Raw genomic sequence first — 52866 nt, forward strand, 5'->3', positions numbered from 1 at the left:
TTGTAGACTTCGATCTCACTAGAAAGGAATTCATCCTTCTGAGCCAACTCCTGCTGCAACTTTTCGCAATGACTCAGCTCCATAGTTGCTTGCTCCTTGGCCGCTTTGGTCTTCTCGGCCAAGAGTTGCTCGGTACGTTGATAGAGAGTTTGGAGGTGTTGAAGCTTTTGTTGCATGGCAGCCACCTTTCGATGAAGTTCGTCATTCTCTTAAATCTTGGATTCGGTGGCGGCCTCTTGGTTTTGTATCTTCTTCACAGCTAAGCAGCTTGTGGCCAGAGCCTGTCCAAATTGTTTTATGGCTTCTTCGAGCAAATGGCGTCCATTATGAGCCCTCAACCTCTCCTCGTCTTCAGGTAGCAACAGGGCACCCTCAATATGAAAAGCAACGTCGAGGTTGGGGTCCCATAATCTTTTCCTCCTGGAGTTGTCAGCACCCCTTAGAAGTTGGACACTGGGGAGGGGGACGGATCTCTGGATGGAGACACTTGGGCGGAGTTGGCCCGACCATGAGAAGGGGAGGTAATAGTAGGGATGAAGAACGCTTTCTTTTTTCGGGGAAAGACTAGCCCCAAGCATGTGTCTTCTTCATCCTCGGTAGGTGTAGGGGCCTCAACAACTTTCAATGGCTTTTGGCTGGCCATTTTGGCTTTCCTCGCCATCTTCTCCAGTTTTTCTTTGCTAAATTTGGCCAACATCCTCCCTACAGTAAGATAGAAACAAGAGATTACAATCTATAAAGAAAAAGATAGCTCGATAAGTGTAAGAAAAGAAAAAAGAAATGTATCGGTGTAACTCTCTAAGGCATTTGGATCGAATTCTCTACTCAGCAGGTACGCGGTGTCAAAGACAACTTGTAATTTCGATAAGAGCTTACAAACTTCCTGGTCAGAGGATGGTAGGTCTTCCAGACGTCGGGCCACAGTAAAACAAGGCTTTTCGATCCAATATAAGGGGAACCCGTCCAGAAGGCTAGGATGATATTTATTAGCACGAAATTTTAAGAAGTGATCTTTGAAGTTCTTGTAAGAATATTGAAAAAGGGTAAACAAGCCCCTCCAAGGAGTGCCATTGAAGGATACCTAGAGTTGGCGGCCCAGTTTTTTGGCCTAAAAAAACTATAGGAAAACCTCCACAGACGGTGTAAGATTGAACTGCGTACAAAGAACAGCAAATGCTCGGACAAATGCCCAACTATTGGAGCGATGTTTAACTCGATTAAAGCTCTTTTTCGAAGTAAGTAAGAGGAAGACGTAGGCGGACCTTCTTGAATACGGTTACATAGAAAAAGCATAAAGGTTTCCCGGGATCAGAAGACTCATCACAACATACTGGTTCATCTTCTCTACAGGGAACTACATGTATCCTATCATTTTCCCTACCAAAAGGGCAGTCGTTTTTCCTAAGGGTTACTATTCGAGAAGAGGAAGTGGAGGAGGAGGTCTCTTCCAAAAGGTTTTGGGGAGCCCAAGGGTATAAGGCTTTGTAATCCATGACAAGGTTTAATTAAAAACACAACATACAGGCAGGTTGCAAAAGACAAAATTCAGACCAAACAGAATAAATAATAACAAGCCAAAAGCATGAACATTTAAAGTTGTGATGATACAAACAAAGGAGGAACATGCATGATCACCAGTGGAAACCATGAAATTTGGATGCAAACCCAGCTCAAGCAGTATAGATATAAGTATTCAAAGATATAGATAGATTGAAAAGAGAAAATACTCGTTGAAGTTAAAAAGGAGCAACTCTGAAGAGGAGGGCACAAGAAGAATGAAAGGCGAGCTCGAAGGAGAAGAAGGGTTTCGAATTTAGAAAAATAAGGTATCGTGGCGCGAATGAACGTTTGGCAACATATATACAGAGAAAGGAATTCGAAACGTTAAGTTCCTCTCAACCCTTGATGTTGCGCCATGTGTGCGCTAGAGATTAATTAAGGGGAAACATTGTGTCAATGATGCTCCGTGCACCGTGCCTACCTAACCCCTGTGAAACCATCATGTCAATTGTTGAGGCACTCAGACTCTTTGCTTAGCTTAGCTCAGCTTGAGCCTAGGGGGCTTGTGTACTGGGCAGGGGCTCAGTCAACGGTTTATCCCGAGAATAGCTCGGTCCTCAGTGCGGGCTGGCGAGTGGTCAACTCGGCTATTGGGCCTGGGCGGAGATTATGAGTTTTGGCCCAATTGAAGGAGTCTGTCGAAAACGAACACAACGTGGTTGCCCTTACGTAGGGGTGGGACTTGTTGTGTGTATGTGCTTATAGATAATTGTGTATGTTTGTGTGTTGCGTGTGGAATACATATAAAGTATTTTGATAGATGTTGATAACAACCCTAAAAGATAAGGGTGTGCGCTTATAACAAAATGTTGAATAATTGACGCCCATGTCAGGTGGGTTTTCTGTTATTATTTTATGTGCTCAGTTCTATTTTGAGTTAGGATTTATTTCCTTGAGCGCGTGTTGTTGCAAAAGTGGTTATAAATGAGTAGTGGATCTTTAGGTAAAGGTACGTTTTCTAAGACATTTGACCTAGATGCTACTTTGATAAGCCCTAACTGACTTGATCGTCGGAGTGTAATCAACAGGTAGGGCACCCTCTGTCACAACGGAACCATACTCCAATACGACCAGGAGACGAGATTCTGACTACCAGGGAGGCAGTCAACCATCAAGAACAATAATATATAAAATAATTTATCTAAAATGAATTTTATCTTGATAAAAAAATTACAATAACACTTTGCAATTATAATATTATATAAAAGTTAATAAAATACACATTTTATAATTTTAGTATGAATGTTAAATTATTTTTTTTAATAATTATTATAATAATTGGTTTTTAATTATATTTTTGTTTTTTATTATTACTGTTTCGTTCAACGTTTAAAATGTTTCAAAGACATTCAAGTTGAGTCCCCTTATTAATAGTGAAAGATGTATTAATTCTATAAGACCTAATTAGTTGTCCATTATCCTCTGAATCTTAACTAATATTAGAGAGTGAGAGATCCTACACAAAGAGAAATACAAGTAGAGTCATGCACTACGTAATTCACGTAGCATGCACTATGTTAACAACTACCTTTAAGGGGGTTGATTAAACACCCAAAGTTTACACTTGAAAGTATGGAAAAGAGACCATATATAAGCTTAGTTAAAATATCAACCATTTGAAATTGAAAAAGTAAGTGGATGAAAGTGAAAAGTCCAGTTCGAAAATGCTTAGACCGTGAGTGCATGATGGGATTTGCAGCAAGTTGAACAACTCTCATATTGTCATAATAGTTTTGGTGTAGGAGAAGTAATTTGAAGCTCATGCATCAAGGGTTGTATCCAAATTATATCAACAAGGGCAATAACTACACTCTTATATTCATTTTTGTGTTGCTTCTTGAAACAACATTTTGTTTCTTTAAAGACCACGAGATAAGATTATGGCCAACGAAGATGAGTAACTTGTGGTACACTTGTGATTGTCCAAGTTGGTAAGTTTATGAAACCACGAACGTGGAGTCTCCTTAAAGCCATAAATGACTTTGTTTAATCGACAAACAAGAGAAGATTCTTCTGAAGAAAACCCAGGAGATTGTTGCATGTAAACAAGGGTGTCCAAATCCCCATGAAGGAAAGGGTTATTGATATTTATCTGATGGATAGGCCATTATGAAGACAAGGAATTTATAAGAACAACGCGAATAGTAGTTGGATATCCATGAATATTCCTTTATCTCGACGTTTGTAACATGGATATCCATCCTCATCAATAATACTCAACAATTTAAATTTCTTTGGGTAAAATTTTGAACATGTACCGTTAGTCATGCAAGGTGAGGAAAACTGAGCGGCTCCGCATGGACCATGTATCATGTATGTTGCAACTGCCTTTGACAATTTAGGATATAAATCTGCATGCGGTAATTCTAGTGAAATTACTCCATCAATGTTTGTTGGAGTTCTTAACTTTTTCTCTCCATTCAACCACAATAATATGTGGGCATGAGGCAAACCCCTTTTTTAAAATTCCACAGTGTACATACCTATAATAAGATAGAAATTGTTTGAATTATAATGCATAAAACCTCAACGAAATTTTAAAATATGGATTAATGTCATTACCTGCATTAACTTTGCCAAAATATTCATCTTTTTTTAAGTCAACCATCATTTGATCTAATTTCATCTTGAATACTCTACAAACTATGTCTGGCCTATCAGCAGCAGTTAATCCTCTTGATGTAACAAACTCACATATTTCAGACCAGTTTACATTGTAGGTAATATGATAAATAAATCAAGATATCCAAACCTTTTACAAATTGTCATTGCATCTTGGCAATTGTTGAACATGTACCTCATTCCTCCTGTAAATGATGAAGGTAAAACTATACGCTTCTCAACTGCAGAAGAATTTGTTTCTCCTTTATTCATTGCCTCTTGTACACCGTGGAGAATATCACAACGTATTATTTTTTGGTTTCCCCTTATGAACGAAAATCTTTGAGCTTCAACCATAGTATATGCATCAACCAAGAGTTGTTGAAACAATCGACGTATGCATGATACCCATCTTCTCTAAAGGGGAATATTAAAGGATATTGTAATGGGATGAAGGTTGTATGTGTCTCATGCAACCTAAACAATTGTCCAAATTTTTTTTCACTATAATATCTCGTCCTTCATCCAAGTTGCTCATATCACCCACAATTAACGTTGTTATCTCATCAGTTGTAGGGCTATTGTACACTCTTGGATCTTTGCACCGATGTCTAAATGACCTCAATTCAAAATCTGAATGTACATCAAAATTTACAAAATCTTTGACCCTTCTAAAACTTTTTGCCAGAACATTGTTATCATCAATCATCTTGGTAAGATCTTGAATCAATGATTTATCAAACTTCAACTCTTTCAAATTGGACCTACATAAAATTTAAATAAATAATTAATTCAAAAGGATTTTATAAATGAATTTGCTGAAAATAAACTAACCTAATGTAACACATACCCAAAGTGAGATACTCTGTTTGAGACTTCATTTTGAGTATCATATATGTAAAGTTGTGCGAACTTGGGCGTTTCTCCATTATAAATGTAGTACCTCTTCATGGGTTATATTTTTTGCGCAATCTAGCAATTAAGTTTTTGTTATTTCCTCCTGTATCTTTGAAAACATCTGGATTAATAAAAAAAATTAACATGTTTCTATATTAGTATATGTTTAACTTTGTACTATCAGTATCAATTATAATCATCCTAAGTAAATGAGGAGTTATGAAATCACCATCAAGGTCTTCTGTAAGGCTACTTTGTCCATTAGTAATTGTTCCCAGTGATGACACTACTTTTGTAGTTGAATGCATGTTGTTGTATTGTTTGTTAGGAGTCATGTTTTCACACACTGGATAATCTCTGCCCATAATAACCGATGATTGAGAAGAAACATAATGAATTGAGTTGGCAGTATTTTGACCTACAACAAATAATTTCAAATCAGTGATGTGAATTATCTTCAGTACTATAATACTATAATTAGTAAACAATTCATCGTAAGAACATAATGTAATTAACAAACCAATGACATAGTGTGACAGTCAAACAAAAAGAAATGTCATTGTTACAAATGAATTGATAGAATAGTTTAAATTAATTATTTTTTTACACAATTCAATCTAGTAAAGCAATAATTTTAACTGTAATTGTAATATAAAGAGAGGTATAGTACCTGGTCTTTTGATATTTGTATTGCGCAATTCAGACCGTTTTTTTTTCTTATGGCATAGTTTGCATCATCAGGATCGAAAACTAAAACAAAAGTAATTAGTCAAAAAAATATACATAACATACATTAGTTTGAACTAAAAATTTAGATAAAATTAAGTTTACCAAGGCTTCTCCCAAATAAGGATATTGCTTTCTGATTTTGATGATCAGATCTTGTTGTTCTTCCATTTGTTGCATTTTCAAGATGACAAACTAAACAAAATAAATTATAAAATTAAGTAAAAAATATACACTAAGATTTATCATTTAAACCAAACCCAAAAAATAAATAAACTTACCATTGGTTATATCAATTAACAGTGTTCTGTTGGGAATGACGTGTTCTGCAAATAACAATACATTCTATTATATACATATATGTGAAATATAAAATAAGATAGCATAGATTCAATTCAAGTTGAAATCGTTATCTAAGTTAATGGTATTCCATTTGGAATGACTTGTATTGGAATTAACAACAAAAAGTAAAAATTTTGATGCTATAATTAAAAAAAAGTTGGATTTCTTTGGTGGAAATAGAAAAAAAAAATAAGAATATTTCAAGTATTTTGTATCATAAACTGTTTTCTCATTATTTTGGCTAACAAATAATATTTACGAATAAAAACTACACTGATGTGCATGCTCAGAAAGACAATGAAGAACATATATGACTCAAGAAACGTAAATATAAATGTAGTTGTATTCCCTGATACATTACCGTTTGCCTGAGAATGGGAACCAACTCCGTTTCTTGTAGTAAACTTTGTCCTCAGTTCCTCCATAACTTCAGAGAGTATTGTACTTAGAACAAACTATTTTCAAGTATACAAATCCTATTGTTATAATTACTTAGTGTTTACACTATCTTTGTCATTCTATGTTTGTTCCTTAACAGAAACATGTTTTAGGTGAAAAGCATATTAAATTATGCGACCACCTTCTTTGATATAAATTAAAATCAAATGTATGAAATATAGAATGACAAATGATCAAATATTAATAAAAACATATAGTGCTCATAGAAACAAAAGAAATTTAAAATTTCATATAACAGAAGTCAAAATGTATGCCAAAACACGTCAAAACAATCAAAGGATTTAATACATCACTGAGTGATTAATAATGAACAATATAATAACAATCACATTTGCACAATATATTAAAACCAAATGAATACCAGGTAAAAAATAATGAAAGATTTCTGAGTTTAATGTACTCGCCTGATAATGAATGAAAGCTTGAAGTAAAGCATAAAACCAAAAAAAAAATCAAATGAAATCAAATAAATATTAAACATAATAACAATAAAATAAACATAAACATTAATAATAATAAATTGTTCTGGTTTCCAAGAGAGGGAAACTCAATTAAACCACAAAAAGTAAATAGTTTTTCTCCTTTCAAAACAATAGAAAGAATTATCCAAAAACATTAAGAAATCTAATAACAGAGTTTGGACTGTCTTTTATAGTGACTTTTCATGAGCAGCAGAACCCTAATATCAGAAAAAGGCATCATCATATGACATTCAAATATAATTTTGTCGTCTTCACGGAAGGAATGAAGACTACAAAAAATTTTCCAGCTCCTGCCAAGCTTGATTTTTGTTGAAGGAAACCTTCCTCTTAACACTTTGCATTGAACATCATGTAGCAGTCCATGTACCATGTTTCTGAATTTCGTTTTCAAAAGATATTTCGCAAATGCACCGCGCAGATCCTTCAACAAAATGAGAGTAAGTATTGAAGAAAAGCAATACAATATAAACCAAAGCATTTAAAAGAAAGGATTCTTAAACTTACCAGATAATTTCCTTTGATATGAAAAGAAGACAACGTAATGTCAAAATCTTCAAAGGGACCCTTGGTCAACGGTTCCCTTCCATGAACTTCCTTCAAATAATGATTAACACCAATTTCCCAGATCTTTCCCATAAAAACAGTTATTTTGAAACAACTTTGACCGCCGTAACGGAAGAGTATAGAGTGGTCACCTTTAAAGCCATAAATGGAACTCAAAGTCGACCATCCATCCAAAATTTGGGGAGACAATAAATCTTGGTTATAATATATTGTATGGACGTTCCCTACACTATCTGCGAGGGTCCACTCCTTAGCAAGTTCTCCTTGAAACTCAACAGCGAGTATACGATCAACATAACCATTCTATCCATTGTGAAAAATAAAAGAAGTCAACAAAATGCATTGATGAAAAAAGTAGGTATTGAAGAAAAATAAAATAAACTACATACTTGCCCGTGGATGTACATTGAACAAAAAAGACCTCGTGTATCAAGTTCATGAATTTCTTTAGCAATATAAGCCATCTAAGTGAATAATAAACAATGGAGAGTGAAGGAATTAGGCAACAGTAATATAGAAACGTAGATAGAAGAAAAGAGTAGGATTCTGAGTAATGAATCATGAATAGAAGATAAGATAAGTATATTAACTGTAATTATTGCTACACCATTGTATTTTATGACCTTTCAATTTTCCAATGCATTATAGAACAGGATACTTGTCGTTCAAGTATCTTATTAAACAATAATGAAATAATAATTATTACAATTATTCTAATTTTTATAACAAATGAAATAATAATTTTTATTCTAATAATAATATTTGTCAGTAGTGCAATTTTATTTACTAATAATTAGTATTTATATGAAAAAAACAAACAATTAACGTAATTGGAAATAATAATATATCTATATAATTTTTACCTATGTAATAATTTAATAATAAAACAAATAGACTTATAATTTTTACCTACTTTATCTATATACTGAAATGATTACTTGTTGCCATATCTATGAGAAATACTTAGGAAGATTAAAAGTCTACGTTGAAAAGAGTGTATAAGGGATAGAGAACGACCACAATTCTGACAGCCATTTAATGCATATTATTAATTAAAAATAACTTACTTTACACAAAAAGGTGAGTACAATCATAAATATAAAATAAGGATTAAAAAGAGTAAAATCATTATGACTTCTAAAAAAAACGATTAAAAACACATATAAAAGATAAATGTGAAAAATAATTGAACAGGCACAATAATTTTGAAGCGTGTATAAATAACTGTTGTAAGCAAATATACATACCTGTAATAATACTTCCTCTGAAAGCAAAATATTATTGTAATCATCTTAAAAAAAATGGAAGAACAGATAAGTTATAGAAGTTGAAAAGTAATATCTAGAATAATTATCCTTATTACATAATTTGCAAACCTGTAAGATTATGTGCCTAACATTCTTCCAAAAAATAAGCCATTATATTAATTACACACAAACTAAGTGAAATTCTTAAGTAGAAGGCCAAAATTAACTATAAAGGAATTACGTACCTTAAAGATAAGGTCCAATGATGAAATCAACAATATTAAATAAATAGACTTTAAAAAGTAATTATACTGATACATCTTAAAATATTGTGAATAGAAATTAGAAAGAGTAAACAAAATTACAAGTACAAACTAAAAATGTCCAAGAGTGACAGAAATACATCAAAAATCATCTTTCATAGTACTCCCTTTTCGATCTTGATATTTTTCCTTAATACCCTTAATGGAACATCATCATCGGCTGTGTGAAGCAAAATCTCTTTTAAGCCCTGGATGAACTACTTCAGCACTTAACTGTCTGTCTCTCGTTAAGTCAACAGTTTCAGAATGCAATTCAACAACTTCATTGGAAATTTTTTTAAACAAATCCTGCAACATGAAGTAGAAATATTAGTAAGATTTAGTTTTTTAAACTAATCATTTAAATATAAAATACCTGAGGAACTTCGACAGAGGAATCGTCTTGTTCGACATCTTTAATACTGCTGAGTCTTTTCTTCTGAGTATGAGGTTCCTTGTCAACATAAAAATTAAATTAAAAGATATACATAATTAATTTAGAAATAAAATGCAACACAAAATATAATAAAATAAAATAAAAATACATACACAACTTTCAGAACCACCATGAGAAAATCTTTGGATAATACTCTCATCAGTACAAATTTTTTTGACACAACCAACATTAAACAACACGACTTTGTCTATCAAAAGACCAAATTCTTTGGGTAGTACGCCAGAGTCAGCGTTCTAGAAATTAAAAAATATATATTAGTATATTAATTTATACAATAACCTTTTCATATATGCATCAATAGACATATGCATTATTGGAAAATTACCTTGTCATTACTTTCAAATAATTCCGCACAAGATTTATTGATCAGTGTAGTTGCATCCCTGTCAAAAAGAATAAAAGTGGTGAAGTCTGTCTCATCCATTACTCACACCTTCAGCTTATACCTGAAATATAAAATATAAATAAAAGGTTAAGAAATATAATATAATAGATTTTACTAATATAGAAAGTAATAAAAAAAAAGACGGCGTTTACAAAGAATACCTTGGTTGCACTTTCATAACATGCTTATTACATTTCTCACAAACAAACATTTTCGAATCCGGGTAAACGGCTTTATTGCATAAGCAAGTCGTGTACCACCATTCATCATCAGCTACAATATGTTTTATAGTAGCTAAAACAACAAAAGTGCTTTCCTGAAAACAAAAAAGAGATTTTGCATGTTAGAATGTATGGCTTTAAACTAGAGGGGAGGTGAATGGTTTAAAGAGGGTTTTCGCAAACTTTTAAGTCTAGAATGAAATTACTTCGAGAAAACCTTGATTAAGAAATCAGTTTGCCAAAACACAAAGCAAATAAGCACAACACCAGAAAAACAATTGGTTGTTTATACTAGTTCACAAATATAAAACTGAAATTAAAGAGTTTAAGGATAGAGAGATTGAACACATAGATTTATACTGGTTCACTCTTAACCAAGAGCTACATCCAGTCTTCCCCGAAACCACTAGGGAATTCACTAAGCAATCAACCCTAGATTACTTACAACACCACCAAAGAAGTGACCTTTATCCCCTCAAGACACACACTTCCTTTGGCTCAGCACAACACCACTAAGAACGTTGATCTTGACAACCTCAAGAATACACAACACTTATCAGCTACACACACAGAGTTTCTTCAAAGGTACAAAGGATTACACTTGTTACAGAAGAGATTTGAAATCAATATAAGATGAAAATCCTATATCACACTCTCTTTGATCCAAGCAATCTCAAAAGCAATCTCCAACTCTTCAAAAGCAAAATCAGTGAAAAACTCAAATATGTTTTTCTTTGATTAAAACTAAGTTGTTTGTTACAAAATCTGAACAAACTATTTATTGCATTCAAAGCCTGGTCAAAGCATTTAAAACTGGAGCGTATTCAGTTATAAAATCATGTAATGCTCAGTCAAAGCACAAAATAGTTTTTTGTTATGGTACCAAAACAAACAATCAGTTGTTTTCACGAATCAATCGGTTGTTTTGGTTTGACAGCAAGTCAACCCTCAAAAACAGTTTTCAACCTTTCTAAAAACACCTAAGTATAAAACAACTGGTTGTATCGACAAAACCACAGGTTGTTTTTCACTTAGTTTGAAAAACACTTTTCTTTTAAAAGGTTTGAGAATGCTTAAGCTTTGGATTCAATCAAGAGTGGATTTACACATAAATTCTACCCCAGATCCTATCTAAAGACAGCTCTGCAACAACAAGCGCATCCAGCCTTTCATCAACCTTAAAAGGGTTTGGATTCTTCAAAACTTGAACACACTTGATTCAACAATCTCCCCCTATTTAATGAAGATAAATCCCTGGTTGCTTGTATTGGATTTGATTGAATCTGAAGCAGTTCCTGCAAAAACAACATATATACAATCCAATGCTTCTTACAGCAGCAGGTTAGATTTTCACATATTGAAAGCAGATTTCCAGACGAACAATCGGTTGTTTACACGAAACAATCGGTTGTTTCTATCAGCAGAAGCATAAACAATTTTGATATTAGAGATTTCAGCAGATTTAAACAGTTTCAGAGAAAGATACACAAGAACCAATCAATTCTCCCCCTATTTGTCTTCACAAATAGACTCTAACATGTATTAAAACAGATTTAGGAAAGATTATGAAGGTCAAGGATACCTAACTCATTTCTTAAGAAGAAGAACCTCTCTTTTGGTAATGGTTTTGTGAAGATATCAGCTAACTGCAGTTTAGTCTCAACAAACTTCACTTCACAGTCCCCATTACTTACATGATCCCTGATGAAATGATGGTGTATCTCAGTATGCTTAGTTCTTGAGTGCTGAATCTAATTTTTGGTAAGATTGATAGCACTTGTGTTGTCACACATCAAAGGGACCTTGCTGATTTACAATCCAAAGTCTGCAAGTTGCTGTTTGAGCCATAGAATTTGTGCACAACAGCCTCCAGCAGCTATGCACTCAGCCTCAGCAGTAGAGAGAGCTACACATGCTTGCTTCTTGTTATGCCATGAGATGAGGCTTGAACCAAGAAGGTGGCAAGTACCACTTGTGCTTTTCCTATCTAGCTTGCATCCTGCAAAATCAGAATCTGAATAGCCAATCAAATGAATGGGAGAGTGAGAAGGATACCATAACCCAACAGTTGATGTTCCTTTGAGATATTTCAGAATTCTCTTTGCAGCTTTGAAGTGTGACTCCTTAGGATTTGCTTGATATCTTGCACAAAGACTTACTGCAAACATGATGTCCGGTCTACTTGCTGTAAGATATAGCAAAGAGCCAATCAAATCTCTGTATTTAGTTTGATCTACCCATTTTCCAGCAGTATCTGCATCCATGTAGCAACTTGAAGGCATAGGTGTGCTTGCTTCCTTGCAACTCTCCATTTCAAATTTCTTGAGAATCTCTTTACAATACTTTGATTGGCATGGGAAGATTCCATCCTTTGTTTGCTTAACCTGCAATCCAAGAAATAAAGACAATTCTCCCATCATAGACATTTCAAACTCACTTTTCATAGCAGCCACAAATTCTTCACACAAACTATCTTGTGTAGCACCAAAGATGATGTCATCAACATAGATTTGCACAAGGATAATTTCAGAATTTGACTTTTTGATGAAGAGAGTCTTGTCAATCATTCCCCTTTCATAGCCATGAGACAGCAGGAAGTTGCTAAGCCTTTCATACCACTGCCTTGGAGCTTGCATCAACCCATACAAAGCCTTTTTCAGCTTGAAGACATGATTGGGATGTTGATGATCTTCAAAGCCCGGTGGTTGATCCACATACACTTCCTCATTGATGTAGCCATTCAAAAAAGCACTCTTGACATCCATTTGAAAGAGTTTAAAACCACTCATACATGCAAAAGCCAGCAATAACCTCACAGCCTCCAATCTTGCAACAGGAGCAAAGGTTTCACCATAATCAATTCCCTCCTCTTGATTGTAGCCTTTTGGCAACTAGCCTTGCTTTGTTCCTTGTGATCACACCATCATCATCCAGTTTGTTTCTGAACACCCACTTCAAACCAATGATGTTCATCTTAGCTGTTTTAGGGACAAGAAACCATACCTCATTCCTTGCAAACTGATTAAGCTCTTCATGCATATCTTCAACCCATTTTTCATCCTTGAGGGCTTCATCAATTGACTTTGGTTCAATTTGAGAGACAAAAGCAGTGTGCCTACAGAAGTTTGAGATGGAGCTACGTGTTGAGACACCTTCCTTTATCTGCCCAATGATGTTTTCCACTGACATATCTCTAGGAATCCTCCATTCTTTGGGCAACTCACTCTGTTGCAGAATTTCAATCGGTTGTTTCGAGGAATCAACCGATTGTTTTTCTGCATTGATGTCCAGCTTCTCCAAACTGATGTTCTGCTCATCCTCTTCAGCACTGTTCTTCGGGATTTGAATGCTTTTGCGATCCACCTCATCAAAGACAACATGAACAGACTCTTCTACAGTCATTAGCCTCTTGTTGTAGATTTTGTATGCATGACTTGTTAAAGAATAGCCTATGAAGATACCAAGATCAGCTTTTTCATCAAACTTCCCTAGATTTTCCTTTCCATTGTTGAGAACAAAACAGCTGCAACCGAAAACTCTGAGATGATTGATGTTTGGCTTCCTTCCATTGAAGAGTTCATAAGGAGTCTTCTTCATAATTGGCCTAGTTAGCACTCTATTCATCACATAACAAGAAGTGCTAACTGCATTAGCCCAAAAATACTTAGGAAGAGAAGATTCACTTAGCATTGTTCTAGCTAGCTCTTCAAGGCACATATTCTTCCTCTCAACCACACCATTCTGTTGTGGAGTTCTTGGAGCAGAGAAATTATGCAGAATTCCCATCTTTTCACAAAACTTGCTGAACTTTTCATTTTGGAATTCTCCTCCATGATCACTTCTTATTGATCCTATGTTGTTGTTCTTTGTATTTTGCAATCTTCTTGCAAGCTTCTTGAATGCAGAAAAGGCATCACTTTTTTATTCCAAGAAGAGAGTCCAAGTGAACCTAGAAAAATCATCCACAATAACAAGAGCATAGTAGTTTCCACCAAGCCTCATGGTTCTTGAAGGTCCATGTGAAGTAGCTCAAGAGGTTTTAAAGAAGAAACAACATTTTTAATTTTAAAAGAATTTTTCACTTGTTTCCCCTTTTGGCAAGCTTCACAAATATGGTCCTTCTCAAACTTGAGCTTTGGTAGCCCAATCACAAGATCTCTTGAAATTAACTTATTCAAGTGATTCATGTGAATGTGAGCAATTCTTCTATGCCAAAGCCAAGACTAATCATGCTTGGATAGAAGACAACCAATTGAACAAGGTGAAGAGATATCTAGAAGATAAACATTATTGATTCTCTTACCAATCAACACTACCTCTTTTGTGTTGGGAAGACAGATTTCACAGGAGTTTGTTTTGAAGGTAACCTGATATCCTTTGTCACACAATTGACTAATGCTCAACAGATTGTGCTTTAATCCTTCTACATAGAGAACATCATGGATGACTAAGATATCTTTGTCTCCTATGGATCCTCTCCTAAGAATCCTTCCCTTGTTGTTGTCTCCATAGGTAACGTGTCCTTCTTGCTTAAAGGAGATGCTTAGAAACTTTGATTTGTCCCCAGTCATGTGCTTAGAGCACCCATTGTCCAAGTACCATTGTTGCATGCTCTCCTCCAAGTTTTCCTACAAAGAAGATTTTCAAGTACAAAGATTTGGTCCCCTTATGAATGTGGGTCCTTTGTTTACTTTCATCATTTGAATCTTTACTACATTTGGGAATCCACTTCATAAAGCCCCTAGGAACAACATATTTTCTGATTTTATAGAATCTGACAGAATGGCCTCTTTTCATGCAGTAGAAGCATGTAACATCCGGTTGTTTCGATGGTCCAATCGGTTGTTTTTCTGGCAGTTTCGAAAATGACTTTGAAAATCTATCTTGCTTGTTCTGTGGGTTAAAACCCAATCCAGCTTTTCCAAAAACACAGTTTTGAGATGCCAAAACATTCTCAAAGTTGTATTGACCTTTAGAAAACTTGTCCACATTTTTAACAAGATAATGAACTTTCTTTTCAAGATTTTCACAATTTTCACAAATACGAGTATCACACTTGCAAGAGGAGTTTTTGTAAACTATTTCAAGGTTTTCAAAATCTGTTTTTGAATTTTCCAATTACTCTTCCAGTGTTTTGACTCTGTTTTCAAGCCAGCTATTCATTCCCTTTAACCGGTTGTTCAAAAGGGTCAATCGGTTAGCTTCTTCATGTGTTTCTTGAAAGGCTTGAAGCAATTGACTGTAATTTTCAGAATTTGAGGAGTTGGAAGAACTTACACTACTTGAGTCATCTTCCTTTTTGGCCATGAAGCAGAGGTTGAGGCTTTTTCTGTTTTGCCTTCTTTTCCTTCGTGCTTGACTTCTTGACCTTACTTCCATTGATTCATTGATGTTCCCATGAGTAGCTTTGAGTGTGTCCCACATCTCTTTAGCAGTTTTGCATTTTGATATCCTGAAAAACTCATTAGTATCTAGTGCAGAAGCTATTATATTTTGAGCAGTACAATCAAGCTTGGCCATCTTACATTCTTCATTGGTCCATTGGGACCAAGGTTTTGCAATAAAAGAACCATTCTTTTTAAGCTTTGGAATGAAAAGACCATTCTCGATTGAATCCCACATTCCTTGATCAATAGATTCTACAAAGATTTTCATTCTAGCCTCCCAGTACTTGTAATTCAATCCACAGAATAAAGGTGGTTCGTAGATTGAAGCACCTTCCTCAAAAGATAGTTTTCCAGCCATAGAAAAAGATTTTCGAATCAAACTTGATTATCTTTCAAGTACCAAGCTCTGATACCAATTGTTAGAATCTATGACTTTAAACTAGAGGGGGAGTGAATGGTTTAAAGAGGGTTTTCGCAAACTTTTAAGTCTAGAATGAAATTACTTCGAGAAAACCTTGATTAAGAAATCAGTTTGCCAAAACACAAAGCAAATAAGCAAAGCACCAAAAAAACAATCGGTTGTTTCGCATAAACAATCGGTTGTTTATACCAGTTCACAAATATAAAACTGAAATTAAAGAGTTTAAGGATAGAGAGATTGAACACACATGTTTATACTGGTTCACTCTTAACCAAGAGCTACATCCAGTCTTCCCAGAAACCACTAGGGAATTCACTAAGCAATCAACCCTAGATTACTTACAACACCACCAAAGAAGTGACCTTTATCCCCTCAAGACACATACCTCCTTTGGCTCAGCACAACACCACTAAGAATGTTGATCTTGACAACCTCACGAACACATAACACTTCTCAACTACACACACAGAGTTTCTTCAAAGGCACAAAGGATTACACTTGTTACAAAAGAGATCTGAAATCAAATACAAGATGAAAATCCTATATCACACTCTCTTTGATCCAAGCAATCTCAAAAGCAATCTCCAACTCTTCAAAAGCAAAATCAGTGAAACACTCAAATCTGATTTTCTTTGATTAAAACTAAGTTGTTTGTTACAAAATTTGAACAAATTATTTATTGCATTCAAAGCCTGGTCAAAGCATTTAAAACTAAAGCGTATTCAGTTATAAAATCATTTAATGCTCAGTCAAAGCACAAAACAATTTTTTGTTATGGTCCCAAAATAAACAATCGGTTGTTTTCATGAATCAATCGGTTGTTTTGGTTTGACAGCAAGTCAAGCATCAAAAACAGTTTTCAACCTTTCTAAAAACACTTAAGTATAAAACAATCGGTTGTTTCGACAAAACAACAAGTTGTTTTTCACTTAGTTTGAAAAACACTTTTCTTTTAAAAGGTTTGAGAATGCTTAAGCTTTGGATTCAATCAAGAGTTGATTTACACATAAATTCTACCCCAGATCCTATCTAAAGACAGCTTTGCAACAGCAAGCACATCCAGCCTTTCATCAACCTTCAAAGGGTTTGGATTCTTCAAAGCTTGAACACACTTGATTCAACACTGCAGTTAAAGCATACATAATTGATTTAATTAAATTTTGATAAAAAAAATATAATGATACCTCCTTGCAATCTTTCAAGCCTTGAATAGTGTTTCTTTGAATCAAGTGGATAAATTCATCATCAACATTCTGTTTTCCAGAATCACACAACTGACTGAGTCATTGAGTAGGAGAATCTGTATTTTCCATGATCCTACAAATGTTAAATTTGTAATTAGAATGTGTCATAATTTTCAAGTACAGAATGACAAAGTACGTATTGAAGTAACCTTTTCTTAAGTTCGTTTGCCTCTTTAGACTGTAAGTTATATATTAATTTTGTACAATCCAAGTAGTTTTGCAGACAAACCTTGTCTACAATCAAAATAAAATACATTATGTTATAAGTACATAAATTTAAGTAGAATAATAAAAAAATAAGTTTCATGAGTAAACATACCCTGGAAAATCTTGACTTTAGCAAATTGCAAATTGATGACCACATTTTGCAACTTTCCAGATGACAAAAATGCATTGAGTTCATCAACATAATTGCCAAATAATGTACACTCCTTTCGCAAGTTGTTGTAAATAAAATTTGATTTGTGTAAAAAAAAAATTGGAATGGTTGTACTACGAAATTTTAGCTTACCCATCAGCTTTAATGGAAATCACATTTAACTTTGTTGATGAGCCTATTCTATTAATCTCCCTCTCAATGCCTACACCAGTCAGTAAACCAATAACATCTGGAAGAAGAAAAGTATGTAAGCACATATGGAAACAAATATGTTGAACCAAAACCATTATAAGTAAACTTACCAACTAAATAATCAATATCAAAATCAGGGGCTCTTATCATAGACATTGAGGTGTACTGAGGTATTGCACTTGATACCAGATCATTACCTACACAGCTTACCTTAGTTCCAAACTGGAAATTAATCTTATACTTGTGACGGGTTGTTCTCTAAGATCCTTAATAGTTTCCACACTAAAGAAATTGAAGGAATAAACCTTATCCTCAAAAATATTATTTTGAAATTTATAAATTAGTGTTTTTCTAACAAAAACATGAATTCTATCACCCTAGAAAAGAAGATTCAAGATTAACCATGATTAGAATAATTGATATTGATATATTTAGTACAAAACAATAAGAAAGGAAATGATAAAACAATTGACCTCTTTATCTTGAATCACCATTTCCATTGAGAATGGAAACTTGCTTTTCTTGAAGTCCGACACAAACCATAATCGAATTACTCTTGCTATCAAAATCCAATTTTCATTCTCTGGATTGATATCTTTAATTGCATTTGTATTTTGTCTTAACAAAGACATTGTAAGCCTGACTTTTTAAGTAAAAGGAAAATGCAGACTACAAATGCTGATACTAAATGTGACTCCAAAGAACATACCACACATCTATTTATATAGAAGAATTGGTTCTTATTTATTTTGAAAAAGTAAAAAATAATTAAAATTTAGATTTCAAAATGAGTACGAATAGTAAGAAAAACAATGAGTATTGTGACACAAAGAAGAACTAAATAAAGAAAATCATTAACAATAAATGATTATTGATTTATACAATGTTTCATGAAAAGGAAAAGATTTTTGAAAGAATCAAACCATAAAATGGTCTAATACATTAACATTGTCATAAAATTCTTAACTTTTAGGTCGTGGAAACAAAATTGTTTTTCTACTCCAAAAAACATCATTCTACTTTAAGCATTACCATTAATGAAAATGTTGTTTGACTTTAAAAAGAGAAAAATATCACGTTATACAAACTGACGTCCATGCAATATGTAAAAGAGATGAAAACCAAAGTAAAAAAAATTGTAAATTTATAGAAAGATGTTCCAAAAATGGAAACTTGACATGAGTTTTTTTGCAGAATTGCAAAAGAACCTTTCTGCTTTACAAAAAAAGGAACCCTTGCTTTGAAACCTATCTATAAAACACAGATTGCAAGCTTTCAAACTTGACCTAATAAAATTAACTTTTCAAATTTAGAATCAAGGACGAACCCTAATGCCTACGAAGATTGCAGAATGTAAGGATCACAAAAAAGGTAAAATGTCATAAATATACATAAAAAGGTTTAACACAGTTTGGGAAAAAATCAATATGCTAAGCAAAACATTATGAGTCAAACATCCAACAAAAGTAATGTGGTGTTTAGGAAATGACGAAGTTCTTACCACTTTCATTTCATGATACAGTATTGTTTTCCCATGCGTACAAAAGAACGAAAAAATCGTACCTTGGGGGTTTATATACCGTGGATTCAGTTTCACAAACATGGCAAAAAAGGGAAACCTATGAAAAGGTTTAACACAGTTTGGGGGAAAATCACTATGCTAAGCAAAACATTCTGAGTCAAACTTCCAACAAAAGGTAATGTGAGGTTTAGGAAATGACGAAGTTCTTACCAATTTCATTTCATGATATAGTACTGTTTTCCCATGCGTAAAAAAGAACGAAAAAATCGTACCTTGGGGTTGATATACCGTGGATTCAGTTTCACAAACATGGAAAAAAAGGAAAACCTATGAAAGTAGCGGTGGCTGGGATAGAGCAAATGTGATAAACAAATAACACAAAATGGAAGAGAGGCGGTGAAGGAAGAAAATTAGGTGTAACTTTAAATAGAGTAGAAAATGGCAGATGTGACAGAGTAAGGACTCTGCAACAATAGTCAAATCCCTAAGAAGGCAAGAAAGTAATGCATCTTTTAAGAAAAACTTTGTATGAGCTGGAAAAAAAATGAATTTCTTTAATTGATTTGACACTATCTATACAAACCTAATCCTCCATTTGCTTAAATAACATTACAGTTACATTATAATCTTTTGTATTTGAATTTATTTTCAAGTTTAATATTCTTATGTTCATATTATGTGATATTATTACATTATTATACTTAATTTTTCATTAATTTAAAAAATAGAATCTTGCTATTTTCAAAGTTGATAAATAATTATTTTATATTATTCAACATTTTTCAATTTGTCTTATTTATTATTAAAGTACAAAAATTATAAATGTCCACAGAATCTTTTCTATTTGAATTCATTTTCAAGTTTAATATTCTTATTTTCATATTATTATATTATTATACTTCCAGTCGCTACCAATTTTAATGGTTCTATAAAAAAAACCTTCATTTTAAAACCTTGCATTCAACATCCTTCAATAGTCCATGCAGCGTAACCGTTTTGAATCTACCTTGGCGAAAATATTCAGAAAATACAGGAGGTATACCCTTCAATAACATCAAAATAATAAGTAAACAAAAGGAATACAATATAGCAAACGTATTTAAAAAAAAAATCAATGATAAACTCACTAGAGAACTTTCATTTACGTCTAGAGTAGACAACTTAATGGAAAAATGGTGAAAGGGACCAATGGTCAATGATTTCCTCCCTTCAACTCCATCCAAATAACGATTGAAATAAATTTCAGGGACATCTTCCATATAAACAGTTATATGGAAAGCGTTTTCGCTGACGTAATGGAATAAGATAGTGTGATCCCCTTCAAACCCATAAAAATCAGCCAAAGTCCACCACCCTGTCATGATTTCTGGTGACAACAAATCTTGGTTATATTCTACTATATGTACATTCCCTGCGTTATCTGCAAGGGTCCACTCTTCACCAAGTTCTTTTTTAAACTCAATAGCAAATGCACGATCAACAAACACAAGCTATAAATTTTGAAATAAAGAATAAAAGTAAGCAACTATAGAAACTGTATAAAAGTATAAATTTTATGAAAATACAAAAAAAATACATACTTCACCGCAGATGTTCATTGAACAAAACAGACCTCGTGTGTCAAGTTTAACAATTTCTTCAGCAGTGGGTGCCGTGACAGTGAATAATAGAACAATAGAAGTAAGGTAGTGGAAAAGAAAGTAGGACTCTGAATAATAACGGAGTGTGTTGAAATCAGGGTTTAAAGAATAAAAAAAAGGCTACATTATATAAAATAATATATAATGATTACTTGTTGCACTAAATTTAGAAAGAAGAAATAATGATCTTGAAAGTCGTGTATAAAGCACAAAGTACTGTCACAATATATGGAAAAAGCAAAAAATAAAGAATATATAAACAAAGAATAAAGAATACAAAACAGGCACAGTATAACATAATATATAAAAAATTTAAATTTCTCAGAATCCCAATAGTTTAATGTTCTCATAATGATTACTTGCTGCAACAAATATCTAAAAAATTTGCATTAAAAAAATAAATTAATATGCTGAAGGCATTGTATAAAGAATAAAGAACATCCACAGTATAATTAATAATAATAATAATAATATATGATAATGATTACTTGCTGAAGTAAATATCTGAGAAATCTGGAAGAGAAGAAGAAATGAAGATCTTGTAAATATCTAAGAAAACTTCCTATCTAGGAAACCTTCATATCAACAAAACTGAAAAAAATAATAAGAAACAGAGAACAAAGACTGTGGAAGTAGTTGAATGTATCAAGTAAGCAAAAAAGAAATTCTCATCCCATAAGCATATAACAATCTTACCATAATCAATATGAACATCAATATGAAAGAGGACAAAATCACAATGAACATCAATATGAAATTAAATGAACAATGGAATCAGAATAGCAGGAAACAAACCTAGAAATTTTGAATAGAGAAGCCTAGAAACAAAAAAACAAAAAAATGCCTTGGCATAAATATTAGAGTTTACCAAAAAATGTTGATGAACATCAATATGAAAGAGGACAAAATCAAAATGAAAATAAATATGAAATGAAATGAACCATGGAATGAGAATAACACACAACAAACAATTAAATGAGATGAACATGAATATCAAATGCATCCAAAGAGGAGGTCAAAAATTAGTACCTTTTACGATTAAACCCTCAAAAACCCTAGAATGCAAAAAAGGAAAAAAATCTTCAATCGCTGACCGAATATACGGTGGATTTGGAAATATATCAAAATAAAAATTAACTATAAAAAGGAGATATCTTTTAATGTTCACCATAAAAATGAACCATCATTACCTTTTACGTCCTCTGTTAATCCAAGCCCAAGGGCCACGCACGTTTTCAACTGATGCGGACATCCAAGCCCAAGGGCCACGCACAACAAGATTGGAATATTAAAATAAAATAATATTATTATTTTATTTGGAGTTAGGATTTGAACTCAGGAACAAGTACAATGTATCAACCTAACCACTGGGACAAATGATCATTCTTGAAATATAAGGATTGTAGTATCGTCTTATTTTCTTACAAACAAGAAAAGACCTTTGTAATTTATACAATGTTGAAACTCAGAATAGGGACGAATATTTTGACAATTTTAGAGAGTGTTCCTCTGCTAGGGTTTTTCCCTGTATCTTGCAATCTTATCAAGAATCCACCAATTCTTGTGGCGATCATCCTTAGGCTTATCAAACTTTGTTTGTGGCGTCTTCCTTTATCTAGGTTTCTATTGTTACTGTTTTGAATTTATTTCGTTCCGTAACCCTAAATTCTCAATTTTATTGTCATTTCTATTTGGATTCATATCAGTTGGTATTCAGAGCAAAGGTTTGAATCATAATATAATTGTGCATCCTGTATTTTTTTTCCCTCATTACTATTCACGGGCTGTTCACGTTACTGTTCACGGGACTGTTCATTTTTTTAATTTTTTTTAAAAAAAAGCATAAACAAAAAAAAAGAAATAGAAAAAAGAAAAGAAAAAAAAAGGAAGAAGAAGAGGAAAACAGAAATAGAAAAAAAAAAGAACAAGAGGAAAACAGAAATAGAAAAAAAAAGAACAAGAGGAAAACAGAAAAAAAAAAAATAGTTCTTATTCAGTGCATACGTGGTGTTTGTTAAAAGTTCTAAAAGTGTCCTGTCTACATATTTTATTTTCTCTATATATTGTTTTTGCTTTCTGTTTTTTAATTGTCTTGCTTGTTTGTTGATAGTGAAATTGTTTTTCACTATTTTGTTCTTTACTATTATTTTTAATTGATTCTGATTGCTACTTTTGAAAGTAATTCTGGATTATTGATTGTTTGATTCTTGTAAGAACCTTAAGTGGAGAAAGAGTGGTAAAAGGCAGTGTGATCATTAGAAAAAAAAAGCCTTATTGTGTGAAACACGAGTGTTAAGTGTAAACACGTGAGAAAGTGGTGTGAGGCCCAAACTTATTGTTATTTGTAATCTGTTTACTTGAGCATGGCAGGGGAACCGTCAGATAGTGGACTGTCTCAACTACAGATGCAAGCCTTAACACAACACTTGGAAAGGATAATGAAACAACAAAGTGATGGACTCCATGAGAGGTTGGATCAAATGGAGCAAGCACAACAAGTAAATCCAGAAAATAGAGGGGGAGATAGGAGGAGGAGAAAAGAAAATGATGGAGAACAAAGAACTCTGAGAATTGATGGAATAAAATTAAATATTCCCACATTCAATGGGAAAAGTGATCCTGATGCTTACTTGGAGTGGGAAATTAAAGTAGAGCATGTGTTTGCTTGCAATGAGTACAATGAGGAGCAGAAGATGAAGTTGGCAGCAACTGAATTTTCAGCTTATGCTTTAACTTGGTGGAATAAATACCAAAGGGACAGAACTAGATATGAAGAATCCATGGTAGAATCTTGGACAGAAATGAAAAGGATTATGAGGAAGAGATATATTCCAGCAAGCTACAATAGGGATTTGCAACTCAAACTCCAGAGAATGACTCAAGGAAATAAAAGTGTGGAAGAGTATTTTAAAGAGATGGAGGTAACCATGATTAGAACTGGAATGAATGAAGAAAACGAAGCAATCATGGCTAGGTTTTTTAATGGACTAAACTATGATATTAGGGATGTTGTGGAGCTGCAAGAGTATGTTGACATTGAGGACTTGTTGCACAAGGCTAACCAAGTAGAACAACAACTCAAGAGGAAAGGAATCATGAGGAGGAGTTCTAACAATAATAATAATTACAATTGGAAGGATAAGGTGATGAAGGATAAAGGAGTTCCCTCAAGTTCAGTCATGTCTTCAAGTGGGAAGTCATCTAATAGATATAATAATTCACCACCTAAAAGGAAGACAAGTGATGTCAAATGTTTCAAATGCTTAGGAAAGGGACATTATGCTGCAGAATGTCCAACAAAAAAAAACTATGTACATGTTATCAAATGGACAAATAGACAGTGAACCTTCAAGTGAAAAAGAGAAAGAGGATGTAGAGGTGGAGTTGGATGCATTGGAGGGTGATTTGTTGATGATTCGAAGGCTTTTAGGAAGCAAAATGCAAGCTTTGGACCAAACCCAAAGGGAAAATATTTTCCATACTAGATGTTCCATTCAAGGGAAAATATGTTCACTCATAGTTGATGGAGGAAATTGCACCAATGTAGCTAGCTCAAGACTAGTTACCAAATTGAATTTGGAGACAAAACCGCACCCAAGGCCATACAAGCTTCAATGGCTTAGTGAAGATGGAGAGATGACAGTGAGTAAGCAAGTGGAGGTGAACCTATCCATAGGACAATATAATGACAATGTCTTGTGTGATGTGGTTCCAATGGAGGCAACTCACATTTTGTTAGGGAGGCCGTGGCAGTTTGACACCAAGGCTATTCATGATGGTTTCACCAATAAAATCTCTTTCATGCAGAATAATAAGAAGATCATTCTCAAACCCTTATCTCCTAGAGAGGTTTGTGAGGATCAAATCAAATTGAGAGAAAAGAGAGTCCAAGAGAAAAGAGAGATGAGTGAAACACCTAAATAGAGCAAGAGTGAAACACTTAAAAAGAGAGAAACACATGAGATAAAAATGAGTGGATTACTACAAGTGAATGAAGTGAAGAAGTTGCTACTTTCTAGCAAACCTCTTTATTTACCTTATTGCAAAAACAACACTTTGGTTGCTGACCATTCTAACCAAATTAATTTGCTTCCTAGTGTTGATTCTGTTTTGCAGGAAATCCAAACTCAAGTTGAAGAATTGATGAACACAGGATGGGTACAAGAGACCATGAGCCCATGTGTTGTTCCAGTAATTTTGGTGCCTAAAAATGATGGTTATTGGAGGATGTGCACAGATTACAGAGCACTCAATAAAATTACCATTAAGTATAAACACCATATTCCCAGGTTAGATGATTTAATGGATGAATTGTATGGTGGTTGTATATTTTCAAAAATTGACTTAAGAAGTGGTTGCCATCAAATTAGGATTAGGAATGAGAATGAATGGAAAACTGTCTTTACAACAAAATATGGATTGTATGACTGGCGTGTGTTGCTATTTGGGCTAACAAATGCCTCAAGCACTTTTATGAGATTAATGAACTATGTTTTGAGAGAATTTTTGGGCAAATTTTTTGTGGTGTATTTTGATGACATCTTGATCTATAGCACTAGTTTGGAATTACATGAGGAACATTTGTGTGTTGTTTTAAATGTTCTTAGAACAGAAAAGTTGTATGCTAATCTTGAGAAATGCACATTTTGTACTGAACAAATTGCATTCTTGTGTTTTGTGGTAAGTACCAAAGGAGTTCATGTAGATTATGAAAAGGTGATGGTTATCCAAGAATTATGTTTACATCAGATTGAGTTTGCTTACAATATGGTTGTTGAAAGCACATCGAATTGTGATCCATTTGAAATTTTGTATGGATTAAATCCTTTAACTCCAATAGATTTGTTAACTATGCCGAGCATTTCTGTTTTAAAGAATAAAGATACATAGGCTAAGGTTGACTATGTGAGAAAGCAACATAAAAAGGTTGAAGCACAAGTTGAAGAAAAAGGTGAAGGTTATTCTAAACAAGTTAACAAAGGAAGAAAGAAAGTAATCTTTGATCCTGGAGAAGCTTTGGATTTAACTTCAAGTCTTTTTCAAGAGGGAGGGAATGATGTGGACATCCTCCAAGGTCTTTCTCAAGAGTGAGGGAGTGATGCGGACATCCAAGCCCAAGGGCCACGCACAACAAGATTGGAATATTAAAATAAAATAATATTATTATTTTATTTGGAGTTAGGATGTGAACTCAGGAACAAGTACAAAGTATCAACCTAACCACTGGGACAAATGATCATTCTTGAAATATAGGGATTGTAGTATCGTCTTATTTTCTTACAAACAAGAAAAGACCTTTGTAATTTATACACTGTTGAAACTCAGAATAGGGACGAATATTTTGACAATTTTAGAGAGTGTTTCTCTGCTAGGGTTTTTCCTTGTATCTTGCGATCTTATCAAGAATCCAGCAATTCTTGTGGCGATCATCCTTAGGCTTATCAAACTTTGTTTGTGGCGCCTTCCTTTATCCAGGTTTCTATTGTTACTGTTTTGAATTTATTCCGTTCCGTAACCCTAAATTCTCAATTTTATTGTCATTTCTATTTGGATTCATATCATCAACCCTAAAACCATATACTTAAAAACCAACAACGCCATTAACGATTAAACCCTCAAAAACCCTAGAATGCAAAAAAGGAAAAAAATCTTCAATCGATGACTGAATATATGGTGGATTTGCATCAAAATAAAAATTAACCATAAAAAGGAGATATCTTTTAATCAGAAAACCCTAAAAACACAACATAGATGTGATAATGAGATGAACAAACGATATAAAATATTACCTGGTCCATGGAGAATGAACAGAAGAAAATCGAACAGAAATGAAAAAGCGTTTGATACAACACAATTTATAGTGAAAAAAAATCGTCATTACCATTTCAAAATTCAAAAGAAGGCGCCATTTCTACAGATGGTAATGGTGTTTTTAGGCAAAACTACTTTCCAATAGAGTAGCTCTGTAGTTGCCGAAATGGTGAAAAAAGTAAAGGAAAAAAGGAGAGAAGGGGGCAAAAGATTGAGAGGAGTTTAAGGTTTCAAAGAAAAAAAGGATGAGAGAGAAAAAGAGTGTTAAAGAGAGACAATCGAGAAAGCGAAATGAGGGAGAATGGGGAAACCAAACAACAAAGTGAGTTTTAAAACGTGACACGTTTTCGTTTGCTCAGGTGTGTTGTGTTGATTGGTGGAAGTTTTTCTACTTTTACTATTAAAACTTTTTGGTTTTTTTCTGCTAAATTTTATGGAGAGGACACATGTTTAAACTTACCATGAGAGTCCTCTCCATTTGTATTATGTATAGATTTTGTTTTCCAAAATGTATTTTTTGTATTGTGAAATTGCTTTTCTAGAATAAGATTTTCATTTCCTAATTCTATCTAGGAATTTTATTTCCATAACATACAATCTATTCCGAGTTGGCTTTTCCAAAGTGTACTTTTTATATTCTAATTTTCAATTCAAAATGAAAAAAATTAAAAGTGGATCGGGTGTAGGTAAAAATTCATCATGTGTGCAGGAAGAATTAACCCACAAACAAATGAATGTTTCTTCCTGCACCCCTACATTTTAAAAATACCAAAACTAGCCTTGTTATTTTTATTTGAAAAAAGGCATTATTATGGTGTTTATAGATTTTCGAAAATTGGGTTTCAGGATATTTATGGATTGGTGGATCCATAATGCATTTTTTTTTACTTATGATTGACGAATCTGGAATTCAATTTTTTGACTTATGGATTGGTGATCCGAAATGTATTTTTTAACTTATGGATTGGTGGATCCGGAATGCATTTTTTTAACGTATTGATTGGTGAATCCAGAATGCTTATTTTGACTTATGGATTGATGAATCCATAATGCATTTTTTAACTTTTGATGTTTGGTTGTGGTTTTCAATAATTTGTTGGAATTTCATGGTATGTTAATTTGTAGAAGTATGGACAATACCGAAGGATTTGTTGAACTTCACTATTAATCAATTTTAAGACTCATTAGAAAACATAAACATAAACATTATATCCAATTGTCAAAGTTTGGTCTTCATATGTAGTTATGAGGTTGACAACTTATGAAAATCATGTAGCCCATTCGTATGACGTGTGTGTATGTTCGCAAACAATGACATGGACAACGATGATTATTTATATCTTTTATGTTTTTAGTTGTATTTCTATTTTGTAATTTGATGAAGCTACACATTGTTTACATTATTATTTTAAAGGGTAATGAAATTAGTTTTTACACAATAGTGAGTGAATTTGTTCTTTCACATTTATAATAGTCACAATGTATGTTTACATATTAATTTATGAATTCGATTACAACCTTATAACTACATATCAAGACCAATCTTTGGCGATTGTATAAGAATATTTATGTTTATGTTTTTCAATGAGTTGTAAAATTGATTAATAATGAAGTTCAACAAATCCTTTGTCATTGTCCATACTTCTACAAATTTACATCTTACCAAAACCACAACCAAACATCAGAAGTAAAAAAATACACTCCGCATCCACCAATTCATAAGTCAAAAAATGCATTTCGAATTCACCAATCCATAAGTCAAAAAATACATTCCGGATTCACCAATTCATAAGTAAAAAAAAAAACATTCCAGATCCACTAATCCATAAATTTTGCGGAACCCACATTCTGGAAACTTATAAACCCCATAATGGTGCCTTTTCAAATAAAAATAACAAGGCTATTTTGGTATTTTAAAATATAGGGGTGCAGGAAGAAACACCCAAAAAGATCCAGAAGGCCCGCCCGCTAAAAATGGGTCAAGGCCTGCAAGATTATTCCCATAAGCCCAAGATAAAGAGGAAGAAGGACAACATGGTTCCTTTCAGACCCAAATCAAGCAGCAAAGCAACCTTCTTCACACTCAAATCTCACGCATTCTCTTCTCTTCTCTACCATTTCCAGCATTCTCTGTGATGAAGACTCTTCTTCATTCCTTGCCATCCATGTCCAACTTTTCCTCCAACCAGATTCGCTTTCTCCTCACCACCTTGAACGAAGTCAACTTTGACTCCGTTTTCCATCAACTCTCTCAGGTCATTCATTCATCCATTTCTCCATGTTCTTCCTCCTCAAAACCCCATCTCATTTCTTACGCTAATTTTTTCTGGGTTTCTCTCCAATTTTGTGTTCGTGCTCCGTGCTTGATAAAGTTTCCTCCTTTCTCACCCGGGGGCTGCGCAAATTCCCTTTGAGGGAATCCAATTTAAAATCGACTTGACGTGCTTTTGTTTGTTTAATGCGTGTGTTCAATGCTTTACTTTTGCGACCTTGGTGTGCGGTGCTCGAATATGCTGTGTGTGGAAATGATTTTGTAGATTTATGTAGTTGGGTGTTTCTAGGGTTTATGGTACTGGTGTTACCTTTTCAAATTTACCTTTTTTGCGCATGATGTTTGTTTGTATTCTTTTGAAATGCTTTGTTAGATGTTGTTGTCTTCCTGTGATAAGGAGAATAATCAATCTAGCTACATTATTTTTGCTCACTACTGTGCTTTAGTAAATTGGAGTATGAAATGATTTACGGATGGGCTTTGGCCTTTGTAGAAGGTGTGGCCTGATCATAATTATTTTTGCGGTGTTTTGAGATTATGCTCAGCTGAAGAGTAGATAGTGTTGTGGAGGTGATTGTAGTGGATAGGATCTCGAGGTTTTTAGCATTTGGTTTTTAATCATCTGGGATTCCTGAGAGAAATTAATGGTATTTAGCAAACAAATATAAGATGCTAAGGTTCAGTGTCACTGTAATTTGGTAATGATCCAGTGTCTATATTCTTTCTCTGGTGGTTATAATATGACTATGATTTGTGTATGCCATTTCTGACCTGTTATTTTTCTGCTGTTTTATGGACTTTGCGTCTTTGTTTATGTCCTGTCTTGCACGGTGCTCTCTCTCTCTCTGCATTTGCTCCCTGCGAATTACCCTAATCTTAGAATAGTAGGCAACTATTAGCTTCTGCACACCTTAGTGGATTTTCTTTTGTGTGTTCTTACTTTTTAATTTATTCATATTTGAAATTTTCTCTGTATTGGCTGTCTGTTTTTGGATTTGTTATTGACTTGTACTTTGTTTGGCTGACAGTTTGCTGAATTTGGAACCACTGGATGCATTTTGCTGCTTCAAACTTGCTTGGATCACTATGGTTATGCCAGAAGAGATACGAAAGACATGCAGCATGAGCCAATTCTTGGGGCAGTCATTAAATACCTCTTGGACAAACCAAACTTCAGCACAGTGTTTTCTGAGTCCATGAAGAATATGGAAATTAATGAAAGCTTTCTAGAAATTTTTTGTAATGGATTGCAGTTATCTTTATTGGAAAAGATGGTCATCAGTCTTGCTTTATCTGATTCTGAGAATCCTGATGTCAGGCTGTGTGGTAAGTATGAAGTTAATTTCTAGTTTCAGTTTTTTTAAATGTTTTTTCTTATGAACATTTTGCTTGATAAATAATGTTTATATATTTTTGTAATGTTCGTTTCGTGGTCATTTCTGTATTATCTATCACATCAATATTTTCTCAGAGTATTATGTAGTTTTATGTTTATATATTACGTTATTTGATCAGAAATTTTGCTTGTGTTTAGGAAAAAACTTTTGCATGTCTCAGATTGAGGAATTGTGTGCCAACCCTGGTTCTATGAGTTTTCATGAGCAAATTCACAGTATTATCATGTTCCTAAAGCAGTCCGAGGGTCTTTCCAAGCACGTGGATTCCTTTATGCAGATATTATCACTTGTGGAGTTCAAAGACACACCACCTTTCGTCTTGACTCCATTGCTTCCTGATGAGATGCATGAGGCTGATTTTTTAAGGTGGTAACTTATATACCTATCCTTTTTGTATTGTATGGGTGATAAAATTATGGTAAAAAAGTCATGATAATTATAGATTATTACTGACTGATTACCATGTATGAAGTTAACTACTCACTGTTCTGTGAATAATATTGAAAACTTATTTTATTTAACCCCTGAAATAAGTAGTTAAGTTGAACCCTTTTAATCATTAATTAAATTTAAAATGCTGGCAAATTACAATCAGCTTCACGTTTGAATAAAACTGTATTTTTGATTTACATTATTAATAATAAATGATTAAATCCTGGGGTTATGATGTTTCTCTATCTGCAAATTACAGGAATATGGAGTTGTTCCACGACTCTGGAGAAAATGATTTTGATGCTATTTTGGCAGACATACAGAAGGAAATGAACATGGGTGATATTGTGAAGGAGCTAGGCTATGGATGCACTGTTGATGTTTCACAGTGCAAGGATATATTTTCACTCTTCTTACCTTTAACTGAACATACACTCTCTAAATTACTTGGTGCTATTGCTTGTACCCATACTGGGTTGGAGGACAACCAAAACACATACTTAAATTTTCGTGCGGCCCATGGATACAACGTGTCTGAGTTGCCGCCGCTGAACTCTTGGAATATTGATGTCTTGATTGATACAGTCAAGCATCTTGTGAGTTTTCTTCAATAAAGCTTAAAATTCCATCTTGTCATGTGCTCTTATTCCTGTTGCTGGAATTGGAATAAATGAGATAAATGTTTTCATTTTTCTGATATAGGCACCTCATACCAATTGGGTACGTGTTATTGAAAATCTTGATCATGAAGGGTTTTTTCTTCCTAGTGAAGAGGCATTCTCTTTTCTCATGTCCGTATATAAACATGCCTGTAAGGTATGATATCAGAACACTACATATACTTTCCCTTGAGCTTAATTGATATACATGCAAGCTCTGTTATAAAATCCTGAATGTATGAAATGGGCCTAGCAGGAACCGTTTCCTCTCCATGCCATCTGTGGGTCTGTCTGGAAGAATACTGAGGGTCAGTTGTCGCTCCTTAAATATGCTGTATCAGCAGCACCGGAAATGTTTACCTTTTCACACTCTGGAAGACAGCTGGTATGGTGATCGTTTTTCACTAATTCTATTACTTGTTCCCATCTACATATTTTATGGCAACAAATTGCTTTTCAGGTATATGCTGATGCAATTAATGGCCACAAACTTCAAAATGGACATCCCAATCATTCATGGCTGTGTCTTGACCTTTTAGATGTCCTCTGCCAGCTAGCTGAAAAAGGTCATGCCAGTGTTGTTCGATCAATCCTTGATTATCCCCTTAAGCACTGTCCTGAAGTCTTGCTTCTTGGGATGGCACACATTAATGTAAAATTTAATGGATTCATATTTGTTAGTTCTCAACAGTTTTCCATTTCCTCTCTTTTCTTGATATGAAGTTTTTATTTGTTGTTCTTGCAGACGGCCTACAATCTCTTGCAGCAGGAAGTATCTCTAATTGTTTTTCCCATGATTGTAAAAAGTGCTGTAGGCAGTGGGATGATTCTACACCTTTGGCATGTAAATCCTAACTTGGTCTTTAGAGGGATAATTGATTCTCAAAACCATGACTCAGACAGTATTATAAGAATTGTGGACATCTGCCAGGAGCTAAAGGTTGTTTTATTGTTAAGTTTGTATTTTTCATTTTGATTGTTTTCTTATATATGGATTTTACTGTTAGGTATTGTTTTTTTTTCTTGTTTAAGTCTAAACTTTGTTAAAATGAGCAGCTCTCACATTCCTTGAGTCCTTTTAGTTACCTTGCTATAAGCTTTTAAATTTGTCTTCATGAATACCAATCTCATGTTTCTGTTATTTTTTTCTTGCCATTTCTAATCTATCATATTTGTTTTACAGATTTTATCATCTGTGGTGGAAGTTATTCCTTCTCATTATAGTATAAGGTTAGCAGCTGTTGCATCAAGAAAAGAATTACTTGACTTTGAGAAGTGGTTGAGTAGCAACTTAATTACATACAAGGAAACCTTTTTTGAGGTAATAATGCCTTCCCTCATTACTTGATTTCTAAATTTTAATGGCAGTAGCATTATAGATTTATGCATTCTTTTGGTTTTTTGTTCATAGCATTTTTAGTTGTACTTCTCTGAATTTATCGTAGCAGAAAAGTGGCTGACATTATTTGGCCTACCTTGCAGGAGTGTCTCAAGTTCTTGAAGGATGCCCATTTTGGTGGATCACAGAACCTTTCTGGCCAATCTTTTCATCCATCTAGTGCTGTTCTGAGTCTATATGCTGAGACAACTGCTACTGTCTTGAAGGTTATACTTTAAATCATTTGGTTTCTCTGCCTCTCCTATAGCCTCATTTGTTTTCATTTTTACTGTTGTATCTGACCTTTTTAGATTACAGGTTCTTAAATCTCATAATGACTTGGTTGCCCCTAGACATCTTTCTGAGGAGTTGGAGAGGCTGCATATATCTATTATAGATTCAAATCCAAGGATTCAGAATGGTGGAGCAGCTGATTCATCTACTTCTGATGGATATGCGGATGACATTGAAGCAGAAGCAAACTCTTACTTCCATCAAATGTTCTCTGATCAGTTAACCATTAATGCAATGGTACAAATGCTTGCTAGATTCAAGGAATCTTCAGTGAAGAGGTGATAATTTCTAAAATTTCCTCTGGTCAATCTGTTGTTGTAAATACCATCTTAGTGTTGTGTTATTTTTGAAGTTCTGGCCTTGTGAATTTTATAAAAGTTTAGTAACCATTTGTATCAAGGTTTTTGAGGCTCACTCTAGCTGTTAATTATGCCTCTTAAAACCTTCCCTGAGGAAAAAGAAAATTAAACTTTCATGTTCAACGCATGTGTGTTCTTTTTTACCTTGTAGGGGTTCCAGACTGGTTGGATTGATTTTTTTTTTGAATTATAATGGATTGGATACATTAACAGTTTAATTAAAAATCTAATCCAATCTGTTCCTTTTAATAATAATGCAATCCAATTCTTTCACAATTATTTTGTATGGATGAATATCCAATCCATTCATAAAATTAAATTTTTTTAAAAAATATAATGATTTATTTTTAAAAAAATTCAGAAATAAATTTTGCCAAAAATTTAAAAGTGGAATTTTGAAAAGTTTTTAAAAATGAAATTTTAAGAATAATTTAATAATGAAAAATTAGCTGCACTATCTTTAATCCATTAAGTATTGATAGGATGATCTGTTGGATTTTGAATAATAGTGGATAGATCAAGCATCCTAAAATTAGATGGATGGTGTTGATGAATCCATTTTTTTATATTTTTGTAATGCATAATTAGATGAATTTACTTGTGGACTGACGGGTGAATGGTTGATAAGTGGATTGATTTGCCAACCCTGGTCCCTTGGTTGGAAATTCTGTCAATGGCATTAAGTTTGTGGTTTTTGGGCTAAGTACTAAAATCCTTTCTCTCTTGGTGAGTTAACAGGGAGAAATCGATTTTTGATTGCATGATTGCAAACTTATTCGAGGAGTATAGATTTTTTCCAAAGTATCCTGAAAGGCAACTCAAAATAGCTGCAGTTCTCTTTGGTAAGTTTCTCTTTTGGCATTGTAGATGATGAAATTTAACTTCATATGATCATCAACTATTGAGGTTTATGATAGTGTTTCATTTCAACCAAGCAACTTTTGATCTGGATTGGTGAATTGGTAAGTAATGTAAAATGTTTTTAGTCAGAGTTGTGCTCGTATATGTTCATCATGTAAGCATAAGGCTGCAATCATGCATTTAGATGATAATGTGCATTAATAATTCCGTTTGCTGACAAAATTGACCAGGCTAAGTTGAACCTGTGACAATGATAGTTACATACTCTGTTAGAAAATTTATTCCCTTAGACTGTTTTTCTAACTTGTAAACTTCTTATCCTATACGTATGTAGTGCATATAAATTTTGGGGTTTTCTTCATTGGGTGTCATTATTAAAATTATGTTTTTTAGTACGCACAGTGCGGGCTTTTGCTAACATTATCGGTCCACGATTTTGCAACCACATTCATATTCTTTGGTACCATTTTTTCCTTCATTTATTTTTATATCATGTACCAGGTTCTGTGATCAAGCATCAGCTTGTAACTCATCTGTCTTTGGGGATTGCACTGCGTTATGTTCTTGATGCATTGCGCAAGCCTGCAGATTCAAAAGTTTGTGTTGTTTTGAATAGTGAATTCCTTTGAAGTTTTCATTTGATGTGAGGGCTGACGAAACTTTTGTACAGATGTTTTTGTTTGGAAGTCTGGCATTGGAGCAGTTTGTGGATCGTCTAATTGAGTGGCCTCAGTATTGCAATCATATTCTTCAAATTTCCCATTTGCGCAGTACACATTCAGAAATAGTTGCTTTCATTGAGCAGGCCCTTGCTAGGATTTCTTCTGGTCATTCGGATGGTGATGGGGCAAGTCATGCTTCTGTTATTAGTAACCATCATTCTGCACCGGCTACATTAGGGCATGTAGAGGTAAGAATAACTTGTTATCATTTGTGTTTGTCTTGTATTCTATTTTCTAAAATGAGTCAGATTTAAGAGTCTGGTTTTAATTTTACATTAGAAGTGCAATTGCTCATGGATAGTCAGTTATAATTAAATTTTATACCTTTTTCTGTTACATATTATATATTTTTACGTTAATGGTTTATGACATTGTAACATTGTGCCTAAGTTGGTTGTTCTAAACCTAGTTTTCGTATTAAAGATTATTTATTTATGTACCTATGTTCAATATGATCATACTTCTGTTTGTGCTTGATGTATTTTGTTTTTGGCTGAGGGTGTTGTTAACTATATCAGTTATTGTGGCACAATAGCTCTATAGTGTAGTGGGTTTCACCCAAATTGCGACCATGGCAGCCTTGGTCCTTGCAGCTGCCTTGGTTATTGAGGATCTTGGGTCATATTCCAGGATGAGTGAAATAGGTAAGAGATAAAATGAAAGTTACAGTTATTCTGGTTGAATAAAATAGAGAGGAAATGAGAGAGAGAGAGCATAGTGGAAATAGGTTGGATATAGAGTGGAAAAGTACTCTAAATCTATGATACAAACAAAGTAACTCTTTTTTATCTTCACCTATCCAATCAAACTATTAGGGCTTTGTGTCTGCAGAAACAAAGTGAGAGGCAAGGTTGCGATTTGGAGTTGTGGTCCTGTGCAAATTGGGCTTTATTAAGGGAATGTGATTGGAATTGGCAGATACATCTGAAAATCTTATGCGCTGCCATTGATGTTGTGAAACTCGGGGATTGGAGGGGGATAAAATATCATAACATGAGATCTTAATTTGACTTGTAAGAGTTATGCATATATGAATAACTATATTTACAGACCTGCACATGTATTAAAAATAATATAGAGAAGAAAATAACTAACAATAAATCTTAAATTTTAAGATCCATTAGTTAAAACAATTGGAAATAGGTTCACATGTCATAAAATTGCTCAGAACAGCCAGCAATATCCAAAAACAGTCACACACAATGTAGTAGTTGGTGTTGCTGTGAGCCTTGCTGACGGCCAGAGACCACAAAGCCACCACTGCAATGGCAAGTGACTACAGTATGTGCATTGCGATGACTGACAATGACAATGTCCAAAGATGACTATGGCAGTGTTGTTTATTTGGTGCTCCTTTTAGTGAAGAAGTGGAGTTGTGAAGAATGCTTCATATATTCTCTAATTTGCAACTGGGAACCCTAAGGGAAAAGATGGTTATTTTTAAAAAAAATATTAAAGTTGGTTTGCAATATCCTATTTGGAGTTTCCAACTACATGAGTTGGGTCAATTGATTTACTAGGAGCTTGAGCCTGCACACATCTGGCAGGATTGACATGATGAATGATTCCATTCATTGATTTTGTGAGTAAAATTGCTCTCCGCAGTGATCCCCAATTTTCCCGATCTGCTTCCTGTGTTTAATTCCATTGTGGATACTCAAGGGACTTTAACCTCAGGGATGAGTGTCCCTTATGTTCTATTTGTTTATTTATTCTATCCAGCTTTTTCTCATTGACTTGGGCTTCCTTAGTATAAGCCGAAACTTTTTTGCATATCGCCCTAAAACTTTTTTCATATTCATCACATTATAGACTACGCTGCTTCTCTGAATAATAGTCATTTGCTCCATTTATGAGCGGAAGATCGGTTGTATCACATCTAGGTGTTTTGTTTCCCATTGTGTGAATCATTAGTATGGTAGGGTCTTTGTTGTTATTCCGTGGAGACCCATTGCTGCAGGGTTTGTTTTTCTGGGATATTTGTGGTGGGGAAAGAAACCTGTTATTATTACTTGTCACTTGATAAGGTTATATCATAAAAAAAAGATTATGGATAATAGATGTTATTTTATTTTCCTTTCAATTACTTTTTATTGAATTTCTGTCCGGCTAACATTTTATTTATGCTGTATCCTTATAGCAGCTCAGTGGCCCCACAGTCATACAACCTGGGCAGCAACATTTGTCACTGCAGCTTCAACAGAGACGTGAAAATCTCTTGGATGATCGTCACAAAGCTTCTGTTGGTTCATCTACTGATGTCAAACCACAGTTATCTTCTCTAGGGCAATCTTCAGTACTAACACCTACTGATGCTTCTAATACCAATAAGGTATTATACTTTTATATTGTTCTTTGAGCATTGTAATATTCTGTATTCTTACTTATATTGTGTTAGTGACATACTTGGGTAGTTGAGAAGGATAGTCTACTTTCAGTTACGGAAGCTATATGTTTCCATTGTAACTCATGGTTGTTGGTTGTTACGTAGTCAGTGATTTTCATATATTGAACCACAAATTTTATCAGTGATTTTCTCAGAATATTTCGGATTTTATTTTTCTCTGCTTAACTTTCTCTGTTTACCATGCTTTATTATATTTCACATTCTCATATTTTTATACCGGGACTTAGTTTTGTTGCTACAATTGCAGTTGCATAGCTCAGTCAGCACCTCGTCAATGCTATCTTCTTCTCCTGGTTTTGTCCGCCCTTCCCGTGTCCCTACTTCTACCAGTATATATTTTTTACTTGTTAACAGTTTCCTTTACATAGCATAAAGTCATAGATAGTATCCTTTAATTATGTTCTTATTTTCTGAATATATTTTGTACCCCTTTGATATGTGCATCTGATGTAGGGTTTGGATCTGCCTTGAACATTGAAACTTTGGTTGCTGCTGCTGAGAAAAGAGAAATTCCTATTGAGGTGCTCTAGCCTCTTACAATTAATTTATGGGATTGGCTGCTTTCTTGAGTTTTTTAATGGATTTACATACCTGCTTACAAATAATTTTGATGTTTTTTATGTTTCACCTGGTCCCTGTTTTACTTTAATTTCTTATATGAATTTAAATTGTGTTTCTTTTACTTGCTGTAGTTTAAGCCTCATTTTTTTGCTAACAGGCTCCAGGGTCAGAAGTTCAGGACAAGATATTATTTATAATTAATAATGTTTCTGCTGCTAATATTGAAGCTAAATCAAAAGAGTTCACTGAAATTTTGAAAGAACAGTACTATCCTTGGTTTGCGCAGTATATGGTTATGAAAAGGTTAGTTTTGCTTCGTGTTATGTCACATGTCATACAATTGCTTAAAATGTTACATCCACGTAGGTATATTGACTGTGCAGAAAGCGAATTTACTAAGGGTCAGCAGGGAAGCTTAAATGGACTATTGGGGCTAATAAATAAATGAGTAGGGTAACTAAACAGATCTTAGAGACTACAAAATTTGGATTTGTATATTTTCTAAGTCCTGCTTTACAGTGATTAAGTGCAAGGAGGTTTAATTGGATTGTTGGGGGTAAATAGAGAATTAAAAGGTGTAGAGCATTTAACAGGTCTTAGAAGCATAGAAATTTGGTTTTGTAACTATTCTAGGTCCTGCTATTATTGAGTTGTTGATCAGTATAAACCACATGTTTTTATTCTTCCATTACAGAGACTGTTGAGTTCATAGATATTTTCAGTGTACTCCATTACAAAATAAATTAAACCAAGAACTTGGGTTTAACATGGAAATAGTGAGTATTAGATGAATCTAGCAAACCATTGTTAATAATTTCCGTTTCTCTCAATTGAATTTTGAGAAGGTAGAAGTTGAGACAGAACATGGGGGTAGATAGTAGAAGTTTCATATTTTATTTTGTGTTCATTAACATAGGAATTATTTTTTCAAACTGTTTTTGGCACATCTTACTATACACAGCTTTTATATTTATCTTATCAAAATGGTACCTCTATTTTTTTTATGCATATACTTAATACCAACTGATACTTCCTTCCAGAGCAAGCATTGAACCAAATTTCCATGACCTGTACCTGAAATTCCTGGACAAAGTTAATTCAAAGGCTTTGAACAAAGAGATTGTTCAGGCAACTTATGAAAATTGCAAGGTTTTGATTCTTGTTTCTGTTCCTTGCTTGATTTATGAGTAGATGTGTAAAATGTTTGAAATAATACTTTGTGTTTGCATAATCTTCAGGTTCTTTTAGGATCTGAACTCATAAAATCAAGTTCAGAGGAACGCTCTTTGCTTAAAAATTTGGGGAGCTGGCTTGGAAAGTTAACAATTGGCCGGAATCAGGTTTTGAGGGCTCGTGAAATAGACCCAAAGTCTTTGATTATGGAGGTAAATTCGAAATTGAATATATTTTAGGAGTAGATGGCATTTCAAGTTATCATTTGCTTATCAAATTGTTTTCCACATTGTAGGCATATGAGAAGGGGCTAATGATTGCTGTTATTCCATTTACATCAAAGGTATAATTTTTGGTTGTGATTATTTTTCATTGGTTATATTCAATAGGCATGCTACATTGTCATTCAATTTTATGCTATAGGTCCTTGAACCATGCCAAAGCAGTCTTGCATACCAACCTCCTAATCCTTGGACTATGGGCATTTTGGGATTGCTTGTTGAAATTTATTCAATGCCAAACTTGAAAATGAACCTCAAGTTTGACATAGAGGTCAGTTTCTTTTCTCTTTCCATGCTGGAGTATCATTTGCATAATTTTGTTACTCATCCACCTATTTAATGTAATAATTGTGCTATACAGGTTTTATTCAAAAATCTTGGTGTTGATATGAAGGATGTCACCCCAACTTCTCTCCTGAAGGATCGAAAAAGAGAATTTGAAGGAAATCCTGATTTCTCTAATAAAGATGTTGGAGCATCTCAATCACAAATGATTACTGACATAAAATCTGGTCTTGTACCTCCAGTAAATCAAGTGGAATTGCCACTTGAAGTCACCAATCAATCAAATACGGGTGCTCATCCACATATGCTGTCTCAGGTTTGTTTTTGCGTTCTTTTTGGTCTATGGTGATCTTTTCCTTTTGTTGATTTATAAATATTTCTTTGAATATTTCTGTGTGGATAGTATGCTGGTCCTCTTCATATGTCTTCGGGTGCATTGATGGAAGATGAAAAGGTAACACCTTTGGGATTGTCTGATCAACTTCCCTCTGCTCAAGGGCTGTTACAAGCTACTCCTGCCCAAGCACCGTTTTCTATTAGCCAGGTTTGGAATCAAAATCTCGTTTCCCTCCTTTTTGGACTATTTATAGATTAATTGAAGGTTATTTTTAAGCATCACTGATTGTTGCTTCTTGTGGTTACAGCTTCCAACACAGATACCTAACATTGGGACTCACGTTATTATTAATCAAAAGCTCAGTGGTTTTGGTTTGCAAATGCATTTTCAGAGGTATGGTGCTATCACTATGTTGTACTTCTTGTTTGAATATATGTGTGATTTGGATACTATTTTTTTATTACAGAGCGGTACCCATTGCAATGGATAGAGCTATCAAAGAGATAGTGTCTAGTATTGTGCAGCGTAGTGTTTCCATAGCAACACAAACTACAAAGGAGCTTGTTTTAAAGGTTTACATATTACTGAAGCCTTGCTTTAACTGCTTGATTTTTGAAATTCCATTTGTTGTAATTCCTGATGTAATCTTTTCATTGGATATATCTAGGATGATATGGTTTATAATGTCGCCTCTTTTAGTAACGATCTTTTTAACTCTTGATTAGTTGTGTAGATAAACAGCTTTTTTAGTTTTTTTTTTCTTGATTTTAATTTATGTAAATCATATGCAGGATTATGCCATGGAATCTGATGAGACACGCATATTAAATGCAGCACACTTAATGGTCGCAAGTCTTGCTGGGAGTTTGGCTCATGTTACTTGCAAAGTAATGCCCTTAAATATGATATCTATTCTGTTGCATATATGTTAGTTAGCTAATTCTTTTAGAGTGTTATGTTTTTAGGCTACTTTTGTTTTATTTTCTTCTGGTTAATGCATCTCAATTTCTAGGAGCCATTACGGGCATCGATCTCTGGTCAATTGAGGACTTCACTGCAGAACCTAAATATTGCTAATGAAATTTTGGAACAAGCTGTGCAACTTGTCACCAATGATAATCTTGATCTAGGCTGTGCTGTCATTGAACAGGCTGCTACTGATAAGGTTAGTTGCTAAATATCTGTGGTTATAGCTATTAGTGGCAATGCCAACAATGGTGAAAAATTCTTTTGTTGCTTCTTTCATTTGGTAATATAATAATTAATTTTAGAATGTAGACATTATTTAGATGTCTCCATTGTTTATTACTGAAGTATATTGTTAGATACGGATATATGAACCACCAATTGCTCACATCTGTAAAATTGTTGGGTTTGTAAGAATGAGTATTTATCAAATTGTATCCTTCCTTGTATGTGATTGTTTGATTACTATGTGAAATGCTTTTTTGCGTTATAGTTAACTGATGAAACACATTGGGGATGGAGTAGAAGTACCTCCATAGCTCTCCATTTATATTTTCCTTATCTTGTTTTGATTGTATGTTGTTTTGAAGAAGTATGAATGTGAAGAGTAAACAAAAAGAGGCGCAATGTCAATGTACATTGTGTAGGTTATAGCTTCTTTTGACATATAGTATTTGCTTTTGGGGTCTATGTAGACTGTTTAAATCTTTTACTGAAGGAAAAATAATATTTCTTAGTTTAATTCTTTTATAATTGCGACAAGACATTTTATTATTTCATGTCACTAATTTTACAAATTGTTTTAGGTGTAACATCAGTAAAATATTTGGTTGATAGTGGTGGCTACAACTGCCATTTCTCTTCTGACTTTGCATTTACAGTGATAAATCCAATTTAACTGGCTTGTTGTCTGTGATGCTATCTTATAGGCAATAAACACCATCGATACAGAGATTGGTCAACAACTCTCTTTGAGAAGGAAGCATCGAGAAGGTATGGGTTCTACATTTTTTGATGCAAATTTGTATCCACAAGGTTCTATGGGTGGTGTTCCAGAGCCTCTTCGCCCTAAGCCTGGCCAGTTGTCACTGTCACAACAGCGTGTATATGAGGTATGCATTTGGCATGTATTCAATTTTTGCTGGGATTTGTAGAGATTAACACCAGAGTTTAATTTCTGTTTATTTATATTAGGAAATGCATTTGGCATGTATTCAATTTTTGCTGGGATTTGTAGAGATTAACACCAGTTTTTAATTTCTGTTCCTTTATATTAGGACTTTGTTCGGCTTCCATGGCAAAACCAGTCTAGCCAGAGCTCACATTCTATGTCTGCTGGTGTTGCTGGTCAATCTGGCAATACTGGTCTTCCTAGCACGAATGGTTCTGTCTCTGGTCAGGTTAACCCTGGTTACCCTGTGAGTACAGGATATGAAGGAGTATCTCGACCATTAGAAGATATGACAGAGTCTAACTTGGCTCAACATTTTAGGTTCCCACCTGTTATTTTCTATGGCTGTTTTTCTGTCTTATAGGTCTATAAATTCAAATTTATTTACAATCTGCATTGAATGTTTCAGTGCTTCCTCAATTCACATTAGAGCATCTGATAGTGCTTCCCAGCTAAGTTTGGAGAAAGAGTCTGTTGCCTCATTTCCTTCAGCTGCTTCCACGCCTGAGTTGCATGCAGTGGATTCGTCTGATGTGAAAGTGAGAATTTTAAATAAACATTATTATTGCTTCAACATGTCATGATTATAGACTAAATGTTTGTGATTTATGGCCAGGAATCTGGAACTTCTTCACAGACACTAGTCACATCAGGTGCTATGGAGCGCCTTGGAAGTAGTTTCTTGGAGCCTTCTCTCACAACAAGAGATGCCCTAGATAAATTCCAAATTGTTGCACATAAGGTTGTTGCTAATCTTTCAGATTATTGTGTCTCTTTGTGTATATCCCATTATAGAAGGTTAATATAACCAATATATTTTATTTCTATATAATTGTACTAATGAATGTTACTATTGCTTCATTACACGGTGTGTTTCATTAATTTATACCAGGCTTTTATTATTTAGAGTATGTTGGAATTTCGCTGGTTGTCATATACATCGCACTCTTGTGCAAAACATGCCAATTAGAGAAGTTTCATAACATATTATGTGTGTATGTTGTGATGGAAGACTTGCCCTAGGTAACTAGGTTTTTGAAGTTATTGGTGAATTGATGCATTTTTTAGATAATTTTGGGAATGTCTTTTTATGTTATGTTATCTTTTTATGATTAAATGCAAATGCAACCGAGGATGGAAATTAAGGTGCTGTTCTTGAGGTTTTTCTTGTTAGGTTAACCTTTTATGATAATGGAAATTGTAAATTTAACTTATGGCTGGTAAGGAAATTGCATGTGTTTGAAAAGGAATAAGTTTTCCTGCAAGATATACTTTTGAAAATGATACCTTTGCTTCAATGGAATTTTGCTTATGTTATTCTTTCATTTTTTGTTTTGATTTTCTTTTCATCTCCGATCAAGCTACAATTTTTCACGCAGGTGCAGTAAAATAATTTTTGAAGCAGGACCACCAATTGTGCTATGGATTGTTGATTAATTTTTTTTTATTATTAGGATGCAATGTTTCTTTCAGATGTTTATTGACTGTCTTTATGTCATTGGTTTCAGTTGGAAGCTATGGTCAGCAATGATTCCAGGGATGCAGAAATCCAGGTATTTTACTGTGGTTCACATAACTTATACAGTCTGTACTGTTTCGCCTAATATGAATTACGGTTACTGGCATTTTTTTTACCTTGATAGTTTCTTTTCCACTTGTTTTAATATCTGTTTTGGGCTCTTAATGATGTTCAGGGTGTCATCTCTGAGGTTCCAGAGATCATACTTAGATGTGTTAGTCGAGATGAGGCAGCTTTAGCAGTGGCTCAAAAGGTGTGCTTCCCCTGCGGAGAATTTTGTTATTGATGAATTTTACTGAACGTTAAGGCTATATATGTTATCTTGAATTGATTACTTCAATAGTTTCATACTTATTGTCCGTGTCATTTCTGATACCTCCACTTTCGGTTGATGGGATTGACAATTGTTAGTTTTTTTAAACAGGTTTTCAAGGGTTTATACGATAATGCATCAAACAACATCCATGTCTCTGCTCATCTTGCAATCTTGACTGCCATTCGTGATGTTTGCAAGCTTGCTGTGAAGGAGCTTACTAGTTGGGTATGTACTGTTGAACTCACAAAAGTTGCCATGAGTTGAATGTTCTATAGATTGTTAGAATTTAATTTTTGACACTTTTTAACTTACATTTTGTAGTATGTTATGTATACTTGGTAGTTTTGTTTTACAAAATTGCATATTATGAATGGCATATTGTTGTTCTCATTCCTTAAATTTGACAATTTAGGTAACGTCTGTTGTTTGCTGATAAAGAACAATTCATTTGAAGATGGGAAACAATATTTGATTGTTACCAAAGATGTTTCTTATTTACCCTAAAACTAACACCTCCCTCCTTGTCTTGTAAAAAAACAAATATTTAATTCATCAAGACCAGTTAAAGTAGTTAAGCTAGTTAATTATTTAATTACTAATGTCAGTATATTTATTTTTTATTCCAATATTCATAGATTTCAATGATTTAAGTAAGTGTTTATATTTAATGACACCTAATTGCTCTTGATTTGTTTTAAACTGTACATTGTGTACTCCTTGTAGGTAATTTACTCAGAAGAAGAAAGGAAATATAACAAAGAAACTACTATTGGCCTCATCCGTAGTGAATTGCTAAATCTTACTGAGTACAATGTTCATATGGCAAAACTTATTGATGGAGGAAGGAACAGTATGTCCAAAGAAAATATTTTTTTAGGCTTTACTTTTTCTATACTACTATAATGAAGCAACTTACTGGGTGAATGTGCAGAGGCTGCAACGGAATTTTCCATTTCCCTTCTTCAAACCCTGGTTATCGAGGAACCTAAAGTTATTTCAGAACTTCACAATCTTGTTGATGCTTTGGCTAAGGTTTGTATTTACATGAATCTCTGCATTCCTTAGTGTGTGCCTTAAATTCCTAACAATATTTTATTTTTCAGCTTGCTACAAAACCTGGATGCCCTGAGCCATTACCACAACTTCTTGAAATGATCAAGAATCCTGGTGCTCTAACCTCTGGCAATGCTGGAAAAGAGGACAAGGCAAGACAATCAAGAGACATTAAGGTCACACGAGCAATGTGGTTCAGCTGCCACTATTGTTCATGCACTTTTTGTCTTCTCTTCTGTTTTTTTATCAGTTGTTGCTTTTGGTTTTCCTGAAATCTGGGTATTTTTGTCATCGTGTCAAAGCAGGTTCCTGGTCTGCTACCTGCGAACAGGGAAGAGTTCAACAGCGTGGATTCTATTGAACCAGATCCAGCTGGGTTCCGGGAGCAGGTATCTTGATGTCGAAATTGATAGATTAGTGTGAATTTTGTTGCTTGGCTATTTGGCACAACATAACTGCTTCACATTTTGGCTTAATTATATTTTTCCCGCCTGCCACTTTTATTTTAATGTTTTATTGAAGATTTTATTTCATCCAAATGTACCTGTGTTATGACTGAGTAGAATAGTTGATGTATGAGTTAATTACACCTTAGAATTGCACTAAAAAATTAATACTTTTTTTGTCTTTGTAAGATCTATAAGCTCTTGAAATAAAAGAATGAGCACAACAGTGAGAGTTTATATTTTTTTTCCATTTTGGATAGACAGCTTAATGAAGTGCTTATGTATAAGTTATTTTTTCATTTGAATGAAAAAAATTTAACTTGTTTTCGTAAGCTATTTGAAGTTCTGATTCAAATAAAGAAAACACCTTATTAGAGACATATCATATGTTATAATACAAGTCCACATAAGGTGTACAGTAAGCCTTTTGAAAACACACCCTTGTGAAGTTATGCAAAAAGAAATGAAAATTTCACTGGCTCCTTTTAGCCTTAGGAAGTGTCATGTAGAACCAATTGAAAACCCTAAAATCTGATACTATTGCATTTCATAAAAGGAGAAAATATATTTTGCAAGTTATGACTTTACTGCTTTTGTAAGCGTGATCTTGCTCAGAATGCTGAGTTGCGTGTAGTTTCAGATGTTGAGTAGTTTTTTCCCTTTATTTCTTACCTTTTATTTTTCCTTTGTTTAGCAAAGGGACATTGGCATCAAATCTTTCTTTAATTATGTATGTGTTGGACCAGAAACAAAATTTTGAACTTCTAATGATTACTTATTTTATGCACAAATTGTAGGTTTCCATTTTGTTTACAGAATGGTATAGGATATGTGAACTTCCTGGCGCCAATGATACAGTCTCCGCCCACTTCATCTTGCAATTGCATCAGAATGGCCTGCTGAAGGGGGATGATCTTACAGATCGATTCTTCCGCCTATTACTGGTGGCTTTTCTTTCTTCATGCTAGCTATTCATTTCTACTAACGACCAGGATTGTCAGTTTAACCACTTTCCTTGTTCTTTTTTTCCAGGAGCTTGCGGTTGCACATTGCTTATCCACTGAAATGATTAATTCAGGGTCACTACAATCCCAACAGCTGCAGACAATGTCATTTCTTGCAGTTGATATTTATGCAAAGCTTGTCTTCTCAATCTTGAAGGTTGTCAACTGTATATCTTTTTCTTTTCTCATTTTTTTTTTGGGTATTTTTAGCATCTTAGCTGTTCTGTTGGTTTCTGGAACAGGGATCAAACAAACCCTTTCTTCTTTCCAAGGTGTGTTATAAACTAAAGTTTTAATGCAGTCTCTCTTTCTCCCAGGCATTACTAATTATATAATTGTTGTCTAATACTTCCCATTGCTTTATGATAGATTCTGGCAGTTGCTGTCAGATTCATTATAAAAGATGCAGAGGAGAAGAAAGCATCTTTTAATCCAAGACCACTTTTCAGATTATTCATCAACTGGCTTCTAGATCTTGGTTCCCTTGAGCCTGTTACTGACGGTGCAAATCTTCAGGTGTTTGTTACTTTCATTTACTTGAATAGTTTATTTATTTGTATATTTTTTGGGTACAAACGTGGGTTCAAACTGTTTATAACCATTAAATTTGTTCATACATGTGTGAATTTGAAACTGTCAGGAATTTTATCAGTAGATACTTTTATTATTGACTGGTAATGACCTGCCAATTAGGCTGGTTATTTTGTTTGTATTGATTTTGCCAAAGCATTTCAACCCCCTTTCCATCACCCAATAAGTTAAGAACAGGCTTGACTAATACCGCTTCATGAATTGCAGATTTTGACTGCTTTTGCCAATGCATTTCATGCATTGCAGCCGCTTAAAGTTCCTGCGTTCAGGTTAGGAATGTCTACTTTTGATTCATAGTTTGCTGTATTTTGGTTTAACAATCTTGTAATGGAATGCTATTTTTTTTGTTATGCAGACTGTTTTATTGTTCTATTATTTTCTGTTCTGTCATTTAAGAATTCCAATTCCTATTTTTTGTGGAGAGATGTATAAACATTGTTGATTAAGGATCATATACTTCTAGTTTACTTTGTCAGATATTTACTTGCTAAAGATGATGCCCCTTTTTTTGTGGAAGAGGTTATGTTGAGTAAAATGATTAGCGGGCTCTGAATTCATCAGAAATTTAAAACGCTTTAACTTTGTTTGTGAATTATGTTGGGATTTGGGTTGATTATATACGCGTTGCTTAATGCAATCTCAAAATTAAGGCGGACTTGACCTAAGAATACATTTTAAATCCAATCTGAGCAGGCATTATTTGACATGCTCCTCATTATTGTTTATGATATGACTTATTTTACCGATTTTCTTTTTATTGAAATGTGGATCTCTATCTATATGTAATTGTGTTGGATGTCTGTCTTTTGGCAAGCTATCCCACCTTTAATGTTCCTGAATTTATCATATTGTAATAATGTGTCCTCTATATTGGTTGAACTTTCTATATTCTCTTGTATCATCGTGTTAGACTTTGGACAATTTTTTTGTACCTTTGACGAGTGAAATACAGAATATAGTAATTTGTTAGAATGATTATGAATGTTAATTGTCCTGATGCTAGTATTTATCATTGTTTTGAGTGAGTATATTTACTTGTAGAGTCTTTATGATGTGTGTGTGTGTGTATATATTTATATATAGGTTCTGCCTAGTCTCATTAACAATTCTGTCTGTAATGTCTACAGATCACTTTTTATCGTGCTCACGGCATACACACACACACACATGTTTATATGTGTGTGTGTGTGTATGTTTATATATACATTTTTAATGCTTCGTTTGTTTTTGTATTTTTAACTTAGTTCCTTTATGTGCATGTTTCTTCAGTTTTGCATGGCTTGAGCTGATAAGTCACAGGAGCTTCATGCCTAAAATGTTGACTGGTAATGGTCAAAAGGGTTGGCCTTATATCCAACGGTTACTTGTAGACCTGTTCCAATTTATGGAGCCCTTTCTGAGGCATGCTGAACTGGGAGACCCGGTTTGTCTCTATCTATGCCTCAATTATTTTCTTTTATTAGAAATTCTAAGAAATATCCTATTATCTATTTTATACAAATATATTATAGGATAATTCTTATAGGTTTTCTAACAGCTTCTAACTGGGTCTATGCACAATAATGCTTCTCTACATCTACACTTTTTTTTTAATTTTTCTGTTGTGATCAGGTCCGTGTCCTCTACAAAGGGACACTTAGGGTGCTCTTAGTGCTACTTCATGACTTCCCCGAGTTTCTATGTGACTATCACTTTACCTTTTGTGATGTTATACCTCCAAGTTGCATACAGATGAGGAATATCATTCTAAGTGCATTTCCACGTAGTATGAGACTGCCCGATCCATCTACTCCTAATTTGAAGGTCTTAGAATCTCGGATTCCCCCCTAAACGTTTTGTTAAGGTTAAGGAGCTTTAAGTTGATGTTACTGCCTTGTGCTTTTGTATGCAGATTGATTTACTTCAAGAAATTACCCAATCACCCCGCATTCTTTCTGAGGTTGATGCTGCACTTAAAGCAAAGCAGATGAAGGCTGATGTAGATGACTACCTCAAGGTCCGCCCTTCCCTCCTCGAATTGGTTTGTTGTTCATAGTTGGTTTGCTATGTTATAATTGAGTAGAATGATTATGCTTTATGCATTTGTTGCTTGTCTACAACATGTGAATTCTTTTTGGTCAAGATTTTCTACCTTTTATTTCCTTAGTTGTTTCTCTCCAATCTATTTTTACTTTCCTACCTTTTTTTTCATAAGTTTCCAATCACTTTTTTTGCAGACAAGGCAACAAAGTTCTCCATTTTTGTCCGAACTGAAGGATAAGATGCTTCTCGCACCCAATGAAGCTGCCTCTGCTGGTACTCGATACAATGTGCCATTAATCAACTCACTTGTGCTATATGTTGGAATGCAGGTACATTAAATGGGAAACTCTTATTTTTCATATTTGCCTCTGCATTAATGAGTCTATAACAATAACCACCTGTTATAGATTAAGATTGCCATTTTAAATTGGAGTTTTAAAGTTGCTGAAGTTTTTTGTTCTAAGCATAGCATGTTAGATCCTATCATATTTATGATCACAATGCAAAGATCTAAATAATGTTTTGGTATAACAGGCAATCCATCAGCTTCAGGGAAGAACTCCCCATGCACAATCTTCAGCAAATGCTTTCCCCTTGGCCGTATTTTCTGTTGGTGCTGCTTTGGATATTTTCCAGACACTCATCGTGGACTTGGACACCGAAGGCCGCTACCTTTTTCTAAATGCCATTGCCAACCAACTGCGTTATCCTAATACCAACACACACTACTTTTCTTTCATCCTTCTTTACTTGTTTGCTGAATCAAACCAGGTACACCTAACTCTTGCCATGCCTTTTATCTTAAGCTATGTCAGACATATTTCCAATTATTATTTAACTATATACTCATGTTTTGACAGCAGGAAGTTATCCAAGAACAAATTACTAGAGTCTTGTTGGAACGCCTAATTGTTAACCGTCCTCATCCCTGGGGCCTCCTCATTACCTTTATTGAACTTATCAAGGTATTTTCTATTTTGGTGCATATTACAGCTTATTAACCAAATCACTTCTCTTCTCTCTTTGTAATATTTTCTTGTGATATTGCAGAATCCTAGGTATAACTTCTGGAACCGGAGTTTCATCAGATGTGCCCCAGAGATCGAAAAGCTTTTTGAATCTGTGTCAAGATCTTGTGGAGGTCCAAAACCAGTGGATGACAACATGGTGTCTGGTTGGGTCTGAGTGTCAATATAGTCTTTTCATACTTGTTAGTTTGTGTAGGTTAGCCAGTTAACCCTAACCATGTTAGTTAGGACTATTTCCTCAATTGTAATCTAACACTTTCTACTTTGTATATCATGTTTTAGTGAAATTCTCTTCTTTTTCATGCCTCTTAATTCTTTCTCCTTGAATATGCATGTGGTTTCTTCTATGAAAAAATTTACATAAATTTTTTTATTTTATAATACTTTTCAGTAAGTATTTTGAATTTATTTTATTAAAAATATGTTTATAAATTTGTCATTTTAATTATGTACATGTTTATGTAAATTACAGAATATACTTTTTAATAAATAAAGGCAAATATGAATGACTTGTTATATAATAAAGCAACCGTTTTACAAGTAAAACAAACGAAAAGTGCTTTTATAAATTGTTTATATAAGCTCGTTATCACTGATTCATCATATCTAATCTCTTTAACCTTTCCTAATTTTTTTTTTCATAAACACTTCTCTGAAACATATTTAAACATATGTAAGACCACGGATCAGTGAGGGCAAACAGTATAATTACCAACTCTTATATGTAAATACATGAAACCAGAAGATCAATATATATATATATATATATATATATATATATTAAGAGGTGTAAAAAATATGCAAATTAAATATATTTAATTGTATATTTAGAAAAATGATAGAGTGCAACTGTTAATCCTGAAGTAACTTTGGATACGCCAGTGCTTATGGATAAGTGAAAAATAAGTTTGAAAACTAATGATAAATTTTATAAAAGAATTTGTTTTATAATATTTATATTTATTTATAAGTTGCAAAGAAACATAAATAAAAGGTCAAAATTAATTTGAAGACGGAAGAGAACAAATTAAAATGAAGTGAAGCTTACAGAACATGATTCAACCAATTTGTTAACTGTGGAGGAAACAATTTCTATTACAAAAAGGTGAAGAATCTCTAAAACTATCTCCCTCATCTTCCAACCCTTCTCAAGATATCTTACTGGAAACACTTTGGAACTTAGGCATGCCATGAGTGTGGCATCTTCAGCTTTTTTGGCAAAGGAATTTGCACACATAAAAAGTTTCCTAATGTGGTCAGTGTCCTGTCCAAATAAAGGGAAAAAAACCTGAAAGTGTCACAGTATCCCTTATTTCAACTTCACCATGAGCATATATAAACTCTAACCAACCATTTTACAAACAACGAGGAACAAAGCTCTAGTAGAAGGAACCATTTTGACGTAATGGGAGGTCTGAACCCCAAGAAGGTTCTGAAGGGGAGAGAGTCTCAGATGTTTTCATCTGTTGAAATCTTTTCATTGTTGATCGTCTCAAATCTAGCTTTTGCTTCTCTGCTTTTTCCCTCACTAGGCATAGTTTCTTTTGAGTCCTCACTGAGGCCTTAAATTGCTTCCTCTCCAGATCATTCTGTAATCACAGGCGATAAAGGATTTATGAAAAAAAAGAGGAGGGTACAATGAAGACATGCATTTGCTTAAGAATCTACTTGTGTTGCTAATGTGGCATAAAAGGACACTGTGTAGAGAAACTTATCAGGTAGAAGATAAAGACAAAATGAAAACTGAAATCAGTTTCTCTGTTATTTACTTCTCATGTAGAAGTTAATTTTACTTTTCTCTTTTAGAATTATTTATGAAGAAGTTTTTCCAAATAGACTTGTAACCCTTCTCAAAATCTTACTGTGTATTTGGTTCTCTGTGGAGTCGCTAACATTTCAGTCAAAACATGAGGAGACGCTGTTAAACTTGGGTTCTTACTTCCTATGATCCTTATGTGAAGCTCTTGCTACTTTACCAGATAACTAGAGTTCAAGTTTGCATTGTGTTTAATCCTTCAGAGCATTTGAGGGTTGATGTACACAATTCAATGTTAAACAAGCAGTTTGATACTGCACAGTTTGTGCTTTGTTCTTCTACCCTATTAAGGGTGAAATGTGTGCACAATCTACATATTTAAATGTAATATAGATGGAACAAGCTTACATGCCTGAATTTTATCCATCTTGTCCATAACTTTTCTTGTTTGCTGTAACTCCCAATCATTTATGGCGTGTTCCTTTCTTCTCATCCTATCACCAAATTTATCAAAACTTGCTTTGTTACTGTCTCAATGACAATCACACAAACAAAAAGTGAGAGGTTTGAGAAATTTTTGCTTTGTTCTCACTCACTTGAGCATAAGTTCAACATGCTTGGCTTTATGTGCATCTCTTTCTGCTTCCTGTTTCCTCCTCCTGACATCATCGAAAAATTCATCATATGGTCCAATCAATCTTGTTCGTTCATAGCCTCCACACTTTGCGGCTCTGTGA

General features: G+C 34.0%; 2 protein-coding genes across 14 annotated transcripts; both read left to right on the forward strand.

The window, feature by feature from the left end:
* The first annotated feature begins 23391 nt into the window (after window positions 1-23391).
* LOC137813945 (uncharacterized) lies at window positions 23392-24952 on the forward strand. Its single transcript, XM_068616440.1, has 2 exons — window positions 23392-24268; window positions 24366-24952. The coding sequence occupies exons 1-2, from the start codon at window positions 23392-23394 to the stop codon at window positions 24950-24952; spliced, it is 1464 nt and encodes a 487-aa protein (XP_068472541.1).
* A 3926-nt stretch (window positions 24953-28878) lies between these two features.
* On the forward strand, window positions 28879-50685 carry LOC137819672 (uncharacterized). 13 transcript variants are annotated; one of them, XM_068623578.1, is made up of 51 exons: window positions 28879-29094; window positions 30140-30437; window positions 30646-30874; window positions 31200-31536; window positions 31643-31756; window positions 31856-31984; window positions 32060-32251; window positions 32345-32539; window positions 32783-32920; window positions 33082-33204; window positions 33296-33549; window positions 34369-34472; window positions 34993-35087; window positions 35162-35401; window positions 37354-37545; window positions 37868-37949; window positions 38074-38141; window positions 38339-38484; window positions 39222-39330; window positions 39420-39566; window positions 39650-39697; window positions 39778-39906; window positions 39997-40236; window positions 40324-40464; window positions 40565-40650; window positions 40724-40829; window positions 41049-41144; window positions 41270-41422; window positions 42153-42335; window positions 42501-42715; window positions 42804-42933; window positions 43011-43136; window positions 43903-43947; window positions 44089-44166; window positions 44338-44454; window positions 44953-45079; window positions 45161-45261; window positions 45333-45458; window positions 45588-45671; window positions 46526-46672; window positions 46761-46889; window positions 46975-47004; window positions 47102-47248; window positions 47531-47592; window positions 48593-48746; window positions 48935-49126; window positions 49215-49343; window positions 49540-49674; window positions 49880-50116; window positions 50209-50310; window positions 50396-50685. In XM_068623578.1, exons 1-51 carry the CDS (start codon window positions 28975-28977, stop codon window positions 50528-50530), a joined length of 7242 nt encoding a protein of 2413 aa, XP_068479679.1. In that variant the 5' UTR covers window positions 28879-28974; the 3' UTR covers window positions 50531-50685. The 13 variants fall into 13 exon arrangements, with proteins under 13 accessions (XP_068479679.1, XP_068479680.1, XP_068479684.1 ...); XM_068623579.1 differs by having other exon boundaries at window positions 45333-45434; XM_068623583.1 differs by having other exon boundaries at window positions 45333-45434; window positions 49215-49319; window positions 50206-50310.
* Window positions 50686-52866: the final 2181 nt, after the last annotated feature.

Source organism: Phaseolus vulgaris, chromosome 10, assembly GCF_000499845.2.
Source record: "Phaseolus vulgaris cultivar G19833 chromosome 10, P. vulgaris v2.0, whole genome shotgun sequence".
NCBI classification, from domain to species: domain Eukaryota; kingdom Viridiplantae; phylum Streptophyta; class Magnoliopsida; order Fabales; family Fabaceae; genus Phaseolus; species Phaseolus vulgaris.

Coding starts and splice junctions, on each gene's coding strand:
- LOC137813945 (XM_068616440.1), top strand. CDS start 23,392: ATGGCAGGGGAACCGTCAGATAGTGGACTGTCTCAACTACAGATGCAA. Junction 24,269..24,365: donor ACCACCTAAAAGGAAGACAA/GTGATGTCAAAT, acceptor ATGGACAAATAG/ACAGTGAACCTTCAAGTGAA.
- LOC137819672 (XM_068623581.1), top strand. CDS start 28,975: ATGAAGACTCTTCTTCATTCCTTGCCATCCATGTCCAACTTTTCCTCC. Junction 40,651..40,723: donor TTGCAAATGCATTTTCAGAG/GTATGGTGCTAT, acceptor TTTTTATTACAG/AGCGGTACCCATTGCAATGG. Junction 48,747..48,934: donor ATGCTGAACTGGGAGACCCG/GTTTGTCTCTAT, acceptor TGTTGTGATCAG/GTCCGTGTCCTCTACAAAGG.